Here is a 60,948-nt window from a genome sequence, read left to right as displayed (position 1 = left end):
TGGATCCAGGCTAGATTGAACTCTAGTTTTGTTCAACCAAACGCTTAACTGTCTCCGTATATCTCCGACAAGCAAGAGAGACTCTCTGTTTTGTCGGATATTAACGGAGACAGCCGAGCGTCTGGTTGAACGAGACAAGTACATTGAAGTCTGGCGACTTCAAAAAATATCTAAACTGTTTGTACCATTTAAAATCTTACTATTTTCATGGTATTAATAAATAGGTTTTCTTGAAAAACAATGCTTCAGAATACATTGCATCTGAATTTATCGATTATTTTCAGGAACTAAGTATTGTCAGCGGTATGGATTTGTGCTTAGGTCCAAACACTGTTTCACTTTCGGTTTGCCCGAGTAAGTGCATAAGAGAGTTGATTAAAATCAAGTCCCAAAAATTGGAATATAAAAAATCAACTTTCTCGAAAATATGTCAACCAGACGCTACAAAAGTGTAAACTTGATCTGTAGTTTGACATTTTGAAGCTGTTCTGCAAATTTCATGTAATTCCTTAAACGCATAAAGAAAAAAAGTGTGGAAAACTGAAGTGGGACAGACTGACGGACGGACTGACGGACGCAGAGGAAAGCTATAGTCCCCTCCGGTGAAACCGGTAGGGGACTAATAATTAATAGATAAAAAACATTAAAAGAACCCATACGATTTTGTGTTATTATGATTTGTATTTTCATTGCTTAAAAAAATTTAAAATAGAGGATATAAAGCAGTCGGTTGTCAATTAACATATTTTTGTTATTATTCTTACTTATTTATAAAATGCATTTGTACGAAAATCGAGTGGAAACAAAAACAAACCCGATTGATTAAATTTTCGTTTATTTGGGATTTGCCTTCAGCTCTGTCACAAGTATTCAATAATAAAAGATGTCGAACATCTCTATCGTGCCGACAATACCATTAATGATATCCGTAATTTTTTTTACTGCCCTTTGCTTCCTAATGGGAGAATTAATATTAAGAAACATTTCTATTGAACTTAGTTTTAAACCCAAGCAGGTAGTGCAACTGCGCAGGTACTGTTTAACCAGCAAACCTCAATGGGGGAAAAAATTAATCATACATAAGGTTATAAACATTAAGCAACAGTTTAATATTATGAACCGAAAATGTTATATAATCAATCGTCATTATCAATCTTTAATTGTAATGTCGAATGATTGCAATATAATTAAACATAGATGTTGGATCGGCTGGCTTACTCGCCACTAAGCCTAACATCAAAATATAATAAGATCTGCAGCCACAATGCTCTAGGGAGGTAAAATTTAATGGTTGAAATTAAACGTATTATTAGCCTCAATTTAAAAGCGCTGGAGTTTTCAAAAATTCAAACTTTAATTTTTGGAAAAAGGAACGATTCATTAAATTCATTATATATGCAACGCACCGACCTCTAGATGATGAATGCTTGCTATCAGCACAACTTTTGCATTTTTTTTGTAATTCATTAATGGCACACGTTTCCGACAGATTGCTTAGCTTATTGCGATGCAAAATAAACACCGTATAAAATCATGAAAATTGCATTTGGAGGAGAAGTTCTCATAAGATGAAGTGTGTAATTCTGGTTGTCTCAATTCTTTTTGTTCTGTATGTTTATTCTGATGCTGCTTGCTGGGGAGCAACAGGAAATGGTGAGTATTTTCTTTTTATCCCTGTTTGAAGATACAAAAATGGTATTTTTGAAGAAAAGGACTGCTATGTAGTTTGTCCAGGGTTACTGTTCACGTCACGCTCTGGTGAATTTTAACGAAAATATGCATACTTGTCGAAGAAGTTCAATTGCAGTTAATACAAGGAAAAATATTCATGGTAGCTGCATTTACTCTTCATCTGTTTTTACCAGGAAAAAATGAAAGAAAACAAATTTCTTATGAACATTTATTGAGAGAATGCTGACACCTTTTCTATTCGGAATTACTCGGACAGTTCACACAATTTTAAAACTTTATTATCATAACTTATTTTGAAAACTGTAGGAGGAGTTATTCGTAAAATATGGGTACCAATATTTTGCAAAACAATGAATCGAGTATAACAGCTGATATTTTTTTAAAATAAATGATCAAAAATCAAAATCCAAGTAATATGCATACCTCTCATATATTGAAAACTGTAGGTGTAATCCGTGCAATAGGGGTATGCTTTTGGCAGCCGTCCATCCGCCTGCCATTTTCACCTTTTTAAAATAACCGGATTTTTCCTTTGGAAAACACGGTAAAAAAACTGCTAACAGAGCAGACTTTCATGCAAATATGTAAGTCCAAAGGGGCTTATTTTCCCATTAAAAATTGGAATCCGAATTCCAGAGTACATATGAACAAAAGACTAGTTTCCCCGGTTTCCCCGGTTAGTTATAATGCCTTAAAGGGACTTGGACACGATTTTATATCAAAAATTTTATTTCTATATTTTTAGATATAAAATGATTTACTTGCACATTTTGAATGACTGACCACAACTTGAATGTTATAATATAAGTTATAAGAGAGATAAACTCATCGTTATGTAAACAAAGCTCAAGTCTTATATTTGTTTACAATTATATAAAGTATGAAGTTACCATTTCTTTGACCAAAAAAAATAAAATAAAACTTGTAAGAAACAAGACACACTTGTTCAATGTGTATAAATTTTTAATAGAAGAAAGCAACAATTGATTGAAACTAATAACAAGGCTCGAGCTTTGTTTACAAATCAAAGAATTCCAAACTCTGTTTCTTGCTTTTAACTTAATATCTGACTTTCTTATTTTGATAAAGCATTAAAAATACACATATAATCCATTATAAACATTGAAAATGGAAAAAATAAATTTAAAAATTTTAAGCTTAAATCGTGTCCAAGTCCCTTTAAATGATAATTATACTGAAAACTTTTTTTCTCTATTTAAGGACGCGATTGTGAGTATAATGGATCTATCATAGCACGGAATACAACGTATGAAAACACAACAGGTCCAAAGTGTTACACGTGTTCATGTCTTAGTACTGGAGATTTGGATTGTTGTGAGTAAGTAACACTCTTGTTTATCTTTAGGTAGCTCCACCTACATAAAATTGAGAAAAAGAAACGTTTTAGGTGAAAACAAGATATCTTAAGGCCTAAAGATTTGGAATTAATTGTTGCATAATGTTAAAATTATCTAATATCATTATATCTCAATCATGGTTAGGTATTTAAAGAATATGATTAAATGATATCAGCTATGTGAGAATTATTTGTGGTTTTATCCATAGGATGAAAAATTATATTTCTGCATGCCATGTATTATTTGATAATTATATTAATTGATGCGTTGATGATGCCAAGTTTTAGCTCTAAGATATGTGTGCACTAAAAACTTTTTTGGCAGTTTCTCTAAAATAAATAATCAATCGAATACCTCTTTGTATGAGGTCAGCCTGTCTATATTTTTCTAACCCTGGGGCTTTGATTTCAACAAATGTATTAAATATAATACTGTTTCGATTAAAGACAGCTTACAAGTATATTAATGATTTAATGTATCATTGCTTTAAAGATCACTTAGGCTGTAAGCACAAGTGAGTTTCTCTCTTTCAATCCTGTCCGTCTGTATGTCCGTCATCTTTTGAATTTTTTTTCGACCCCTGAATGTCAGGAAAAGGGCACCGATGGGGTTCAGAGATGATTTTAGAAATTAGAACTTTCAAATTTTCTTAAAACGAACATAAAAGTTAGAACTTAAGAAAAGATTGTGGAAAAAGGCGAATTTATTTGCTTAGAATAATACATCGATTTTCATTTTTTTAAGCGAGTAACATTCACCTTGGGAATTTTTAAGCTTTCTTTAATTCTGAAGAAAAAAGAATTCATAAGTCACAAAACATTTCCATTTAGTCTTAAAATCACTGAAATCCTCAATCATGCAGCAAAACATGCATGAACATTGCTAAGAATGCACGTGTTCAAGCAAAATAATTGTAAAGAGTTATATTAGTATAATTCGTCCTGTTGTGCACTTACACGTAAATATCCTAAATCAAAGTTTAAAAAAGATTCTTAAATCACTTTTCCAAGTTTTTTTTAAATTGATATGCCAAAACTATAAATGGATATATCAAGCATTCCAAGGAAATATATCTTATAAATAAGCACACCAGTTACAAGAGAACTATACATGTATATTTACATATTGGAAACATTATCATAAAATATAACTTATAATTGATAAATACGGTGTTCTAAATACATTGGTTAAAAGAAAAATTAACACGTATGTAAATATTTGTGATTTCTTTTGCAGCATTGGAACCGTTATAATAGAACTCCCAGATACCTGCAAAATAATACAGGAAGGATGTGACCAGGTAGCTGTCAGTGAAGTCGACGAAAGTCAGCCCTGTGAAGGACCGATATCGGCTGTAGAAGGATAAAATATAGATTTTTTAAAAATATAATTCAGTTTGATACAAAATGTCTCCAAAATATGTATCATAATTCGTTTGGAAATTTTTTTGTCGGCTGATCGAGGGATTATTGTCTTGTTTGGTCCATCGATAAACAAATACCAGTAGTCATTTTTCAGTTGAGACAGTTTTTCCTAAAATTACATGTTATCTCGTTTGGTCCATCGATAAATAATGTCACGTAATTTTTCCCAAAATCACGTGATGGGAATTAGAAATGATTTTCTTCCAGTTAACGAGTTGTGTTGATTTTAGTTTTATGGAGAATTAATTTTTCTTATGTGAAATGTTGACGTTTCAGCAGATAAATTTCTCATGGGTTGAACTTATTTTTTATTCTTTCCCCATTTATCATGCGTTCAAATTCTCAAGTAATCATTTTAAGGGTTAAAATCAATTTCTAAAGATAACTGTTTGCGACGAATATGAAACTTCATTCTTTAATTAGATGTTGTCTTCGCTGGAAAATAGTTTGTCACATGATAAAACAAGCAAAGCTACGATGTAGTATTATTAACGAGAGAATATTGTTGGAAAAATATTTGTGAGCAAGTGTGTATACATGTAGATCACAGATCTAGAAAATACAGTTGCTGGTGATTTTTCCCAAGTAATGAATCAAGAAACTGCCTTTTTCAAAACTTTTAAACAGTTGTCAAGCTAGACCATGTGATCAGAATTTGATTTAACCTTTGTAAAAGTTCTCAAAAAACAAGTCACTACTTGAGTTCTAATTACACTAGATGATATCCCGCACGTCGTATCTCTTAGTTTTGACGGTTCTTTTGGTCAACTTAATATAAATTTTATCTCTGTCCCAAATAAGAATTTCCGATTAAAAAGTAATAGAAGAGGGGACATCGCCCCCATTAAACTTTCCCGTTTCATGCATATGTCATTTATTCATACGGACGAGGAGCACAATCTATTCAATGTTTACAAATTTTTTTCTACGGTTTATTTCCAATCTGTCGTAGTTTAAGGGGGGTGAACATGAAAAAATAATCAAGGGTTTTAATTTGTCAGTTTGATGTATATAATGAAATCTGAAAACCATTTAGACACAGTTTTCCTTAGTAAGAAGATATTCCACTTAGAATAACTAATTCTTACAATCCATGAGCGCTGTCATGTTGTTAAAATCATTACCTCCCTGCTGGATTATCTCTAAGCATCTAAGAGAGGCAGCACCGATGCTGACGTCAGTGAGACACATTGCATTTTTACACACGCTTAGTAACAAAGATAAAATGCCATTATCGAAATGAGAATTTAAATTTGAAATGGATGTAAAGAGTTGTCATTTTGAAACAGGGTATATGGAGGAAGATTAAGATTTCAAATCACAGAATGATGCATTATGAACATTGAACATTATGTGTGCTACATAAATGAGCACACAAGATGCATTGCTTAGCATCCTGATTTTTGAAATATGACTTATTTCTGTTATTCTTCTAGCTGACAGCCGAACCGGCATACTAGTACGTATCATCAAGATCTAATCTACATAAGATGAAAACAAATCACAGAGAAAGATTTCTAGAGCATTTAAATAAAAAGTAACGGTAAGAAAACCCACAACGAAATTACATTTTTACATTTATTTGAAATCAACAAGCAACATTTTATTAATGTAAACATTAATCTTTGTACAAATCTTTGTACAAACAATCTATTCAGTTTTTGCACAAATCATATATCGTTACCTAAGGTACAGTTATAGAAATATACTGAATCATTGTCCCCTCATGACAGTACAGAATTTTGCTTCACATCCAGGCATAATTTTTCTTATTAACTTTTATCAACTCTGATTAAACATTGACCAGTTCTATCAACTCTGTATAAACATTGACACAGTCACCAGCAGCAATGTGGCTTATCTACGTCAGAGAACAGATCGATGCATGCTGGGGAAAGTGGATTACCTCCATAAACATTCACTCAGAGTGTTAAATTGATAAAATTTCATGAAATAAACAAAAAGGTTACATACCTCATTTCTGAGTTTCAAACAGCTTTTAAAAGCAACATCTAAATATTGCTAAACCTACACTCGTTCCTGGGCACTCTATATTAGAAAGTTCTTTCCATCAAAATTAAAACCGCATTAAATTGTTGCATTTCTTTTATAAATTAACGTTTTTTAATGACCAAAAACGTCCGATCCAAAGTATCCGCCCGCAATGCATAATGAACCCGTCCTACATTTTCTCCATGACATTAATTAGTGGTTACCTTGCTCTGGAAAGTTCTACACCATTCTATTACCAGAGGTTGCGCTTCGCAAACGTTCTATCCACCAAACCAAAATCGCGCATTCAGAAAACGATATGCCTTATTCTTTTTATAAACATTTGTCAAATCTGAATTTCAATGTAAACTTGGATCCGCCAACGCATATCTGCCAACTTACTCTCAATTTTGCTATTTCGAGCTGGTTAATCGAAAATAAAAGTAATTTTTTGATTAATTTTACAATAATTATTTACCAGGTAAAATTCAATTACAGCTTACGGACATCATTTCACCCGCGTTGAAATACCAAAGATGTAAGCAGTTACTCTGGTGCAAGATTTATTTTATTTGCAAATAGCCTAAGGTGTTATGGGTCATCTGTCGATATTAATGTGGATTTATTTTAATCATTATTGAATATTTTCAATGGTTTAGAATTTTTAAATTTCTTAATTTTTAGCCTAAAGTAGCTTTTAAAAATATTTGGATAGGTAAAAATTGTAAACCCCCCAGCGGAATTCCAACTCATGACTGACAGATTCGTAGTAAACTCTCTTAACTACTGCGCTACGCTGTTAGGTGACTATGTTGGGAAGGAAACTACTCATATAAATACACTTAATTTTATTGTTTATTTCGATTTCCCATACCACCTTAATTTATAAGTTTAGATAATGGTAATTGTTTACAAAAACTTGTACATTGGGTGTTGACAGAGATGCAGACAGGGGCGTCGCGGGAACGAAAACTCTAAATATAGAACAGTAAAAATCTTTCAATCGACACATTGTTGGCGGAAAATTTCCCAGCCTCAATGATTATAGAATTAAATTTATCATTTATTTAAGCATACGGGTGTATAGAGAAACGAAACGTCGAACTAGCGCAAAAAGTAAACTAAGCTTCATACATGCTACATGTATTATCTCTTCATTCTAAAAGTGTTGGACAAACAATACATGTCCCCTACCGGCATCCCAAGTCTGTTGTTATATTTGAAAAAAAAACCCGCAGAGAAATTCATTGCCCTCCACAAAAAAGTATAAAACCTTGAGAAAATGCTTTTTTTCATGCTTGAACCATGCGCATATTTGATGCAAATTTCATATATCTCAACATCGTATAACAAATTACAAGTGACTAGTCAACACAAGTTAAATAAGCGCGATCCTATGGAACACCACAGCTGCCTTTTGTGCATATTTCTTGTGAAGATGGTGCTTTATTATATGTAGATGGTGCTTTATTTTATGAAGATGGTGCTTCTTCTTCACATAAAAAGCACCACCTTCATATAATAAAGCACCATCCTCACATAATAAAGCCCCATCTTCATAAAATAAAGCACTTCATCTTCACATGAAATAACCACAGCATAATATAATAAAGCACCTTCTTCATTTGAAATAGCCACATAAGGCAGCTATGGCATTCCAAACGATCCAAAGCCTTTTGCTGTAAGAAGATTTTTTCCAAGCCAGATGTGCTACCAGACCAGCCTCCTTAGGTCGTCGATTTAAAGTGCTGTATGATGCCTGACCTCCATTCTGTATCCACCTAATTTTAAGCCATAGAATGGTCTTCCTTCTAGTTTGCAAAAATTATCTCTGAAACATCCTTTCCTCTCTGAGTGTAGATCTAGACATCCTATGTGCCCTGGTGCTGAAGCATCTGCATAGGACCAAGTAGTCTGGTGCCATCATATTGTTTTGAATTGTCTCCTTGCTATGTCTGATGTTGATACTCATTGTTGAACTAGCAGGTTGCAAAGGTTCCTTTCTTCCAGTGAGAGGCGCTCAACCTTCTAAAATTCTGACCATTTTAGCTCGTGTGGTTTGAAAATTGTTACTAGAGTTTATATTACAGTAATTTTTAACCGGGTTTTCCAAAGAAAAAATCCGGTTATTGAAATGTTGAAAATGGCGGGCGGGCGGCTGCCAAAAGGGTACCCTCATTTTACGGATAACTCTTCCTACAGTTTTCAAGATAGGAAGTTGTTCTTTTGCAGATCAATTGTACATACATGTATATCAGAGCCGTGCAAATTGCTAGGATTTGATTTCTGATAATTCATAAAAAGAAATACTGGCTTTTGAACTTAGTCCTTTTTTGGCAAAATTTTGCATATAGGGTACTCCATTTCACTGGACACGGTAGGTTGTGTTTATTAATTCAGGGTTGACATGGATTATGAATAAAGTTCACATAAAAGACCATAGGTCAATTGGCCATAACGGTCACCTGAGTAGCATATAACCCATACACGAACTTGTCAAGGAGTCTCATGTATGCATTTAATTAATTAGGTTTCATTCTGGAGTAGAAAAATTATAAATTTGTAATGACGACCACCTCCCTGCCTGAAATTTTTCAAAAAGAGCTATGAAACCTATAATTTTGGCAAAAAACTTAAAGATCTGGTCTACAAAATCATGAATTCAGTTTTCCTTTCAGGTGTGTGGGAGTAAAGAAGATAATTTTTTAACATTATATGCATTAACACCTATACATCCATTTTGGCCCTGCCCTAGAGTCAAAAGCGATACTCCCGGGGAAATGAAAATAAAAATTGCAGTAGAGGACTTCCTAGTAAACATAATTATGAAGTCAGTTTTTAATACAGATGTGTGAGAATAGAGAAGAAATTTTTTAAACATAATATGCATTAACACTATATTGCCCCCCTCCCCCACCTCATGTCCTCAGGCCTGAACCCCTGACCCAGAGGCCAAGAATTTCACAATTTACGTAGAGGAGTTAGTGGACATTATAACCATTTATTCAGTTTTCTGCCCACATTTGTGGGAGTAAAGAAGAAGATTTTTAAAATTTAAAACATTATTACAATATGGCCATATTGGCCCCACCCTAGAGCCTGAACCCCTTAAAAGGGTTCAAGAATTTCACAATTTTGGTAGAGGGCTTCATGGACATTATAACCAGGCATTTAGTTTTTAACAAATATATATGGGAGTAGAGAAGAAGATTTTCTAAGATTTAGTACATTTTAACTATATGACCATATTGGCCCCACCCTAGAGCCTGAACCCCTGACCCAGGGGTCATGAATTTCACAATTTTGGTAGAGGGCCTCATGGACATCATAATCTCGCATTTAGTTTTTAACAAATATAAATGGGAGTAGAGAAGAAGATTTTCTAAGATTTAATACATTTTAACTATATATGGCCATATTGGCCCCACCCTAGAATTTCACAATTTTGGTAGAAGGCTTCATGGACATGCATTCAGTTTGTTCCTCACATGTGTGGAAATAGAGAAGATTTTTGAAAATTTGGCTTTTTTTCATATTTGGACCCCAGGGGAGGTAGAGCCATGATTTTCACAATTTAGATTCTTCTTACCATAGAAATGCTTCACACCAAAAATAGTAACGATTGGCCTGGTAGTTTTCAAGAAGAAGTTCAAAATGTAAAATTGTTAACGCACGACGCACGGCTCACGACGACGGACGAAGACCAATTGAAATAGGTCACCTGAGTGACTCGGTTTGCTGCCACTTTGACAGCTTTTCACTTGTTTTTTTGATTGAGGATTCTAAGAATACTAATGTCTGTTATCAAAGTAGAAAGGAATGTAGCAAAACTTATTTTGTTTTCATTTTTCAATTTGGTTTTATTAGGTTTCCTATTGAGTTATATTTCTACAATGCATAGCAAGGATTATCCTCTTGTTTAAAGGTGAAACATACATACATTAGAGAATACTTTAATTCTTTGAACTTAAAAATTTAACAAAAAAGGGAACCGATTGGATCTAAGTTCAGCTAAAAATTGCGCCAAGTGGACATAGAGGGCGCAACGTTTAATATGATAACTTATTGTTGAAGAAAAAATTGAGAAAAGTGTATTTTATGATTGCTATTTAAGGAATGAGTCTTCTCGTTATCAAACATACTGTGGTTTCATTAATTTTCGTGGGTATCAAATTTCGTGGATTTTCTGAAAACCACAGTTTCAAGGATATGTAATTTCGTGGCCAATGATCCTATCAATACAAAATGTTAGTTGAAATTGAACTTCAATGAACATTAAGTTTCGTGGATCAACTTAACAACGAAATCCACGAAAATTGGTATTCAGCGAATATTGATGAAACCACAGTACCTCTTATAATAAGAAATTCATGAAATTTTGACACAGTGAAACAGATCATATAATCAAATGATTTAATCAGTTTAATCAAATGCGACCTCCTTGTTTTCGCATAAAAGTCAGGTCAAGACCTTTTTCATCAACTTAAAGGATGACAAAAATAAATGTAGTTCCTTGCAGTTATGTAGACACATGTTAAAGATATGAAGATTCTATTCTTCAATGAAATGATAGAATATCAGAATGTCTATCAGCGTATATTAATTAATTGGAATAAATATGAATCTAAAATTGATATTGCTTAGCCCGCATTTCTTCTAATTTTGGTAATTTTTGAAGATTTTTTTTTTATGCTTCCAATATTAAAATACAGTATTTTTTTTTTTTTTACGTATTAAGGAAGTATAGGACCCACGATTTTGAATCTACCGCGCAACTCCGAAATACGTAAACCAATTCGCAGTCGTTAAATCTGTTGGTTCAATACTAAGCAATTAAACTATAGATTTTACCGTAGAAATGATTTTATAGCCTCTATTTACAATATAAAACAATAATAAATGATTAAAAAGTTTAATCTAACGCAAAAGCCTTATTTTACGACATAAAAATCGGTTTTCGGCAATGTAAACAGATGGGTAGTGACAGCTCGTTTGCCACAATCATTTTGCCACAATGTGGAGGAAACGTGGGTTTGAATCTACTAAGAAGACTACACAGTTCATAAATGTTGCTAATGCCCAGAAGAAAAAATGGTCTAATGCCCAAGCAGACGCTATAGAACAGACTGATCACAGTTTCGTTGATCTACAGTTGCAGGAAGCTGAAGATGACAAGAGTTAAGACGCCAGCGAAAGCGATCTGTCTGGGTATGTCGTACATTCTTGATACTTGTAAATTGAAAAAAATTGTAATTTTTGAATAAAAGCAAGTGGAGCTAAGAAATTAACATTTTTATCTAAATTGATATGTGCATTGATTTTGTTTTTGTTCTATACCAGTATACCGGCGTAATGCACAGGTGCTTAACGATGCAGTTAATTGGATCTTTTGCTCATGAAGATGTACGAATGTATTTGCGTAGGAGCAAAGGCTCAAACACCTGTGGTGTAAGCCATAATTAAAATAAATACATATAAACATTTATAAAAATTAATCTGAAGTATATATCGGAGTTTGTATATGTATCAATGAAAAAAAGACAGATTATGATGTTGAGAGAGAGAGACAAAGAGAGAGAGAGAGATTGAGAGAGAGATGACTAATTTTGAAATGAAAAATAAAAAGCTTGTCAAGATCGAGCATATATATTGTATTCAGACTAATGAATAAATGATGTTTTCTATATTGATAGAAATATTTATTATACATGTAATTTTCCTATTGTTATACGGATCAACTTCTTATTAATATTTTTTCATGGTGCCAAAAAAATTTGAATGTGAAAACTTCAAGATAATAAGCACAGATCTGTTTACTTATAATGCTTAATAATACAAATGTTGATCATGAAGAGGTTGTTAAACGTCTGATTGTGGTTTGAGACAGGGGAGGGGAGTGGTGGAATTGGCATGCCTTTGCAACTTTCACATGCTGTAAATATCCAAACTTATGGACTTTCAGCAATACTAAAGGTAAATTCGTCAAGGTGGCCAACTTTTGGTTATGTTCCACATGTTTTTGCCAATTTCAAGGAAGTAAAAGGTATAGCTAGTACAGTTTATATATATATATATATATATATATATATATATATATATATATATATATATATATATATATATATATATAAATATATATATTATATTCTATTTTTCCTTTAGATACCTTGCTCAAATACAAACTGTGGACAAATGAACCATGTACCTACAGGAAAAAAGCATGGCCATGTGTGGGATGTCAACACAAAACTAGCAGCAGGTATGTGAGATGCAAATGAAATTTCTAAATGGATATTTCACTCAACAAAATTTTGTTTTATTATTTATACAATCATCTCCTTTTACAGCAATGGTTCACTCAGGAATAGGAAAAAGGCAAATTAACAGTCTCCTTTCAACATTTAATAACAGCAGTCTGTCACAAAACACTTCCTCCGAAGTTCCTCGTCGTGAGAAGGAGATTGGTGCTGCTGTTAATTTTGTTGCCCAAGATTCAACAGAGAGAGCTTTGAAAGAAGAAATAGATCTAACAGAGAAGTATGATCACAATTTTCAAATACATGTTTAGTTCACTGAGTAAATCAGCTAGCGTTCCATTTTAAATTCCTTTGTTATTCCATTTATGATGTAACAAAGATTTTGTGTAGCATTTGCAATTAGGATTCAATTTTTATAAGGCATAGAATAAGACATATCTCATATACCACAGTTTAACACCCAACATCACCTTACTTCACTTCTATTTGATAAATGAATGACATGATACTCCTCCGGTCAGATCACACACTTTGTTAAAAAAAATAATGATATTAATCTGCATGTGCCTCAAAATTTATCTTGTTTTATCTTTTACTAAAATGTCAAAATGTAATTGATGGAAAAGCATCAGAAGACTGTCCTCAATATATCTATAGTTGATAAGTAGCTAATAATTGTTGGAATCATGACAGTACGTGGAAACATCCTATTATATTTACATTCTACATAATCTTGGCTTGTAAAGTGTGTTGAAAGCTACGGCAGTTATAACAGTGTAATCCATACAGGGTACTCGAAGGTTAAATGACAAGTTTTATTGTGACGTCACAAACGTTGCATGAACGCTGTAAACTGCAACATCACAAGCGAAAAATCAAAGTTGACGCTTGTGGCTGTTATAGTGGCTCTTCCATTAATATGAACTTACCCTTAGAACAAGATAGGAATTTTAAGGTATAAATCACATTTGCAGACAAGGCAAGAAGTTTAAAAAATGTAAATATAAGCATTAAATCATGATTTTTTGAAAGATAGTCTCATAACTGCAGCAATGTGTGCATACAAATTATCATAATGCGCTAACGCGTGTTACTCAATTTGTATGTAGACACCGCTGCATTTATGAGACTGCGTCTTTCAAAAAATCATGATTCAATGCTATATCATTACGAGGTTAGACCAAACTAAAATTTTGATCTGCTTCAGAATTGCCCCGTCTCATTGAAATCATACATGTACTTTCATATTTCATCTTTTGTGTAATTACTGATGCAAATGTTTAAAAGAGTTTAATTTAGTTATGTTACATGTTGACTAGTACTGCCTTTTTTTATTACTAGGAACAGGGGAAAAGATGGATTGATTGTTAGTGTTGATGCTGGTTGACAGAAGAGAGGGAGTGGGAGGTCATAAGATTTTTCTGAGAAATTTTCTTTAAGGTCTAGCATTTTAATAGTGAGACATTTAGTGTTCAAGTAAAATTGGCACGAAATTAAAAAAAAACAGACCAGAGGAATTTCAGACTGCCATATCTTTTTTTCTGATTCATTGACATATGAGTGTCTCATTTTCAAGTGAAAGCATAAGATTTGAACATTTAATAACAGTTAAAAAACAAGACTTTTGATTATATCAAAATATATTTTTTGACCATTTTGCAGTTAAGGTCAACACAAACAGCAACAAATTAGAACCATGCAGAGGAAATTCGGTTGCAGTTTGTAAAATACGGAGGCGTTGACAATTTTTTTTTGCGAAAAATCATTCTTCTCTTAATGTGTTAGGAAGAGCGTATAAGAAAAATGAAATCAAATAATTGCAAACACCGTAGCATTGCTTCATTTCTGTTGCAAGCGGTGTATTTTAATGAGCTAGAGCATTTCCAACAAGGGTATGTTTGGGTACCGTTACCATGGAAACAAACAAATTGACTTATTAGTTTTTTTTATATTCTATTAGAGGAAATACAGTGCTATCCGTTGAACCAAATTTTCTAGTTTTTTGATTACTTTGGTGTCAGTCCCATACTCCCTTAATCACCCCTGCGAATGTGTTCGGAATGTTTTCTTTATCGTTGCTAAGTACGTAATAATCCAGAGGTGCTCGAATGAAAGTTCACGAGACTTCACCGAGATTTGTTTAGTTCCTGTGGAATTTCGAGCGGAAGTATAAGTGTTCGGATAACATTCTCAAAATACGTAAGTACTGGTCGTTTTTCATATCATATCCTACTTTGATTTATGTTAAAACAGGAAAAGCTTTCAAGATGTATGTCTTATTTCACCATCTAGCAGTTATTTATATTAAACAATAATACTCAGAACAGAGTTATCGTTCTTGTTCAACCACGTGTAGAGTGGTTGAAAATATAAACATTGGGTTGCTTAATAAAATCATAGCCATGTTTGATACTTGTGGTGTGCAATACTATGTTTTAAAAAAAATAATGGGTGTCTGTTTTGCATTAAAACTTAATATATCGAGCCAGTTTCAAGAAATATTCTGCATAAAATAGTATAGTCTGTTTCACCATTGATGTTTTTACTTGGGGATCGAAAATTAATCATCAGGAGGGATCTCTTTTAAGCATGTTAGTTGTAGCAACAGCAAACAAAACATAATTTTTGTATAATCACATTTTTTGTATATTCACATTTTATTCACCAATTAATGAAGATAAAGTTTAAAATCAATAAACCTCTAGATTTTATATTTGACTACAAGAACCTAGATACTGTGAAATAGACTATATACACGAGGTACGATTTTTACTGCGAAACTGAAAGGGTCAAATAAAACCACGTGGTCTGAAATTTGAATGACAATTACATTCGCAGGGGTGTTAATAAGACTTTCTATAAAGAGATAAATTGACAGAAAAGCTAATATATTGCAATTGATAATTTAAAGGGGCATGGTCACGATTTTGGTCAGAAATTATTTTTCCGATTATTAAGTCACCCGAGTAAACTCAGGTGACCTATTGCTATCCGTTTTCGTCCGTCGTCGTGCGTCGTCCGTTAACAATTTTACATTTTTAACTTCTTAAAAACTACAAGGCTAATTGTTACCATTTTTGATGTAAGGCATCTCTGAGTAAGAGGAATCTAAATTGTGAAATTCGTGGCTCTACCAGCCCCAGGGCACCACAATTGGGGCCACATATGCAAAAAAAGCCAAATTAAAAATTTTTTGTTCTTTACTCCCACACGTAATTCAAAAAACTGGTTGCATGGTTATGATGTCCATGAAGCCATCTACCAAAATTGTGAAATTCATAGCCCCTCGGTCAGAGGTTCTGGCTCTAGGGTGGGGCAAATATGGCCATATAGTAAAAATGTATTAAATATTAGAAAATCTTCTTCTCTACTTCCATATATATTTGTTAAAAACTAAATACATGATTATGATGTCCATGAAGCCCTCTACGAAATTTGTGAAATTCATGGCTCCTGTTTCAGGGGTTCAGGCTCTAGGGTGGGGCCAATATGGCCATATAGTAAAAATGTATTAAATCTTAGAAAATCTTCTTTTCTACTTCCATATATATTTGTTAAAAAGTAAATGCAAGATTATGATGTCCATGAAGCCCTCTTCCAAAATTGTGAAATGCATGACCCCTGTCTCAGGGGTCAGGCTCTAGGGTTGGGCCAATATGGCCATATACTAGTACTAAAAATGTATTAAATCTTAAAAAATCTTTACTCCCAAACATGTGGGCAAAAATCTGAATACATGGTTATGATGTCCACTAACTCCTCTACCTAAATTGTGAAATTGACTTCATAATTATGTTTACCAGGAAGTCCTCTACGAAAACTTTAAATTTCATGTCCCCTGGAGTATGGGTTTTGACTCTAGCGCAGGGCCAAAATGGATGTATAGGTGTTAATGCAATTATCTTCTTTACTCTCACACACCTGAAAGGAAAACTGAATTCATGATTTTGTAGACACGATCTTTAAGTTTTTCGCCAAATTTATAGGTTTCATAGTTCTTTCTGAAAGATTTCAGGCAGGGAGGTTGTCGTCATTACAAATTTATAATTTTTCTACTCCTGAATGAAACCCAATTAAATAAATATATGAGACTCCTCGACAAGTTGGTGTATGGGTTATATGCTACTCAGGTGACCGTTAAGGCCTATTGGCCTCTTGTAATGTTCAGAATGCCTTCGTAAAGTCCCTTTCACAATTAGCGCACGAGCACTTTGCGATCGGAATATTTTAAATCGCACGAGCTCTCGCATTCGTTGCATGCGTGTAAGTGCTCGCATCAAGTCTCCTCAAAATAGTGGACATGCACACTATTTAGACGTGACCAAATGCGATCCAAATCATCGGAGTGCAAGTTAAAGCCCCTTTCACAATTGGCGCACGAGCAGAAGCGACCAAATATTCGTGCGACCGAAAAAATTAGATATGAATCGCCAATTGTTGCCAAAATAATCGCATATGAAAAAAGTATTCGTACGAAATTCGTACGAATTTCGCACGATCTAAGCGAACGTTGTGCGATGAAAACGCATCGAATCTTGCGATATATCTTGCGTCTGTTGTACTGTTGTACAATGAAAGCAACTGTTGAAAGATAATACGATAGGAACGCGCGAGAGACTAGGTGATCGGACGATTGAACGTGCGCCAATGTGATTGGACGTGCGATTATGCCTTCTATGATACGAATGATCGTGCGAGTCAGCGGGGGCATATACACCGCCCATATTCATATTCATATACATAGTTGAAAGCGAGGAAAGATGCCGCCCAAGAAGGTACAAATATGCAGCAGCATTTATTATTATACCTCAATATGATTATTCTATTATATCTAATTGGTCTAGAAAGTCACGTGACAGGTAGGTATCATAGGAATAAAAAAGCAAATATGAGCATACGATGTGGACAATTATGATGAAATCAAAAATATTTAATCATTATGATTCTCTTTATATATCAGAACCAACTTAACTATCAATGATTTATGAAAGAAAAGTGAGACAGTTACATGGGAAATCAAAGAATCACGACGTTAATGTTGCGACTGTTGAAAAGTAAAACATTATTAGAAATCAACGTATTTTGTGTAATCATGTGTTGCTTGGTATAATAAAACGTTTATTGCATTAATGTTCAGGGAATATGAAGATTTATTCCCCAGAAAAAAACAAATTTTTCTCGGGCGAAGCCCTCGGGAAATATGATTTTTTAAGGGAATTAATCTTCATACATGTATTTTCCTCACCATCATGCAATAAATGTATATTGTTAATTTTGTTCTGAAATAGAGATACTTGTACAGGGTATATATACTAATAGCAAAGCATGGCATATTGAGGCTGATAAGTCGTGCAATGATATTAAAACGTTGCAAGACTACATGGGATAGGTTGAGCAACAGTCTCACGGTCGCAAAACAGACGCATAAACACAAGCTATTTATCTTACGATCTTTATAAATCGTGTATTACTCTTGCGAGTACACAAAACGTTGTAAAACGTTCGTAATAATGTTCGTGCGTTGAACTGCGATAATTTGGATCGCGTTGGGTCGCGTCTGAATAGTGTGCATGTTCACTATTCAGAGGAGACTTGATGCGACCAGTAAAACGTATGCAACGAATGCGAGAGCTCGTGCAACGTAAGCGAGGGCTCGTGCAACGTATGCGAGAGCTCGTGCGAAGCTCCAAAATTTCGATCGCAAAGTGGTGTAAAGTGGTCGTGCGCCAATTGTGAAAGGGGCTTAAGAACATTAGTTCAAACGTTTTACAACGTTTTGTGTACTCGCAAGATTGATGCACGATTTTTAAAGGTAGTAAGATGTATCGCTGCTATATATGCGCGTGTTTTGCGACCGTGAGACTGTTGCTCAACATGTCTCATGTAATCTTGCAACGTTTTACTACCATTGCACGACTTATCAGTCTCAATGTGCTATACTTTGGCACAAGTATATATACCTTGTATAAGCATCTCTGTTTTCTGGGGGAATAAATCTTCATATTCCCTGAACATTAATTCAATAAACGTTTTATTATACCGAACAATGTATGATTATACAAAATACGTTGATTTCTAAATTTTTTTTCAAAAGCAATAACGTCGTGATTGTTTGATTTCCTATGTTACTGTCTCACTTTTCTTTCATAATTTCGAATCACAGATAGTTAAGTTTGTTTTATGATATAAAGCACTGGCGTCGGAAGCAAATTGAAAGTGGAGGGGGGGGGGGGGGGGGCTAGACTAATCCTCAGAAATATTGAGAAAAAAGTAATTCCCAAAATCATAAAAATCCTAATCCGTGGGTGGGGGGAGGGGTAGTATACCTTTACTTCCAAAAGGAAAAAAAATTACCCAAATTTTTCCTCTCAAAAATCATGAAATTCCTAATCCGTGGGGGCGGGGCGGGGGGGGGGGGGGCTAGTATGCTTCTGAATCCAACTTCTCAATCTTTCAAGGTAAATTTAGGAACAATAATCTTTCCTGCGAGAAAAAGTGTGTGTGTGTGTGTGTGGGGGGGGGGGGGGGGGCTGAACCCTCTATCATGCTATGTTTCTAATGGTTAGGTATAACTTTGCCCCCCCCCCCCGGTTCCGACGCCTATGTAAAGAGAATCATAATGATAAAATATTTTTGATTTAATCATAATTGTCTACATCATATGCTTATATCGGCTTTTTCATTCCTATGAAATCGCCCTGTCACGCAACTTTCTAGACCAATCAAATATAATAGAATAATCATATTGAGGTATACATGTAATAATATATGATGCTGCATCTCTGTTTCTTCTTGGGTGCATGTTCGCTTTCAACTATTTCTACTAAAGAGCGTCGGAAATGTGCGGTATATACCCCCTCTCACTCGCACGAGCATTCGTACCATGGAACGCATGATCGCAAGTCCAATCGCATTGGCGCACGGTCAATCGTCCGATCATCTGGTCTCTCGCGCGATCCTATCGCATTATCTTTCAAAAGTCGCTTCCATTGTACAACAGTCGCATAGAGACGCAAGATATATCGCAAGATTCGATGCATTTACATCGCACAACACTCGCTTAGATCGGCTAAATTTCGCACGAATACTTATTTCAAATGCGATTATTTCGGCAACAGTTTACGATTACTATCTATCTTTTTTCGGTCGCATGAATATTTTGTCGCTTCTGCTCGTGCGCAAATTGTGAAAGGAGCTTAAGATTAAAGTCTTAAACGTTAGAAACTGTTATTTTATGCTTAGAATGTATAAGGAGATAGACAAATCAACGCAAAAAAGATTTTTTACCGGTGTATTGAATCTATGTAAAGAAAAACAAGACACGAGCCTTGTTTACATGACGAAGAATTGCAAGCCCTGTATCTTGCTTATAACTCTACAAATGACTCTCAAATTTCATATGATCATTAGAAATGCATTCCTAAAGCATTTTAAATAATAAAAACAGAAAGAAAGAATTTGGCTAAAATCGTGACAATGCCCCTTTAATACGAGAGAAAAACTGATTTTAGTGAATTTTTCCAAACAAATCAATGTTTAGGATGGACGCTTTAACAAGCTTGAAAAATGAAATTTGATAGGCAAATCTTATTTTAAAAACAAATTCTGAAACCTAAGTATCATATCATTAGTTCACATTAGTTTAAAAATCCAACATTAATGTAATTGTTTTAAGATGCTCAAACAGATTCACTAATCTACAGCAATTCTGAATTGCGACACGTGATATTTTCCTACGCTAACATTCCGCCAAAAAATAGTCCTCGTTAGATTCTAAACATTGATTACTATTTCTATGCCAAGTTGTCTGATAGTAAATAAGAAAAAAAATGCTATTTTAATTTCCTTTCATCTTGATTTAAATGACAATTAATCAAGTTTACGTTTGTACAATTCGAAAACCAGAAAAGACTCCTTCCTTAACTTAGAATTTAGTGTGTGTCATGACCATTATCTTATGACACAGTGAAACATCCAAAACCCGACGAAAATAACTCTGCAAAGACGTTTTAAGAAAGAGCTTGTCACCTTTTTTTCTGTCAAGTCTACCTCATTTTCCCTAAAGCTTTGACCATATGGTGTTATCTTTGAAAGCGAATGACACCCCCCCCCCCCAGAGTTGATTATTATATACTTATATGAAAATATATTAACAGTTTTTTCAATATACTACGAAATTACATACTTATTTGTATTCAAAACAAATCACGGGAATTAAGCAGCATTTTCTTATTTCTTATCGAGTGATATAAATAGACAGTTGGCACCTGCATTTTGCATGAAACGACAAAAAGGATATTCTCAATACGTCGTTTTATTAGACCTTGAATTAACTTATAAAATGTAAGATTTTATAATGAGATGTGAATGGGAAAATGTATATAAATGAGGAGGTTTTATTGATTCATATTATCTTTAATTATCTTTGTTAAAAAAGGAAAATTATCGAAACAATTTTAGCGTAAGCGTGAACATAGAAAAAAGAATTTACTATCTAACTAAAGTTCAAATTTATCTTTTGCGTCTAAATTTGAATTTTAAAAGGATAGATTCGTTGATCCTTTTATGAAATAAAATTTCTCGTATCCAATATTTAAGTTTAATTAAGAGTTTTAAAAAAGGTGAAAGATAGTTGAATTTATATTAAAAATAAGTGTATAAACAGTTTTATCATGAAATTGCCATCAAATTGACATTATAATGTTAATAATAAAGATTATCTTATTTTGATAAATTAATGTTCTGTGGCAAAATATGGACGTTTTTCGATGGATTTTGACTTGGACACATCAAGCGCAGGCTTGTCAAGTACCATTTCAAGTATGATGCGTATATGATCAGAAACGTGTGTAAAAAGCGTCCTTGAGCTGACCTTCCAAATGCAAAATATTGAGAGAAAATGACAGTATTTTCATTTGATTGCAAAATTGTGGGTATTAGCTCATTTAGGTGACGTCATAGATAAAGAGGTAATGGGCAATGAAGATTAATATCAAGGTTAAAGTAAAGGCATACTCTGTTTAAAGTTTTCTGAAGATATTTTTTTTACGACAATATTTTTGAAAGTGGTAAAATTTCGGGGGCAGACATTTGATCAAACCCGATATAGTCATTTAGTTGGATCAAATAGTTTTCCGAAAACATTGAACAGGTTCTCAATCGGCCATCATGTATACCTATTGGTTTATCCTTCCAACCCCTTACATAAGCGTAAAGCACAATTTCGCGATAAAGCATCTACTCCAATAAATAATTTAGGATGATATTTATCTCTTACGTAAACGATAAAAGGATCAAAATTATATAATTTTTATTTTATTAGTTTATGATGAATTTTTGATTACATATTTGGCTTGGAGTAATGCTCAACACATCTGGCGAATAATTACTGCAATGGGTGTTTCTTAATAGGTGCTCGGTAAACAGTCCATTTCAAGCACGTAGCATGGGGGTGGGGAGGGGGCTCAACATTTAGAGAACATTTTTCTTATTTTCTTAGATTTACAGAGAGATACTTTAATTATCATGGGGTTTCCTCCTCCACCATTTTGGGTACATGTTATAAATTAAGTAAAAAAACAGGAAATCAACAGTGATATTGTTATAAATATACCCACTTTCTTTGCACTGATTAGAATTATATTTATATGCAATTTGCGCTTTTCTATTGCTTGTCAAGAAATTTCGGATGAGCCCTCCCTTCCCCCCTTCAAAATCGATGCTACGTGCGTCACTTGATATGTTGATTGCGAAACAAATTACAAGTAATCTTCTACAAAGTCTATCATGATATAGAATTCTGTCCTTTTTGTGTAATTTTAAAAGTGCACGTGATTACGACCAACTTGGTATAAAACCATGACCGGATTTATTCAAGTTGCTTGATACAAGTTCAGCTGAGATGGAGCGTTTAACAATCTTTGTCTCCATTTTCTGTGTTCTTTTTGTTTATTCTGAAGCGGGTTGTTGGGGTGAGAGAGGAAATGGTAAGTACTTTGAACATATTTAGGGTAATTCAGAACAACAATTGGATTTTTTTCGTTTACAGTTTTTAGCTCAGATTAAGTTTCTGTAGGATGATAGATATAAAATCATATAAAATCATTGAGCTGATAGCTCAAGTGAGCATTTATGATCACATTCTGTCCATCATCCGTCTACAAACTTTTTATATTTTGAACTTCTCTAAAACCGTTTGGCCAATTTCAATCAAATTTTTTACAAATCATCCTTATGGAAAGGCAAATATAAATTGCTTGAATGAAAGACAGATCGTTTTTCAAAGCGGAGAAATCCTCGAAACTCTAGAAAAAGAGAGATGCATTTTTTAAAATCTTCTTTTCAAGAACTACTGAGTCAAATTTAACGTAATTTAGCATAAATAATCCTTATGGACAGGAAAATATAAGTTGCAAAAACTATGAGCTAATTCTGTTTCAAACCTAAGTATTACGAAAATAATAATAAAGGAAAGGCGTATTTCAATCAGTTTATAGCTTCGGGTTCGGTATTCCATACTTCTATGTTTAAAGCAGCCATGACGTTTGAAAAACGGGTCGATCTGACAAAGATGAATTTGTTTGTTGTGCAACAGTTCGCATGCAAAGGGACTCTTTGAAACATGCAAAATACATTGGTGCCGATTTTGTGAAGTGAATTGAGGTTAAATATTTTAATGCGTTGACAGTTTTCGCATATGACGGTGGTGTTACTAGCTTGTTATGATTTTCGTTTCGTTTTCATTATTTATGCTTTGTAACCTGGGGAATAAAAGCCTGTATTTTGTCGTTTTTACGTATCAAATCAAACAGAGACTTCGGTTAATCAGACAGTTGACTATTTACCTGCGCAAGTTAAGCAAAATCTGATGTATTAACAAAGTACTAAAATATAATTCATTCTATCGGTAATTCGGTATGATCTTTTGCGTAATGGTTAATTAATGTGTTTTGTTGAGATGCTCATCATTTTCTCGAGTTTATTCAGTTTAAAAAAGAGTTTAATATCACTAACGGAAATGTGTAGATATATATTAGACTCATGTTGAAAAAAAAAATAAATTGTGCTCTTAATTTGTTATTGTGCATGTTTCTTCTGTTAAATTGTTTACAATTTTTATTTACTAACCATATCTGAGTGTTAAGCTTTGAATTATAAGCAAGATACAGAGCTTTGCTCACAATTCTTTGTTTGTACCCAGATCTGAGGCCATTCTTTTTTGTTTGTTCATATTTTCAGTGCTGAATAGGAAATTCCAAGTTAAAAATCTTAAGCTGAATGTAATAAACTCATGTGAACAAAATATGACTCAAACCTAGCATAATTGTGAGCTCTGAATCTTGCTTATAATTCTACGATTGACGCTAAAATTTTGGTTGATCATTAGAAATAATTTGCTAAACGTTAAACACTTTTATTAAAGGATGATATGCTGTAACTACTCTCTGTGGCCCCCTCTATATACAATGAATAATATGAAATCTACATCAATTTTGATAGTTTTTCAGACACGAGTAAATATAAACGACACCGTTAAAACAGTTTCCATAGTTCTGACTCATTTCTGTTACGGGGATAAAGACATTATCGCTAATCCTTAGAAAATATAACAGCAAAAAATTATCCTGGGTTGTAGCCATTTGTTGTTTTTGAATAAAGATGATAATAATAGGAGGGCCTGAGTAAAGTAGAGTGATATGCCTGTCATTACATTGATTTTTATAGCTCTTTAACATGTCACGTGACAGCATTTAACATTTCAGTGTATTCATCAATCAAGTGTTAGTAAGGTTATAAAAGTCACACGAGTTTACGCCAGGTAAACAACAGTCGTTTAATTACAATGGGGAAGAGAAATTAAATTTTTGAATGTTTTTAATCTGAGAAATTAGGCGCATTGAGGAACAATTATCTTCGCACCAATAGAAAATTTTTAATGAAATACAAAAACTCTCATAATATATTAAAAAAAATTCAATAACTAGTAAGTAGTTGATGAAGGAAATGTACCTATATGTTCTCATATATTTTGATCGTTTTATAAAGTGGGGGAGGGGGATGAAATGAAAATTTAGGGAATTTGAAGTTAACAGTGGACCGCTACCAAATGTTTAGTTTTATATCTTGCGTAGGATTTTCTTATTCTCGGTAAAAATAATATTCCATAAAGGTACAATGTCAAAGATTACGTGTATGCAAAAATAAGTGTAAAATTCGAATACTTTACAATATTTTTATTTGTAATTCTACTGAGGGGCCATATGACACAATATCTTTTGAACGCCCATTTAACGTCATTGGTGCTTAGGTGAGCGATGTGCCCCATGGGCCTCTTGTTTTTGAACTAATAGAAAAGTTCCGAGTCCAAAGCTATTCTACGGCAAATAAAAAGTTAGTGTTACCGGAGAAGTTCATAATTTGAATTAATATTTAGTCTAAAATGAAAGAGATTTGAGCGCATCATACAAGACAGTGAAAGAGGGATGCGGTGAATCATGTGAAATCCTCAAATTGTCAATATATATCCTTGCATTAATAATGTTTTTGAAATTACAAGTTATCTTTAGTTCTCTCATTCTGCTGCCCAATGATACTATACCATATTAAAAAGTCGTGACAAATCAATATAAACATTTTATCTAACTAAAACCGTAATATTTTGGAATATGTGCATATTAAAGCAATATGAGCTGTATTTTTTAGAATTTTATTTTGATGCAAAAACCTGTAAGTATGATTAGTTTGCATGTAACTTAAACTTTTATGATTAATACGATTTGAAAAAAATCATTGATTTTTGTCAGAATGAAAATTTTTCTGCTAAGGAATATATAGCAGATAAATTTTTGTACAGGACGACAATTATTAAATTTTGCTCCAATTTAGGCTTCTTAAAGACTTTTCCCCACAAAAATGTGGCAAACAGATATTTAAAACCATGCTATTTCTTGTCATTTTAGTTGGAAATAACATTATCGTAAAAAAGAATTTCAACAAAAAAATTGCAGCTCATACTGTTTTAATATTTGTCTTAATGATAATAAGTGAATATGTTTACTTATAACGCACTGTTAAATCTTTATATTTCAAATTAAGTGCGTTAATATGGTCCCAAAAAATGCATGTTGAATTTTTTTTAAGTGCCTGGATTTTGTCTGTCATTTAATGCATTTAGAGATGCGTTACCAAAATTCTCAAGCAACATATTTTCTTTAAAACAAATTGTTTATTCTAATGTTTTCCTTTATTTTTAGGGTACTATTGTCCATATAAAGGAAGAGCTATTATGCCAGGCCGAAGTTATGAAAAAACAACTGGTCCAAACTGTTTTAAGTGCACATGTTCTGAAGATGGAAAATCTTTAAACTGTTGCGAGTGAGATATTTTAATCATTTATTTCAATGATTAAGGTGCAAATGCAGTTAATTAAACAACAAAGTGTCTTTGGTCAATCAATCGGGATATGAAGGTGGCAACATTGCAGAAAAAAATACATCACCCGCGTTAGCGGACCGCGGGTTATGAAAAAAAAAAATCTACAATGATCACTACCTTCATAACCCGAATGAATCACCAAAGGAAGCATTTATTGGTTTACATTTACTTTTTTTCAACAAATTTATTAATTGATTATTAAAACCCCCCCCCCCCAAAATCCAACTTTTATTCCTGGCGACTTTATTTTGCGATTTACATGTGCTTCCAATGAACTGGTTTGTGATGACTATTGTTCGCGCCCGAGCCTTATTCAGACCCGTGTTGTTATAACATCCATATGACAGCGGTTGGCTCGCGGCGAGAAATATTCGCGATGACAAGGCCCTTGCGGAAAATTCTCGCACGCGAATATAAGTTACTTTACAGTAAATAAACTAAATTGCTGTTAATGAACATCCGTACGTTAGCTAAAAGAGACCGATAAATCGTCTCCTATGGGAATTTGAATCTGGCATCATGATGAATATTTCGTGCTATCGGTGATTTTTCTTAGGTCTCTGTAGGTTTCAAGGAATCGATAAACGGGGCGTGTAGATTTTAGTCTAGTCTGCTTTTAACAGCTATAAATTAACAGTTTCCCTAGAAATAGATGGAATCATATTAGATTGATGTAAATATTTGGACTTATAATATTTTTGGTAGTCACTGGTTCTGCAGATAGTAGATAAACCTTTATACACATGCTGATTAGCTGCCTAGCTTTCCATGAATATATAATTTTTCATGTAAACTGTAATATTTTAAGTCTACAATTTTATGAATCCAAATGAAATGATAAAAAAATTAAATTTCTATTTTTACACCTGTCATTTCTGTTGCAGCACTAGCACGATCATCACAAGCTTTCCGCCAGACAAATGTAAAGTTATATTGGTGGGATGTGACGAGGTAGCTGTCAGCAAATTCGACGAAAGCAAGCCCTGTCCAGGTCAAACATCAGGCATTAAAGGATGAAATGTGTAAACATTTACAAATAAACAATTATTGTCAAGTAACCAGACAATCAAGTAGTTGTACTTAAGTTAAGTTGACTGGCAGGAAAAAAAATTAATAAGAAAATTTACTAGTACTCTTCCTTTAGAAAAAAAAAGATGGCTTTGTGAAATATTTTTCAAAGCTTTCTCAGCTTTTTCATTACCTGTTCGCAAATTGTAAACCGTAAACTGCCTTAAGTTTTGGGAGAAGTAAAAAGGACAATATATAGTATGGGCCTTAAATGCCCCCCTAAAACGAATACCATCATTTTACTGTAATTCTTTGTTTTTTTATACATATATATGATGTTTTTACTAAATGTTCATTTTGATTCAAATACCCACAATTCAGAAATATGGCATTGTAAAGACACCTTTTCCCCCGCCATTTTTGCATTTTTAGCATAAAACAGCTCGTTTTCAAGCAGTTTTTCTTTCCGAAAACATAGAGCGCATGCTTAAACAAACAAAATATTTTAATCAAGAGATGTATCTAGCCAAGACCAGTATGTGACAAAAATTTTTTCCTTGTTCAAGCATACGCTCTATATTTCCCATTTGTAAAAAGATGGGGAAAAATGTCAATTTTGGACTGATTTTGATTAAATTATAGAAATAGCGTCACTTCTGACGTCATATACTGCAAGTTGGTGCAAATAAATCATATAAATAAGTGAAAAAAAGAAAAAAAACAAAACAAAGCTTATAATTCATGAGCATGTTAACAAAAGGGGATAAATTATTGCCTGCGTGTATTCATATTCGGTTGCATTTTACACACCGATTGTAAACATTAACTTAAGACAGAGGCACATGGGGCCACATCGCTCACCTGAGCAACTATGACTTTATATAGGCGTTCAAAGGATATTGTACCATATGGCCCATCGGTAGAATTACCAAAAAATTTATAAAGAATTCGAATTTTACACTTATTTTTGCATACATTTAATCTTGTACCTTTATGGAATACAATTTTTAAAAATAAGAGAATCCTACGCAAGATATAAAACTAAACTTTTTGTAGGGGTACACTGTTAATTTCAAGTTCCCTATAGTTTCATTCTGTCCCCCTCCTTCCCCCCCCCCCCCCCCCATTTTATAAAGCGATCAAAATATATGAGAGCATACAGGTACATTTTCTTCCTCAACTACTTACTAATTATTGTATTTTTAAAAAAAATCATTATAATAGTCATTATATTTTATTTTAAAATTTCAATAGATGTGAAGAATAAAATTGTGCCTCAATGAGCTCAATTCCTCAAATTAAAAACATTCAAAAATTTAATTGGTCTTTCCCATTATAAACGACTATTGTTTACCTGGCGTAAACTCGTGTGACTTTTTAACCTTACTAACTTATTGAGAAATACACTCAAAGAAACATGTTGTCACTTGACATGTCAAAGAGCTTATTATAGTAAATGAATTGACAGGCATATCAATCAATTTTACTAAGGCCCACCCATTATTTTCATCTTTATTCAAAAACAACAAATGGCTAAAACCGAGAATGATTTTCAGCTGTAATATTTTCTTAGCAATAGCGAGAATGCCTTTATCCCCGTAACAGAAATGTGTCAGAACTATGGAAACTGTTTTAACGGTGTCGTTTATATTTACTCGTGTCTGAAAAACTATCAAAATTGAAGTAGAATTCATATAATTCATCGTATAAAAAGGGGGTCCCAGAAAGTAGCTACAGCATGTCATCTTTTATTATTTTTTTTTTTGAAGTATTTAACGTTTAGTGAGACATTTCTAATAATCAACCAAAATTTCAGCGTCAATCATAGAATTGCATAGAATGACCAAGATACAGGGCATACAATTATGCTAGGTTTGAGTCATATTTTGTTCACATGAGTTTATTACATTCAGCTTAAGATTTTTATTTGGTATTTCCTATTCAGCATTTAAAGTATAAACCACATAAAAAAGAATGGCCTCAGATCTGTGTACAAACATAGAATTGTAAGCAAAGCTTTGTATCTTTCTAACAATTCGAAGCTTAACACTCAAATCTGGTTAGTAAATAGAAATTGTAAACAAATAAACAGAAGAAACACGCACTAAAACAAAGAGCACAATTTATTTTTCAAAATGTGTCAAATATATACCTACATATTTCTGTCAGTGATATTAAACTCTGTTTAAACTGAATAAACTCGAGAAAATGCTGAGCATCTCAACAAAACACATTGCATTAATTAACCATTACGCAAAAGATCATACCGAATAACCGATAGAATGAATTAAATTTTAGTACCTTGTTAATACATCATATTTTGCTTAATTTGTGCAGATAAACAGTCAACTGTCTGATTTACCGAAGTCTATGTTTGATTTGATACGTAAAAATTACAAAATACAGGCGATACTGTTGCACAACATTTGTCAGATCGACCCGTTTATCATACAACAAACATGGCTGCCTTAAACAAAGAACCTCGTTTTAGAAGTATGGAATACCGAACCCGAAGTTATAAACTGATTGAAACACGCATTTCCTTTATTATTATTTTCGTAATAACTGAGATTTAAAACAGAATTAGCCCATAATTTTTGCCATTTATTTTTTCCTCTCCATAAGGACTATTTATGCTTAATTACGTAGTTCTTGAGAAGATTTTTAAGAATGCACCCCTCTTTTTCTACAGTTTCGTGGTTTTCTACGCTTTGAATATAGATCGGTCTTTTAATTTTGCAATTGATATTTGCCTTTCCATAAGGATGCTTTGTGCCAAATTTGGTTGAAATTGGCTAAGCAATTTTAGAGAAGAAGTTTAAAAGTAAAAAGTTTACAGACGGACGGACAAACAGACGGACGACGGACAAAATATGATCAGAAGAGCTCACTTGAGCTAAAAAAAACAAAGAGAAAATCTTAGGTTTATTTTAAAAGCGTATTTACTTTATTTTAGCAAATGCAAACAGTTTTATCAAGCAGATAAAATACCCAAAATACTCTGTTTTGTCTTTAATTCATAAGAAAGGTCAACTAGATAAACTTTAAAACTACCGTCCTATAAGTTTAACAAATTGTGATTACAATTATTGCATGTTTTTTTCACTTCGTTTAAAAAAATTATAGACAAAATAAGAGTCTTGGTAAAATGGGTACGCAAACCCGGGCCAGGACAAAATAAAAGCCGGGGCAGATCGATATTTTTCAATTGTCTTTGCTAATAAATAACCAATATCATTGAAATTTTTAGGATATGTGCCCAATCGATATAACTGTATTCGCTGTAAATATTTCTGCATAACATTGTTTATTAAGAAATTTATCGACGATTGTTGATTTTCAAGTTGGTAAAAAGGGTAGGCAAACCCGGGTCGACATTTTACGGTTTTGTGGACTTATTTAAGAAATAACTGAACATTTCACGTTTAATTCCGGTAAACATATGAAATACTAATAAGAAATAGGCATTTATTGAACGGAAATTAATTATTCTTCGATTAATAACAGTTTTTAAGAAAAACCGGGTCACTAAAACCGGATCCGATCACCCAGGACAAACTTGATAATTCCGTAATAGTTGCGTGTCTATGTTATCCCACATGGATTTTATTTATGTTTTATTAATGTTACTTTACATTTACAATAATTCACATAATTTGAAAATAAAGATCACATATACTGTGCCTAGCTTTAATATTATTTTTTTAATCACACATAAGCCTAAATGTAATTAAGCTGCTTGATCGATTAACTACTGAATCATCTCATTATGATAATTAGCTAATAGAGAGGAAGCTATCATCTCATTAGGATAATTACAAAAAGAGAGGAAGCTGAGAAGAAGCTAGGTTGTTGTGATGAACAATTGTTTTAAAGTTCAAAGTGATATCTTTTGATGATAATATTCTATAATGAGTTGAGTGGTTTTTAGAAAACCTTTATATAGCTTCCACAGAACTTACTTTTCTCATTCAGTACATGGACACCAATCTGATGTCTGTTCAGTAGTTGTCTTAAAAAGTAGGTATGAATTATTAAATGTGTATTTTCTTTGAATAAATAAATGTTGTATATATACTTGTATACATGTATATCTTGACTTTTCATCTCATCGGGCAGGAAATATTGAATTAATATGCTGTATTTGCCGCAGTATGGGGTTGCAATTTTAACTATCGGAATGATATTAATTTAATGATAATTAATGTTGTAAAATAATTATATTTTGTTGAATAGACAGCATATTGATTCAATCAGGTACAGTATAACATGTATGGATACCTAACGGTGACAACTAAGTACATGTGTTTTCTTATTTTGTGTTCCACATCCTCACCCTCTTTCCATATCTGTGTCTGAGTTCCTTCGGGGGCTCCTGGGAGGAGATAATGCTGGACAATATGGGCAAGACTGCAATATAACTGTATATGTTATTACATCTCACAGTCAACTCAAATCCAGCTTGATAAAGTTTATGGAAGAGGGAAAAAGGCCATCAAAGTATCTGAATCAGAAGTTAAACAACAGCAAAATGGTGTTGATTGTGGAGTGTATGCAGTTGCCAATTTAACCGAGTTTTGTTTTACATGAAGCTGTGACAACCAGCCTGTGAATTATGACATAAACAACATAAGAAGCCACTTGGTCAAACACATCAATGACAAGAAGTGCACTCCTTTTTCAAGACGACCACAACAGAAGAAAAGACTCAGCCTGAGTAAAAAAGATAAGATTCAAACAATTGCGATTGACTGTGCCGCACATTGCAATCTGCCAAACATCTTTGATGATATGATTGCATGTGACAATCCATCTTGTTTTCAATGGTTTCATCAGAAATGTGCAGGTGTAACAAACCCAGGTGACAGTTTCCTATTCAACTGTCCACAGTGGGCAACAGCCTCTAGATCCTAGGGAGATCTACATGTAGCTAGATCCAAGTAGTTTTTATTTCTTTTTTAATATTAGTGCTTGTAAGATATTGTTTTTTTTATAGGCAAACTGAGTCTGGGCCCTGGTAGGGCGTCGTTGTTATCACGATAAGAACAGTACTTGCTTACAACCCCCCCCCCCCAAAAAAAAAACAACAACAAAAACCAGCATGCTTATTCGTTCATATTATCACAGCTCTTTTTTAGTGACCCGGTTTTTCTCAAAACCTGTTATTAATTGAAGAATTTTAACTTTACGTTCAATAAATGACTATTTCTTATAAGTATTTTATATCTTTCACCGGAATTAAACGTGAAATGTTCAGTTTTTTTTTTAAAAGAAGTCCACAAAACCGTAAAATGTCGACCCGGGTTTGCTTACCCATTTTACCAACTTGAAAATCAACAATCGTCGATAAATTTCTTAATATACATTGTTTTGCAGAAATATTCACAGCGAATACATTTATACTGGTTGTGGACATGTCCTAAACATTTCAATGATATTGGTTGAGTATCAACACAGAAAATTGAAAAATATCGATCTGCCCCGGCTTTTATTTTGCCCCGGCCCGGGATTGCCTCCCCATTTTACCAAGACTCACAAAATAATCAACCCCGATCAGTCTGGATATATTAAAGGACGTTATTCAGGAGCCAGCGCTAGACTTATTTGAGATATTTTTGATTTTTTGGGAAAAAGCAAAGAATCAGGAATTTTCTAATTTGCTGACTTTCAGAAGGCATTCAATTCCGTTGAATGGGAGTTTCTGCTGCGGTCAATGAGCAAATTTAATTTCGGCGACAATTTTGTTAAATGGATTAAAATTTTGTATACAAATTCATATTTCTGTATAAAAACAATGGTTGGATCTCCAGAAAATGTCAGATGTATAGAGGTATTAGACAAGGATGTCCTGTCTCAGCTATTTTATTTCTATTTGTAATGGAAATTTTATCAACAAGAATCAATAATTCTGATAGTGTTAAAGGATTTAAAATAAGCAGTACACCAAATTGAATTAAATGCATACAGCATGCAGATGATAGTACGTTCCCTGTTAAGGACATAGAATCACTTGAACGTGTTGTCAAAATTATTGAAAATTTTGGACCTGTATCAGGAACGAAGTTGAATTTGGCAAAGACGGAATGTACTCATTCGGGGTGCTTAAACATACTATAGAAGGCAAAACAACTCTTAAAGGCATAACAATGAATTTTGACACAATTAAATGTCGTGGTATATATATGGGGCATAACAAAACCGAAAAGTAATGAAAGAAACTTGTTATGTAAATTTAAGGAATTTGAAAAAATACTTGACTCTTGGCGAAGTAGAAAACTAACTATTTTTGGAAAATGCCAGCTTATAAATTCTTTTTTAATCTCAAAGGTCTTGTACACGGCTACTATTTAAGAAAACCCTGAACAATCTTTCATTAAAAGTATTAATAAAATAATGTTCTCATTTATTTGGGGAAATCGAGAGCAAATCAAGCGTAACACCTTATTTAGAAACATATATGAAGGCGGCATTGTTATTACAGACTTTGAATCAAAACTCAAAGCTATGAAAGCTTCATGAGTTTCGAAAATTATTCAAAATAGAAGTAGTCTGTCTTCACTTTTAAACGCTTGTGTAGTTAATAAAACATAATATCGACATTCCATTTTTGCTCAATTCAAGCATTACAAAATACGAAGAATTGAAATTAAACTCCCTCCATGTGTTTTATTAAGAGGTTTTTGTAGCCTTAAACGAATGCAAAGATATTTCATTAACCAATTTTGCTAATCAAAATATCTGGTTCAATAAAAACATATGTGTTAAGGGTAAATCTCTATTTTTTTTTCAAGGTGGACTAAATTTTGGTTTATTATTAGAAAAAGACCTTTTTTTTTTTTTTAATGAGAATGGCTTTAAACAATAAATGATATAAAAGGATGCTTGGCATCAACAAGCAATTTTTATGTGAGTACTTAATAGTCAAAAATGCAATAAAGATGCACCTTTCAATAATTGATCTACGAACCATAAATTTCACGAATTTGCTCACTAAGTTGCATTTCTAAAATATAGTCTAAATTTTTCTACATCATTTTTATAAAAAAGATATCCCCATAACCTATTATGGAAAATATATGGTGTAAGGAGTTCCTAAGAGACAAGTACAATTTTAATATAACTTCAGAACAAGATTCGGTCAATATTTGATAAATCTGTATCAGCGTTAAATTATAAGTTCAGCATATCACACGCTCTGAAAATACTTATCGTTTTTAAGGTTGTTACTGACATTATGCGTAAATATATCGGGTTGGTAATTATCTAATAAATCAAGAAAAAAGCGAAAAACTAAGAGTTCTTAGGACTTTTTGACAGTTTAAGATTGAGATTTGTTTCAGAATATAAAATCACTATCGCCAGACATTGATGAAAATATATTGCCTTTGCCAAAAAAATATCATTTTATTATTATAGGTAAATGTACTTAAAATATGAGGTATCTAGTTTAAATTGTCTCTCTAAGATATCACAGATTCAAAATTGAATACGTGATATCGCCTTTTTAAAAAAGTAAACAACACGAGCACGACGGGAAAGGCGAGAAAGAAATGTTCAATATTACATGTATCCTTGGAGGACAGACTAACGGATGGTTGTGGCATAAACTATGTCGTAACATAAGAAATATCTTCTTTTGGTTTCAACTTAAAAAAAGTCACGTTCAAATCAAACAGTTTTGCAATTAAACGCAATAGCTATTGCGATTAAACCCAATGACTTTTGCGATTAAACGATACGATCATTGCTTCAAAAAACAGTACTTTTTTTGCGACTAAACGAAATAATTTTTGTGATTAAACGCGAAAGATTTTGCAAAACTTTGTGTTAAAACGTTATCTTCTTTGCGTTTAAACGCAAAAACTTTGCGTTAAATCGCAATTTTAACATTTAAACGCAAAACACATTGCAATGAAACACGCAAAAGCGTTTAAACGCAATGGAAACCAATTTTTCTACTGAACTGGCCTACATGACTTAGGTAATCAGGGGCACCGAAATGTGATAACTGGAACCACGCTTACAGTAATCTAGTTAAAATAGAAAAGATGTGAAGCATTCCGATTTTTTACGATATTCAAATACATAAGCATTAACATGCATGTTGGATATTTGAATACAACTTTCTTCAAAGTAAATCCTAGACATCTGTCATGCACCAAGTATTGGCATATTTCGATTTGTGGTCACATTCACCCGAGTAACCCTTCTCTTCTTACGACATCCACAAGCACAGTCCTGTCTTTACTTTCTTTTCATTCGTAGTACATGTAGTAGTAGTACCTTACCTTAGTACATGTAGTAGTAGTATCTTACGCGACCGTTTTTGGTAACAGAAGCAAATTATTAGAGCATGTATCGAACTATTTGTTGATAACTAATATAAAGATATAACTCAATTGAAATAACATTGAGTTGAGACCTCCCTGAAAAAAAGTGTTTATTAAAATACATGCACATACATTAAAACAGATAAAAACAAACGGAGAAGGGTTTAACTACATTCAAAGCAAATGATGAGCAATGAAATGACCTTCAAAAAGATGTTCTCAGCTTCAAGTAAATCGTTTAATAATTTCTTTCATATATATTTTTAACAGTAAGAATCTTTTCTTATTTTTTCATTATATACAATGTGTTTCAAACAACTTCTAAAATGCAATTAAAGGAAGTGTTATTTCTATTTTCTCTCTTCATTATGCATATTCTGAAGCTGTTTGCTGGACTGTAAAAGGAAATGGGGAGTAATTTTATTCGTTTAGTGTTATTATAAAAAGTGCATTGACTTTTTTAAGATAGTCAAAGTTATTTTCATTAAAAACGTATCTTTTGAATTAAATTTTCTTTTAGCATTTAAAATTGTACAAACAAAATGTAAAGAACAACCTTTAAAATTGTACAAACAAAATGTAAAGAACAACCTTAAATAATATTCGTTTTCAGCTCAGTCACATATATTTCAATAATAAAATTAATAGTTATACACAGACCATCTTGTTAGCTTATATACGTATTGTGCTCGACAAAAAGCAACTAGCAAAGGTGTATGAAATGGAGTTCCGAGTGACCACCTTTACATTTAAGAGCACCATCACATAAAAAGCACTATCAAATTAAAAAGTACCATCATATAAAAAGGCACCTTCACATAAAAAAGCATCATCAAATAAAAAAGCACCATCTCCATATATAAAACACCATCTTCATATAATAAGGCACCATCCATATAATAAAGCACCATCTTCACATAAAAGCACCATCGTCATACAATAAAGCACCATTTTCACATAATAAAGCACCGTCTTCATAAAATAAAAGCACCATCTTCGCATGAAATAACTACAGCATAATATAATAAAGCACAACCTCATATGAAATAGCCACATAAGGCAGCTATGGCGCTCCATACGATCAAATTGCTTCGATGAATAGCTGTAATTATAGTTTTTTCAAAGCCAGATGTGCTATCAGACCAGCCTCCTGGTCTGGTTGCACGTCGTCGTCTGTAGTCGTCGTCTTACAGTGCTGTATGATGCCTGACCTCCATTCTGTATCCACCTAGTTTTAAGCTGTAGAGTGGTCTTCATTCTGGTTTGCAAAGATTGTCCGTTAAAGCTGCTTGGTCCGATTTTTTTGTAATTACAGTATCAAATAATTTTCCATACACACCATTTATCTTAGAAAGTTATGGACTTTCTCCTATTTACACCAGCAGAATCGGTCTCCTTTCAAAGTTAGAAATATTAAAAGTAAATAAAAATAATTCCCTTTTGGGCAAACGAAAAAACAAACCAAAATGCATCATGGGGTGTTTAAAAAAGAGAACCGCTTGGTTTCGTCCCCCGAATGATTGAGGTTATTAAACTCGCATGCTCTGCATCGATTGTAGACAAAGGAAACTTCAGAAATATTAGCAAACAAAACATACATAGGTTTATTTGCAATTTGCTTGAACACTACGACCTATATTTATAGCGATGTCAAAGTCGTAACACAACCATACCCGTCTTGGCTTTACGGTGAATTTTCATATGAGGCGAAATATCGCGATTCCCTTTTTTATGTCGTTTGTTTTGTTAGTAAATTTTGTACATAATTTTTTTCATTGAAATTTGGTTTAATTGACTGGGAAAACTACTGCAATGTCTATTATTATACATATACTTAGCAAAACCACCGTTTAAAAACGTGCACAAAATGATATAAAAAATCGGACCAAGCAGCTTTAAGCATCCTTTTCTCTCCGAGTGTATATCTAGACTTTGCCCTGGTGCTGGAGCATCTGCATAGAGCCGAGTGGTCTAGTGCCATCTTATTGCTTTTAATTGTCTCCTTGCTATGTCTGATGTTGATACTTATTGTTGATTTAGCGGATAGCAAAGGTCATATCTTCCAGTAAGAGGCGCTCCATCTTCTGAAAATTTTTGAACTTCAATATTGTAAAAAACAAAAACAGGAACAGATTGGATCTCAGTTCAGCTAAAAATTGCGTCATGTGGACAGGGGCGCGCAACATTTAATATGATAACCTATTGTTGAAGAAAAAAATGATAGAAAGTGTATTTTATGATTGTTATTTAACTTAAAATAAAGTGTGTGCCATGTCTATTATCTTATGACACAGGGAACCCTCCAGAACCCGACGAAATATAATTCTGCAAAGACTTCTTCAAAGTTTTAAGAACGTCTTGTTACCTTTTTTCTGTCAAGTGTACCTCATTCTCCAAAAATAAGCTTTGACCAGATGGAGTTATCTTTGATAGCGAATGACACCCCTCTTCCCCCCAACAAAGACTTGATCATTGTATGATCATATGAAAATATATTGAGGGTTTTTTCATTAATATACCGCAAAATATCATGCATATTTGAAATCAAAACGACGCACCGGAAGTAAGTAGCATGTTTTTATTTCTTATCGAAAGATTAGATCGACAGTTGGCACCTGTATTTTGCATGAAATGCCAAAAAGGATACTTTCAAGACATCGTTTTATTAGACCTTGAATTAACTTATAAATTGTAAGATTTTAAGATGGGATGCAAAAGAGAAAAATGTGTATTAATGATAAAGAAGTATTTATCATTCTTGTTCTCTTTGCTAAAAAGGGAAATTATCGAAACAATTTTAGTGTAACCGTGTGCATTGAAAAAAGAATTATCTAACTAAAGTTTAAGTTTATTTCTTGCGTCTAAACTTAAATATTTCAAAACGATAGGTTCGTTGATTCAGTTACAAAATAAGTATATGCAGTATTACGCATTTCTCGTCCCTAGCATTAAAGTGTTAAAGTGTTACTAAGAGTTTTTTTTTCAGTGAAAGAAACTTGAATTTATATTTTAAAAAAATGTATAAAAGTTTAATCACCAAATTGACAACATAATGTTGACATGACGTCATTAAGATTATCTTATTTTAATAAATTAATGTTCTGTTGCAAAAAATGGGTGTTTTGTCTATGAGACATAAAGCGTAAGTACTATGTCAAGTATGATGTGTATGATTACGTATGTACATGTAAAAAAATTTCTTGCTCTGACCTGCGCTTAATACTTCCAAATGCAAACTATTGAGGAAAATGACAGTATTTTTATTTGATTGCAAAATTGCGTAATTAACTCATTAAGGTGACGTCATAGATAAAGAGGTAATGGACAAAAAAGACTTGTATATAGTTTAAAGTAAAAGGCACACTCTTTATAATAATTATGGTTTTTATACAATATTTTTTAAAATAATAAAAATGTGGGGCAGAGATATGACGAAATAAAATATCGTCTTTTAGTTGGATTAAAAAGTTTTTAGAATGCATTTCATAGGTTCTGAATCGGCTATCATGTACACGTATTGGTTTGTCCTTATGACCCCTTACATAGGCGTAAAGCCCAATTTCGCAATAAAGCAACTGCTCGATTTAACATTAGTTTATGATTAAAATTTGATTACATATAAGGCTTGGAATAATTCTAAACATCTGGCGAATTACTGCAATGGGTGTTTCTAAACAAGCTGCTCGATATACAGCCCATTTCAGGCCCGTAGCATCGGGGAGAGGTGGGAGTGGTGGTGGTGGTGGTGGTGGGGGGGGGGTCTAGTACATGTAGGGAACATTTTTTCTTATATTTACAGAGAGAAACTTTAATTATCATGAAGTTTCTCCACCAACATTTTGTGTATATTTAATAAATTGAAGTAAAAATCATAAAATCAAGTGATATTGTTATAATTAAACCCGCTCCCACTTTGCATTTGCATTAGATTAGAATTGTGATTATATGCGGTTTGCCGTTTTCTATGGCTTGTAAAAAAAAATTCGGATGAGCCCCCCCCCTTCCCACTTTCAAAATCGATGCTACGTGCCTGACATTTGCCCAATCACTACATGTAGAAATAAATTGCACGTAATCTTCTACAAAGTATATCATAATAAATTTTTTCTGACAATTTTCTGTAATTTTTAAAGTGCACGTGATTATTACCGACGTTAAAGTATAAAACCGTGTCCGGATTTATTCAAGTTGCTTGAGACAAATTCAGCTAAGATGGAGCGTTTAACACTCTTTGTCTCCATTTTCTGTGTTCTTTTTGTTTACGCTGAGGCGTTTTGTTGGCCTGAGGGTAGAGGAAATGGTAAGTACATTGTGAACAAATTTAGGGTATTTAAGAACATTAATTACATGTACATTTTTTCGTTCACAGTTTTTAGCTGAGATTAAGTTTCTATAGGATGATAGATATAAAATCATAAGCGAATATGAATCATTGGCCTGAGATTGATTTAATAAAATTGTTCAATAAATCCACTAAACCGATTTTTTTAATGAATTTCTGAGCGATGAAATGTTATTAATTTTTCTTATTTGATACATGGCCAGATGCCGTTCCTGATATTGTTAGTATTAATTAGCATTTCAGATGGTGTGTTTTTCGTTTTTATTTGTAGGGTACTATTGTAAATACAAGAACAAGCATCTGCGCAAGGGCGAAAGTTACTTTAATGCAACGGGTCCATTCTGTTTAAACTGCACGTGTTCTGAAGATGCATACACGTTAAATTGTTGCAGGTGAGTACACGTACTTCCTTAAAAACAAACAACATTAATTAACTCAGTAAATATAATCAATATTTTCTTTGATAATATGCTATTTATTATATCAAAAACACTTTGTCATGTTTCTTCGCCTTAAAACTGTAATGGTTACTGGTTACAGTTATAACTCTATAAACTGCATGGTGTTAACGTTTCCATTTTAAAATTCACGTTCAAGCATTGGTACTAGTATATAAACGTTCTTGGCTTTACAGTCTGATTACATCATCTTTCTTCTTACACTTGTTGGGGTCTTAAAGGTAATGATACATGTAGGTCATTTTCACACGACCGCTACATTTGCATGCAGTCAAAATATACCCCGATTTATCTGACACAAACATACTTTTATCTGCTATATGAAAGCTAAATCTCTTCAACAGCGAAAGTTACATTAAAATATTAACATTTTCCAGAGTCTTTGCCTGTGATAACACTACGTATCGATTTTGTACTATAAAATCTATAACTTCAAATAACGTATAATTGAGGCGCCAGCGCGGTTTGGTTATTTATATAAAATTATATAAATATAAGTAATACGGAACCATTCTTTGAATATTATGAGGTGATAATTTCGGTGGGGGCGTGATCAAATCTATCCAAAAACCCTTCGGGCTTTATTGGATTTTATCACGCCCCGACCAAAAGTATCAGCTCATAAAACTCAAAGAATGAATCCTTATTCCTTGATGAATTATATAACTGGTAGGCTTATCAAAAAAACCAAACGGCAAATAAAGCTTCGTTCTTAGCACCTGTCATTGTGATCATTTATACAAAGGTGGATAACTCTAATAATTCGGTATCACTTTTTTGTAAACAAAATCAAAGTGTCAACAAAATCAAAATGTAAATTGATAAAGACAAGTAGGAAAAATAGATTGAAAAATAACGCGGAGTTCATTTTTTTGTGTCAAGTTAAATCAATTATCTTCAGTATCAGCAGTGCCACCAAAATGACGACATATGTGACGTAATCAAGTTAAACAAAGGGAAGCTAGCCCTTGTTGTTGCTTGACAGAGGCCATATACAAACAGTATATATACAGAGGCTTATGGCAAAGCAAGTTTCATTTGTCAGTGATGTACCTGTAACTCTGTAGAGAGAGCTTGTGATCTCTTCGTTTTGGGGCCTATGATTGGATCAATCATATCCGCAATTTGATTAATGGATTCTTTACCGAACCGATATCTCCTCCGAATTTCCTCTTCACACATAATGTCGATGGAAAACCGTTCTTGAAAAACTCTGTCGGCTCTTCTTTGCCCTAATTGATGAAACATCACGTTGGCCGCCATTGTTATTTAGCGTTATTAAGCGTTAATGAAGACCCATTGGCGTTATTAAAATGTGAGAATTTAAAGAAGTTTTAATGAACTAATTCGTTCATTAAAACTTTGATACAACGGAAATTAATGACTCATTAAATATATGGAGTTTAATAAATTACTAAATATTGATACAACCGGATCCAGATTACTAAAAATAGCAACAAAATGATAATGTTAAGCACAAACTGTGTCTAGGTCCCTTTAAAAAAATGTACACAAATTTTTATATTTACCTTTTTTCTTTCTATTTCAGCATTGGCATTAATATCTTCATTCTTCCAAACGACTGTGAGAGAAAACAGGTTGGATGCAACCAGGAAGCTGTTAGCAAGGCCGACCCAAGCAAACCTTGTAATGGCCCAGTACTTAGCTTCGCATAAAATTGTTTGCAAAAAACCCCCAAGTTAATCACTCTGGTTTTAATCTTTTGCCTATTTTTTCTAATGTGAACTTTTTTGGAAATTAGTAATAAATTGTATCTTAAGATTTAGGCTCGCAGTTGCACATTTTCTTCCAGTTTATAATCAATTATATATGAAGCAATTTTTATTTATAATTTATATATTAAATCTTTGTAAACATTGTTTTAATCGTTTTTCTTAAGCCCTTTCATCTTTTGAAATCTATAAGTTATTAAAGTTTTCAGCTTGATATAAATAGCCCTATTTTCCTTGACGCAACAATCTAACATGTAAATAAGCTTTATGGGTAAAAAACAAAATTCATTCAGTACGCATGATCTTTAAGGAGTATGGATAGCGAATAATCAGTCCATTTAGTTAGCAATGAATGAGAGGTTACTTAAGTTCAAGATATCTATAAGCCAATACTTACAAGTGATACCCCCACTCTGACGTGAATATACATGTACAAAACAACTAAAGTTGAAACTTAACAATAAAATGACCTAAATTAAACCTACTAAAAAAAGGAATGACACCATAAAACATTCCTAAACAAAGAGTGTGCTAAATTTCAAGCATCTGCGATTATTAGTTGGGAAGAAATATATGACAAAAATTGGTTGGATAAATATTAAAATATTAATTACTTAAATGTTCATCAAAACACTATTCATTTTGCCCACAACATAATCACTCAAACCTAAGAAAAAGTTGAATAAAAGCATAGATTTTAAAGATACATGTAATGATAGTGCCAATAACTAATAATTATTTAAAATATTCTATCAAAATGAGTACAAATTATCTTGAATGAAAAACTTGTGTACGACTAAATTCTTCAATGTAATTAATACAACGGTTAGTATTTTCTGTTCTTTACACTTATGTTTTATTAGTTGGGGCATGATCGATATATGACAGCGAGCAAAGTTTAGTTCATAAACTATTATTCGATAATTCTTGTTTGGTTGCGATATCATTTTACGTACCAATAACTTAAAACCCCGTGGAAAAAATGAATTTGAAAACAAATTGCCGATATCTAATGACATTAAGTTCTAGTGGCAATAAGGACTAGTGTGATTTATAAAAAAAAACTTTTAATAGCCTGGAGTCCCTATCGCTTACCTGAACAACAGAAGTAATAAATCGGATTTTGGTATCAAATACAAAACATCATGATAATAAAGATCTTCCTTAAGTAGATTTTCAAAATTTCTGCACATATTTTAATTTTTAACACTGGGGCATTTCTATTGCAGTTAATCATATAAAACAAGAGAAAACAGTCAATGTGACAGCAAACCGAGTTTTCTATTAAATGAACAGAAACACATTTATTAACCCTAAATTGATAAACACTACATATCCAGAGAGAATGGGTACTCTATATGCTATATTTTGCCAAACATAATGAAGGTATCTCACTCGTTTTGATTTCATTGCGCAGATAATCATTATTTTTTAAGAATATGGTTTTATTTATTTTATCATAACAGAATGATTATTATTTCATAATTACACAACATTCATTAACAAAATCTATCTGAATTCGGGGAACAAACAAATTTTCGGGGAAACTATTTTTTCGTGCGGAATGTTTTTTTAAACAAAAATGACGGAAACAAGCAGTTTTATGAATTTTCATTCATTATTCCCATTTTTAACATTTGATAGGTTTATAATATATTCTATAGTTTCTGTTTGACATGTACAAAATAAAATTTTGAAAGAGTGACAGTCGTTTAGCATAAAATAATACAAATATATAGAAATTGTCTGAATTTTTTAAAGTTGAATTTTGCGAGAATTTTACCTTTGAAGCCATCTAGCTAATTTGACATCACTGACCCCAATGTTTTATTTTGTCAAAATGATAATGAATACATATCAACGCAAACTGGATTAATCTTATAGAATCCTTGATATTCAAAACGTTTTTATTGGGAGTTGATTTTTAATCAACTCTCCTATGCAGTCACGCGGACAAACCGAAAGTGAAAAAGTGTTTGGACCCAATCACTTAATCAACACCGCTAAAAGAAATAGTACTTTAAAATAATCAATAATCGATAAATTCGACGAAATGTATTCGTTTGTCTTATTTCCCTTTAGAATATGTATCTGAAAAGCTTGAAATATTCAGAATTTGAAATGATACGATTAAATTCGAAAGTTTTAGTAGTTGTATATATTCCTACGAAATCAGGTCAATCCAGAGGAAGTCTCGTTCAACCAGACGCTCGGCTGTCTCCGTAAATTTCCGACGAGCAGGGTTTACGGAGACAGCCGAGCGTTCTGATTGAACAAGACTAATAGAGGCACCGAGCGCTTCCCGGGTAATGGAATTCGGCAAAATTCGGCTGATTCCGTAACGTAAACCTACATAAAAATCGGCCGAAAGATAAAATATTCGTATTTATAAAAATGGTTAATAATTGAAATAAAATGAGTTATTTCGGTAAAAATTTTTTACTGTGTATAGCGTTGATTTTTAGAATGACAATAGTTTTGGAACTATTTTCATTCGACACATATTTGTACGCCCCACGCTTTATTTTCCCGCCAAGCTTCGAAGACAAGACGACATTCTCAGACTCAGATTTGTCAACGTATCGTTCGAGGTTTCTCAACGGAAAGGTTTGTGTTTTATGTTTGTTTTAAATGCATATGAAACTGATTGTCTTAAAGTTATTTCGTTATATTTCTTACATGAAAGGTTAAGTTTGTAACAGTCAACAATTAAGCCTTTCTAAAGACACAGTCGCCACTGTTATTGTAATATACCATTTAGCTACAGCTACAGGCATAAGAACTAAAATAAAGAGTTATATTTTAGATATAACATTGTGCTGTTGACGAGGAAATCTTTATGTTGATTGAGGCTTCGCATACGAGTGATAGTCTAGAGTGTATGTTTTAATGCTTGAAGTGATGATATGTGAATTGCTTTGTTTTTCTCGTGGTGATTATAGAGTTTCATTGGGGTAGATAATCCAGAAATTCAGTCATGGAAAACCTGTTTTAAATCATAAGCAGATATTTATGTTTACCAGTTTTTACAAGTGTATTCATTATTTAGAATTTGGGTGTACATAAATTATCCACATTTCACTCGTCATAGAAAATGGTAAAATAGAAATGCACAGATGTATATCTTGGACATATGATAATAAATGAACTGCAAGTGTTGTATGTCAGGGAGATGAACTTTCAAGAAATGAACAATCAAGAGATGAATGAACAAGAAATATGAACATTGACACAAGAAATATGCTCTTACCATGCTCAAGATAAATCTCAATTGAAGGCAAAGTAGTTTTGAATTAATATCTTGTGCAAGAAAAGTAACAAAGTGTGGTTATTAACATGTTTTAGGAACTGAGGTGTTGAAAGTGACCATATATTAATCTTAATGGATGTATAGAGACGTGATAATTAATGTCGGGATATTCTCTATTGAGATCTGATTTTCATTAACTTGCACTGACTGATGGTTGATTCCTGTAGATTAATAAAGTGCAGCATATTTATGAGTTCAGAAGACCATTAATTTATTTCAAAATTATCTTTGTTTGATCAAGATTATTTATTCAAGTTAAAGTTATACTCCTGTGAAAAGAACTGAGGGTTTCACATTGCACTGATATTTCCCCTTAACATTGCACTGATATTTCCCCTTAAGATATATAACAGTTGGGGTTGTATAAAACAAAAATTCAGATAACTGCTGTTAACTTGGACATAAAGAATATGCATGGAAAGGCAATATTAATATTTTCCTTGTCGTGTGACTTTGCGACTGCTGTGGAATAGTTTGTGGACCTCTGGTTGTTAAACCAATTCAAAGTCGAAAAATAGCTTAGCTTAAGAAAAAAAAATTCATGTTGTGTTAAAAAATAGTTGACAGAAATTGGAATTTAAATAAGTGTTAAAGAGAAATAATTAGAAATGAAAAGAAGTTGTAACTTTTCAGATTCAGATAATGAAAGCCTACCAAAAAGGTCAAACTTTGAAGCTGTTCAATATTCCGAATTAGGATTAACAGATGTTCAAGAACATGGTGTAGAAAGATATGAAGTTGTTGAGTCATCAAATACTTCGCTTGCTCATAATGTCATTTTTGAAAGAAGTGTTTTTGGCAGTTTTCACCAGGGTTCTGATAATTTTTCAGAGACAAGTAGGGGCCGGCAATGTGTTGCAAATGCATTGATAAGCATTCTGTACAGAGGTGCAAGTAAAAACACAGTTTTCTTTTGGGATAAAGAAGTAATTGATTACCTTTTAGTTGAAGGAGATTCTCTTTATAGGCAAGTGAGGAAATACTGTTCACATTCATATTTGAATCCCGAGGACATTCCTCGAAAAGTGTGTTTTTATTCATGCCTAACAAATTGCTCCATTTCAACAACATTTGCGGGAGATATCGTAAACACATCTTCAAATGAATTTCCCTTTGTTTCATTGGAAACAGCACTAAATCTCTGTTTGAATGAAGCACCTCATGCTTGTATTTTTCTTTGTAAGGGCGTTGCTTTAGCAATTCATTATTCTGATACTTTTTCCCACGTTTTCGACTCCCATGCTAGAAACATGCAAGGACAAACTGATAGTGATGGAAATGCTGCCATTTTTACTGTCAAATCGTTACAGGAGTTGCAAAATCTTCTAAGATTTTGGTTTTGGAATAAGAATTCAACACAGTTTGAAGTTTACAAATTCAAGGTGCATATATTGAAGGACAAAAAAGCATTCAAGAGAAATGGCCCTATAGTATGTTTGTCTCATAAAAAACTCACCCGTTCAAACAAACTTGTTTGTAACACTTGTGGTACAACAGATATTCTGTCACAAGTCAATGATCATTGTGTATCCACAGAAAGTTTGTCAGAAGTTAATGATTGCAGTAGTTCAGCAGAAATTTTGCTCCAAGTTAACGATTATAGTGCATCCATTGGTATCTCATCTCAACCTAATGGTTGTGGTAGTTCAACAGAAATTTCATCAGAAATTAGTGGTCCTGGTCAACCAGTGGAACAATCAATAATTGTTGATTTCCATAAATCTGTACAAGAAGGACCTATTCATGTATGCCAATGCTGTAAACAAACTTGGTTCAAAGAAAGTGTTTCGAAGGCTGTAAACATACCTGATGGCATCCTTCAGCAGTGCCAGGTAAGGAAAGCTGATATAGTTTGTCGTACATGTAAATTGTATTTAAAAACTAATAGAATACCCCCATGTTCAGTTGCTAATGGTATGGCTTTTCCATCAAAACCGAAGGAACTTGAACTGACTGAACTTGAAGAACGACTTGTTTCTCCAAGAATTCCATTTATGCAGCTCGGAGAAAAACCTAGAGGAGGACAGTTAAGCATTAATGGAAATGTTGTTAATGTCCCAGCAGATGTCACTTCAACAGTTAAAAAATTGCCCAGGATGATGTCAGAAAATGAAACTATTGCATTAAATTTCAAGCGCAGCTTAAGCTTCAAGCATTCTGTGGCCAGTGAAAGAATAAGGCCAAACAAAGTCTTTGTTGCAGCAAAGTGGCTAGTTGAAATTAGTGCTTTGTATAAAAGTGAAGGAATTGAGGTAAATCAGAGTTGGGTTCATTCATTGAATACTGAGGAAAGCAATATTACAGAAACAAGCTCTCTAGGAAATATTGATTTAAGCACAAGTGTTAATAATTCGGCAGGAGAGTCAAGTCTTCGAAAAAGTCAAAATGAGATAGATTCATGGACTGAAGACCCTGATCTTGATGACAGGCCCAGTGGAAATACTGATACCGTTTTGCAGAGTGTTGATTTTCGTGAGTTTAATGAAGTGTTGAATGTTGCACCTGGTGAACACAACAATCCTTTAAGTATGTTTCAGGATATTTTCTCTGAGTTTCTGGCATTTCCTACTATATATTGTGGAGAAGCTAGGCCAAACAACAAGTCTCGTAAAGTACCTTTGCATTACAGTACCATCTGCAAATGTGAATTGAGGAATGTTGACAGAAGATGTGCAAAGTGCATTCCAAATATCTTTTACAAAGCAAAGAAATTACAAATTAAACAAATCCAAGACAAAGTCTCGCTAGCAATTAGAAAATGTAAACTGCAAGGGAAGAAATTCACAGTAGCAGAGATGTTGGATTCCATTACGGTAGACAAAATGGTTCATTTAAATGAAGGATATCATGTGCTGCGCAACCTTCGAGGTTCCCCGCCTTATTGGGAAAAAGCAAAAAGAGATGTTTTTGCTATGATGAGACAGTTGGGCATTCCCACTTGGTTCTGCTCTCTTTCGGCTGCAGAAACGAAATGGATTCCTCTCTTAAAAACACTGGGCAAACTCATTGACAAAGTGACATATACAGAAGATGACATAAATAACCTTTCTTGGGATGAAAAATGTAGGCTTATAAAGTCAGACCCAGTAACTTGTTCAAGGTACTTTGATTACAGGTTCCAGAGATTTCTTCATGGAGTTTTGTTGCACAAAGCACATCCTGTTGGGGAAGTTGTTGACTATTTTTTTCGTGTGGAATTCCAACAACGTGGCTCTCCTCATGTTCATATGCTCTTGTGGGTGAAGAATGCACCAAATGTATCTTCTGATTCTGAAAAAATTTCGCAGTTTGTTGATAGATATGTCTCTTGTTCAAAAAGTGGTGCAGATCCAGTTTTGGTTAATTACCAGACTCACAGGCATGCCAAGACGTGTATGAAAAAAAACAAACCTATTTGTCGCTTCAATTTCCCAATTCCTCCTATGCCTAAAACCGTTACCTTGTCCCCTTTAGAAGATGAAGCGTATTGCCAGAAGCAAAAGCAAATTACCAAAAGGTTTGCATGCTTCTTAATTCAGATGAAATCAAAAATACTGATATGGACTTCAAAGAATTTTTATCAAAATTAGAAATGGACTTTGAGACATATACATTGGCCATTAGATCATCACTGACACAAAGTAAACTTTTTTTAAAGAGACAGCCGTATGAAATTAGAATCAATTCTTATAATTGTACCTTGTTGAAAAGTTGGCTTGCAAATATGGATATACAGTTTATCCTAGACCCATATGCATGTGCAACATATATTGTTTCCTATATCTCTAAGGGTCAGCGAGGGATGTCAAACTTGTTGAATAAAGCATGTGAGGAAGCTCGAAGAGAGGATTCAGACATAAGGCAGCAAGTAAGGCACATAGGGAATCAGTTTTTGTCCCATGTGGAAATTGGAGCTCAAGAGGCAGCTTATCTTGTGTTACAAATGCCTTTTCGCAGAACTTCCAGGTCTTTTGTATTCATCAACACAAGTCCTCCAGATGAACGAGTCATAATGTTAAAGCCTAAACATGTACTGGAAGACATGAAGGAAGACAGCACTGACATTGAATCAAGCAACATTGTGAAACTCTATCAACAGCGACCAAAAAGTATTGAAAAGTTGTGTCTAGCAGACTTTGTATCTAAATTTTCTGTAAGATACAAAAAAGGGAATCAAATCCTAATTTGATAAGTACAGATGATCTGCCAGAAACAGAATATATAGAAGATACATCAGATGATGTTGAGGATGATTCTGTGGACTTTGAATTACAAAAAAGTTACATGTTTAGAAATGGAACAGAAATAGTTCAAAGGAAAAAACAATGTATTTTAAGATGGGTGCACTTTGATGTAGAAACAGAACCTGAAAAATTTTACAGAGAACTACTGATGTTGTTCACACACTGGAGGAATGAAGTTAAGGACTTGAAAGGAAACTGTCTGTCTTTTGAAACTATGTATTTAAACAAAAAAGATGAAATAGATAGCAAAAGGGGAGAATATGAGCCAAGTCGTGTTGTTGTTAACACTATAGAGGCAATCCTGATGGGCAGTTCATTGGAAAATGAGTGTCTTGATTTTGTTGCACCTGAAAATGAGCATAATGAGCTTATTGACAGAGATAACGGTGATGGGCTTTGTCAAAAGTATGGGTGCTTCAACCCTGATCAAAATATGCCAAATTATGATATAGGGATAGACCTTGGCATAGCAAGAAAGCAGCTTGAAAATGAACAAATCACCCAGTGGGGAGAAATAAATGATGATGATTACAGACAATTATTGAGAAATTTGAACAAGCAACAAAAAGAGTTTTTATACCATATTTTGCATTGGGTGAAAACAAAACCAGATCCACTCTATGTGTTTTTGACAGGAGGTGCAGGTGTGGGGAAAAGTGTTGTGACAAGGGCTCTCTACCAATGTTTACTGAAATATTTTTCTCATCAATTACAAAACTCACCAGATAACTTGCATGTCTTACTTTGTGCACCAACAGGAAAGGCTGCTCACAACATAAATGGTGCAACCATACACTCATCATTTTGCTTACCAGTTGGGCAAGGTTTCAAATATAAGCCCTTAGACATGCAGCAGTTGAACATTCTTAGGTCTAAATACATGCACCTTAAAGTTATCTTCATTGATGAAATATCAATGGTTGGGCATGGCATGTTTAATTTTATTAATTTAAGATTGCAAGAGATAAAAGGTTGCAAAAAGCTCTTTGGTGGAGTAAGCATTATAGCAGTCGGTGACCTTTTCCAGCTTAAGCCAGTAATGGATGGTTGGATTTTCTCACAACCATGCCAAAACTATTGACCTTTAGCGACAAACTTATGGAGAGACAATTTTCAGATGTATGAGTTAACAGAAATAATGCGACAAAAAGATGATAAAGAATTTGCTGAGATTTTGAACAGATTGAGAGAAGGAAAGCATACCACAGATGATCTTGCAAAATTAAAAGGTGCTTTGACTACTAATGACAGCAAACTTTCCAACATTCCTCATCTTTTTGCAACAAGGAAGGAAGTCTTTGGTTTTAATGAAAAAATCTTTTCACAGTCCTCATCTTGTTCAGGACTCTGAAAGAGTAAGCATTGTTTGGGTGGACTTTCTTGAGGAATCAACAGGACAAAAAATCCGCACCGAACATTTCAGGCTTTATCATAATGGGATAGAAAGATCTTGGACCCCTATTTTGGAAATAACAAGGATATTCAAAATTCAAATAAATGGATTATATCAAGTGAAAAGGCGCCAGTTCCCGTTGCAACTTGCTGCGGCCAAAACAATACATAAGTCTCAAGGGTCAACCATGCAGAATGCAGTTATCCATTTTGGAAATCGGAAAATTGATCATATTCATTATGTTGGTCTAAGCAGAGTGACACATATAAGAAATTTACACATACTTAGCTTAAATGAAAGCAAAATCAAAGTATCTACACTAGTGTTGGAAGAAATGGATAGGTTAAGAAGTAAGTCACAAATATCTTTAAGCCTTGAAAGCTTTGATGTCCTGCCTCTATCAGTCACAAAAGTTGTATTTTACAACGTAAGGTCACTTCATCGTCATATGGTAGACCTTAAGAAAGATTTTACTTTGTTATCAGCAGATATTTTAGCTGTGTCAGAAACAAGACTTGGAGAGGCAGATGAAATTGACATGTACTCTTTAACTGGATTTACTACTTATCGCTTTGACTACCCTGGTACAGCACACAGGCCAGCTTATGGTTTAGCAATCTTCGTAAAGCAGTCTATACTGGTTAGAAATGTGTTCAGGAACCTCAATCACAATATTCAGGTTTTGTCGTTACAGGTAGCTTGTGCTCACAACTGGTTGTCAATAAAGTTTTTGTATGTTCCACCAAAAACTTCAATTTCACATTTAAAGGAACTGTTAAGAAGCATAATAAGCAATGAACATTTTTCTCAGCCAATCCTTATAGCTGGTGATTTCAATTTAGATTCACATGTGTCTAAAGCTCTTGAGTGTTTCATGCTTGAAACATTTAATCTTAGATATTTAGAGACAGGTATAACAACAGACTATAATTCTGTGCTAGACCAAGCTTTTACAAATGTTGGAAATGCTGCTCTTCACTCATGGGGAACTTTGGAGTCCTATTATTCAGATCACAAACCAATATTCATATGTTTCAATTAAACAAGAGATCAAAACTGTTCTTTAGTTAAAAAGTGCTTTAAATGATATCTCCATGCTTAAAAAATCCATAGACAATTCTAACAAATTGTTTATTACTTTCATCTGAAACAATATATATTTGACCTACAAACTGCAAATTAAAAAATGCTTTTGTATTCTCTTATTGCAAGACTGAATTTTCAAATATTTACAAAACTTTAGTAATGGTCAATATAAAAAAATCCTTTACATTGTTTCAATTTTAGCTTTTATATGCATTAAAATGTTGCATTTTTGTTTGAGCAACAACTTTCATTTTAATAGCTTCTTTATTTTAATATGAAGTATTTCAACATTCATAATGCTCTTCTTATTCAAAATAATTGATACTTTTTGTTCCAATAAAATGTACTCTAAATTTGATTGTTTAAAAAAAAAAGCATTTTGCATTAATACAATTTCACTTTTCAGATGTTCAGCATCAAGAAACTGAAGGCTTCAAAGCCGAAGCCGTATTCCAACCCACTTAAAGTAAAAGTGATTGGGGTCGGTGATAAGTCGACGTACACAACAGCCGATGGTAAAGAAAAACAGCTTGTTCCACTTGGGGTTGCAGATAAAGAGGACTCTATAAAAGTGTCCTTGTATGAAGTTGACAAATTACCATTATTGAAGGCAGGAGAATGCGTGGTTCTATCGAACTACGTATACAGAGCGGACCCTCATCCAACAATAGTGGTCACTGCAGTGACCAGAGTCATGAAAACCTCAGCCTTTGCGGTTCCAGAAGATGTCAAATTAACAGCAAAGGCAATTGCAAATCCTGCCCCAGCCAAAATCATAACGATCCACGATGCCAAAAAGAGCCCTATCAAATCCTTGGTATCGATAAAAGGACGAGTTATTTCGGTTTGTTTCAATACCTCTTCAATTTTAAATTCAATTTCTTAAATTTGTGAATATAAAACCTTTACCTGAATCTTTATCAATACATTGTTCAGAAGATTTTTAACAAGTTTTAAATAATTATGTCATTTCAACAATTTAATTTACTATATTTATCAAAATTGTATTTTTTTGACAGGAGGAAATAATTCGAACAGTACAAGTAAGAGGAACAGATGTCCAGGTACGGAATGTAAGGGTAAAGGATGGAACCGAGGAAGTAAAGGTGGCATTATGGCGTGACCAAGTCGATGGGTGCAAAGTTGGAGAATTCTTAGAATTCTCTAATTTGGTGACCAACTCGTACATGGATGAGGTTTCCTTGTCAACAACACAAAGAACAAAAATACAGGTATGTTTTTTAAATACCCATGCAAACCATGTTTAAAGGCCGAACATTTTACAAACGCCCCCTTTTTTACCTGTACAAACTTCAAATCGATGCCGCTTGTCAATCAAGTTTGAAACAATAGCACCCAGTTTGATTGACGTGATCGTCCGAGCGTGATCTGGCCAGGTCCGCGGATTTCTGTTTACTAGCAATTAACAACGTTATCTTTGATATCTTCCGTCATGTTTTAAAAAGGGGGAATTGAAAATTGATTTTTAAACATAACCAGTATTAAAATTGATTTTGAAAAATAATTATCCAGTGATTGAAAATAAGCACTATTTATATTTGAATTATGTTGAATGTGTGTGACCTAATAAATTCCACGAAAATGCATGGACAGCTCCAAAACATAAAATTTTCTTTTTACAACAAACGTACACTGTGCTACTAAAGCTATATTTACTGGTAATTCAGTCAGTTGGAAGTTGGTGCATGTAAACGTCACTCCATGAAGACAAACTCCATTAATTGTCGACGTATAATGGTTGTCTTTACATTCCACATTCTTACTGATCGTATGGTTTTCTTATACTATTATAATTGTTAAAATTAAGTTTTTAAACAATGTCAAGTGCTAAACACAATGTACTGAGTTATACTTTTATAGCAGAATTAATTTACGGCATTTTTCAATTGTGCTTTACACACGTGTGCTTAGAGAAAATTCGGATTACACATACCATCTCCGTAAAAAATCGCTTCGTGTGGTCATTAGAGCAATAAGATATTTAAACTAAGACCAATTCTGGTTAATTATTTATTTCCTGTGTATTAATTTGCTTCCTGTGTATAGCGATTAGCAGCGTTCACGACCACAGGTAGACTGCAAGCCCTGGAGGCTTTCACACCTCTAATAATTAAGTCCCGCCCTCACCTTAGATTTACCACCCGGTAAAAATGTTCGGCCTTTAAGGGGATGTATTAGAATTACTTTGTCTTTATGTATGTAGACACTAATTTGTCTCCCTATAAACTATTAAATCACAGCATGGATGAGTCTTAAATTATGTATATATTCATGTATGTTGAACATTGCCTAAAGATAAGAGCTTTAAATGATATCTGAAGATAATCACCTGCATTTTTATTAAGATGAAAAACATTCATTAGGTTGTAACTCTTTTCTTACCTTATTCTCTATATTGTACACTGATCATGAAAAGTAAGGCGGCTTATCCTTGCATTTTTTAAAATATCTATTCTAAGTTTACCAAAATTCTAATTTAATATTCAATTAGTTCTAATTTAATATAAAATTTTGTTCACATTAATATTTCTTCTGCTCATTTCTATAACTCAAAATATGTGAGCATTTGTGATTTCAAACTGTAATTTTGATGAAATGTATACAATTTCATGTATATATACTTTATATGTACATTTTTTTTACTAATTTGAATGAATTTATGATAGAAATGTTATTACATCACTTGAGTCACTCCCGTGACCTATTGCAATTGGTGTTCATCTGTTGTTGTCGTGATGTGCATCTTGTGTATCACTTGAACTTTTTGCCTTGAAAAGCTGTTACTTTAATGAAAGCCCTCTTTGTTCACCAGACCCATGTACGATGTGTATACATTCCCCAGATACACATGTGTCTGGAGCAGTAGCTTCGTTAGTTTACCTGTTTACCTGTGTCATTGTTTGGAATCATTCGTGTGTGAAGGGATATTATGTAATCAAAAAATGAATAATGAACATAGATCTGCCAATGCAAGCGTTTTAAGATATCATATTCATCAGTAAAAAGGCGACGAGAATAGCAAATTTTAAAATCCTTTAAAAAGAAGTCTGACTATAACAAAATAATACGGAATTCAGATTTCTAAACCTACAGTACTTACAATAACTAGTTACGTCAAAACATCACACCTATATCAATCATTTTGGCTGAAAAATCTTATTTATTTTGTATAGCTTGTAAGAAAATCTTCCTCTGAAGCCTCGTTATAGCCTAATTCTATTTTCCCTTGATTAGATTTCTCAAAGCAGGTAAAAATAGCCAGTTTGAAGCGGCATAGCACCGTTATTTTTGCATCAATTTTTTGCATGAAATTCTTGTAAATAAATTTTATGACATAAGTTTCACTTAGGCTGGGCTGCAGGTACCCATTAACAGTCATTAAAAGAGACCTATAAAAGGTGACTTGAAGAAAACGTCCTGTTTGATTTTTCATAATGAACTTCATATTTTGACTACCAGGTAATTAATGCAAATCTTGAATACTTCATTTTTTTCTTAAATTCTAACCAATTGCTATGTGGTTTGCTTCATTGTTGTCAAAATTTGATGCCAACTTCTCTTGACCATCTCCGATGCTCAGCAATGTTTAATAACTCCAAATTATCCGGATTTCTTTTATCCATAGCATAAATCTGAATTTTATACAGACATTTGAATTAGTATTTTAGTGTTAGTATTACCATCAATCACACCACTACATGCTTTGTGTAGTGGATTCACAAGGAGCTACTTATCAATGAGTTATACCCGCCAGTGCACCAGCACTTTTTTTTCACACTTAGTCTCGTTTATTCCATTAAATCCATCATAGGCAAATTTGCAATAACTGTAAAATGCTTTGATACCATCTAAAAATTTCATTTTATTTCATTTCACTTATAACATTTAAAAGATGTGTAACACTTTTATGATGAAAAAAATACTTTGTGGCTGAGGATCAAAACCTCAATATTTGTTTCTAAACTTTAAATGACTCAATTATAAAACAATGCAAAATACTTATAAAAAAATTGGATTGAAGATAATAAATTACAATTGAAAGGTGTACAAAAATGCATTTTAATTAAATTATATTGTAATATGAACAAAGGATCAAGTACATTACACACAAGACGTAGTGAATTTGTCTCTAAAATTATGAAAGTTTTTAATTTGTTTAATATTTTTTAACAAAAAATTTGTGAATTTATTTGCAGCCATGTGATGCTCCCCCATCAATGCTAACAGGAACAGTCATTGCCTATGAAAAATCTGAATTTGGATTTTCCATTATGGTGGAAGACGGAGACACATTTCAGACAGTTGGTATCCCCATAAATATGGTCCGTGACGCTCTCGAATGTGATGAGAATAGTGTTGAAGACACTTTATCCATTAGAATACCATTCAGTGTGGCAGTGGGAACCACAAACGGAATTGTCTCTTCATTTGCTTTAGTGTGAACTTTTTATGCACTGTTGGTGATTGCCATCCTGACCATATTTTGGGTTTTTTGCTTTATGATTATGCTTTTTCATGTATATTCAGTACTTTGCTGTATACTGTTAATTAAGATCTGAACTCGGATAAATGTTATGTTTGAATACTTTTCTGTATTTGGAATGCACGTTGTGCATTTTGAAATGTTGGAGAATTTTATCACTTATTTAAACTGCTTGTTTTTTAAATTTTTGTTGTCACTGGATATATGATAGAGAATATTTTGCCTTTTGACATTCTGTAGTTTATTGCTTATAATTAAGCACTTCATTGTTACAGTCTGTATGACTTATCTGTTTTAAGTCAAGTGCAATATGAACACATCATTCACTGTATGTTCTGACACATTCCCAACAGCGTTTTACTCTAGCTGCAGGACTGTAGCTCCCGGTCTGAAAAAATTCGGATGGACGACCTGGGAGCTACAGTGCCTCCCATAGTAAAAAACTGCAATTTACGGCGCACAAAAAAATGCGCTAGTTTTGGACTTATTAATCTCATTTACGAACACATTCTGTTCAAATATTTGATCCCAAAAAATTCCTCGGACATTTTACTACAGATATCGTCACTTCACTTACTTCTGATAGTCTTTTAAACACCATCACCAGCCCTGTGAATTGAAGTGGTGCAAGTTTGTTTACATTTAAAAATGGCGACTCTCGATCTCGACGTAAATTAACATACTTTATTTTCCGAGGTCGGTTATCATGTTAAGAGAAAATCTGAGACAAGTTAAGTGACGATGTCAGTAGTAAATTTGCTGAAGAATTTAATGGTACTAATTTTTTTTACAGAATTTGTGTGAAAATAAGGTTAATAAGTCCAAAACTAGCGCAATTTTTTGTGCGCCGTAAATTGCAGTTTTTTACTATGGGAGGCACTGTAGCTCCCAGGTCGTCCATCCGAATTTTTTCAGACCGGGAGCTACAGTCCTGCAGCTACGTTTTACTCCTGGTTCATTTATTTTTCAAAATTTAAATGCACATTCTGTTTCTTTTCCATTATTATAATCTACAATTTTGCTGGACAAATTTTTCATCTAAAAAAAATAATTTGCTGCTCTATAATGTAAAACACCATGCATGCATCCACAATTTTGTTTGATGTAAATATTTTAGTGCTTTTATTTTTTTTTCAAATATTGGTAAATAATTCTTGTTTATTTGCTCTTCTCTATGAAGTTTCTTTTTATACATTTGTATTTTAATACATTTTGATCAGGTGATCTGTTAATAAGTGCTCTTCAATTTTTAAAGGCTTCATTTTGTATTGGGACACAAACAACAAAAACCTAATGCTTTGTTTAGTATGTACATGTATTAAAATCAGAGCACCACTAAGCCATGTGTTAGAGGTCCTCAACATTTACCAATATACACTATTGTCACTATTTTCAGCATTCCTGAAATTTCTGTTATGATTCTCTATTTTTCCAATCATGTTGCTTTAACTGGACATACTTAAACAGATAACTCATATTTTGCCATGTAATACATGCATTTAAACAAGTTGATAAGTTTTAATTGCAAAAAGTTCTCATTTATGATTATTTGGCTTCTTTATGTAAAAAAAAATATTATTTTGTTTTACATCTGCAGTATATACTAATGTTTTTATACATTGATTTTTTTTCATTCAAATACCATACTAGTCATATCAAAATCTGTCCTCTTGGGTGATTTTTAGTTTTATAATTTATTGATCTATTGCATTGTTTCAAATGCACTACCAGTATTTTTCTCAACATGTAATATTACATGTTTGCTGGGTTTTTTTTGTATTTTACCTATAAACTACTGCCCTTTTATTAGTTATCAAGCTTTAAAATTGAACACATTGTATAATGTGAATGATTAAAACAGGAAAAATTGTTATTGAGGATTTTTATAAGTTCTAGAACAATAAAAAAAATTAGAAATTCCTTTATTTTGAATAAACATAATTCATTTTTTATTAATTTAAAAAAAAAATATTTGATCTTCATTCTGTTTAATACAGATTGATCATAATTCAAATAGTTTCCACTGAATGCCAACTACAGTTTTATCATGATCTTTTAATTTAAGATACATGTAATATTGCTGACTAATTTGTTTATATTACAGCCAATTGTTTCTGTTTTTGTTCTGATATTATATAATTACCAATGTTCAATTATATTCCTGTTCACTTTTGAAAGCTACACAGACTGTTTTTCAGATGGTTTTCGGTCTTCCATACCATATACCATCTCTGAATAAATTTGGTTTAACTGTTGATGATTGTTGTTCTACATATTTACTGGAATCATATTTAGCATTTCTCTCAAAATACATATTTTTCTCCTCCAAAAAAGTAAAAATCATGAAACCTTTTAATACACTTCTCCCAATGGCGATGAGCTTAATCTTGATCAGGAATATTTCTAACTTATGGGTCAATGTCAAAGCAAACTTCTTTGAAATTCTTCTCATCCTATTGTCCATTATTTCAGCAGGACCCTTTGACAGGGTAACCATTTCAATGTTGTCTAGATATTAATGTACATGTACTAGTCCAAACATACCACTGGTATTAAATTTATGCAAGATCAACTCCCATTAGTACTTTCAGTACTTTGATTTCAAATTAAATTGTAACTGTTACACAAATTGTCTATTTTAAGTGCAAATAGGTCACAAAAAAATTTATGCAGCTTCGTACAATATTTTCGTAATCCCTCTATTCAGTGTGACCACTGTTCATAATCAAAAACCATTTCTAAAAATGTAAGTTTGCTTCATAAGAAATACTGACAACAAATCCTAATCAGGCTGAAATTGCATTTTAGGTGCAAAAAAGTAAAATTAAATTGGCCCTAGCTCAGAGGGGTGATTACCAATCTAATTAAAATTGGATCTTTCACGCTCCTGTATTTGAAAAATAGCTGTGAGGATCTAAGAAGATCTGAAACTGATCGACCAGAAAAACTGAAACTTGTATGAAAGCATCCTCAGTTAAGGTAGATTCAAGTTTGATTAAACCATAATCACCAGGGGTATGGTGGGGCCAGAGTGGGGGCGGGGGGTGTCAAATTTTCACATCGGAATATATAGAGAAAAATCTTTTTCTCAGAAACCGACACATTCATTTATCCGATAAGTCAAAAAGAATTTTCAATTAAATGAGTTCAACTTGATAAGATGTACTTGTCTTGCAAATGTTTCAGTTAGATTTGAGATTAAACAGTTGCAGCACAACTCTTAACTAATGTCTGCTCCAGGTTGTAGACCTTTTAAAGAAAAATTTTCACCAGGTCTCCATAGAAAGTCAGGAGGGAAGAGTTGAATATATACAAAATCCTCTGAAGAGACTATCAGTAGCTACAGGTAACAATAATTTTGTTTTGAAAGACAAATTTATTCATGTAATAAAAATATATAACATTAAAGTTTAGTACTTTTAATTTTTAAAAATTATTTTGAATTTTAAATCAACTGTATTTTGGTAAAGGGAAAAGTGGACCCTGATCTCGTCGAAATGGTGGTGGAGGACTTGCAAGTTCTAGCTCCAAAGAAGAAACGTGGTCCCAGTAGGAAGCTTGATGACTTCGATGAAGATTTGATGAAGAGGACCATTCATGATGTGCAGTTGAAGGGCCAGTCCGTTTCACTCCGTCGACTGTCAGATGTACTAGTAGAAAGGGGAGTCAGATGAAGTCACTTGTTGCATATGTGGTGATTAAAATGCTATTGGAAAATCTCGAAAGATTGTTTGGGTTGAGTGTGAAGTGTGTAAGAGGTGGAGTCACCGCATATGTACCAAGCCCTCTCTAAAGTCAGGTAAGTGTGTCCAATGTTGGAACGCTTTGTATGGATTGAATACCGTTCTTTCATGAGCCTCCCCATGGTGTCTGATGATCGGTTCCCCTTTAAAGGTAAAAGAAAGAAAACTAATCACTGATTTTCACCTAAATCTTAAAAATAAATATTAATTTTTTAAAATGACATAACAGTTTTCTACACTATACATGTCATCCGATTAAATTTGTGAAAAAACCATCTCTGAAAATGTCTTAATTCTTATTTAAGGTAATGTATCATTTGTCATTTTAACAACAACACATCATTTGAAATATTTTAAATGTTATTCCTTTAAATTAATCAAGATAGGAATCCATAAATTCCACAAAGCATTGACATGAATATATGTATATTTCATTAACAGCTGTTAATAATTTTGTAAAAGTTTGGTATCAGTGATTAGTTTCATTTCTGAATACATTGGACTGCTATATATAACTTAGCATCTTTAATAGTTTTAAGAAGGTAAATACCAATGACCAGTATGTTTCTGAAGATTAATAGGAGATAAACACGTGGGATTTTAATAGAAATTAACGATATTAAGTTTAATTAATTCAATTAATCTGATAACCAAATAACAT

The 60,948-nt window shown here is 33.1% G+C and overlaps 4 protein-coding genes across 5 annotated transcripts; all 4 read left to right on the top strand.

The window, feature by feature from the left end:
* Positions 1-1,318: 1,318 nt before the first annotated feature.
* LOC128175055 (prostate-associated microseminoprotein-like) lies at positions 1,319-4,623 on the top strand. Its single transcript, XM_052840446.1, has 3 exons — positions 1,319-1,653; positions 2,914-3,031; positions 4,287-4,623. The coding sequence occupies exons 1-3, from the start codon at positions 1,569-1,571 to the stop codon at positions 4,414-4,416; spliced, it is 333 nt and encodes a 110-aa protein (XP_052696406.1). The 5' UTR covers positions 1,319-1,568; the 3' UTR covers positions 4,417-4,623.
* A 17,933-nt stretch (positions 4,624-22,556) lies between these two features.
* LOC128178486 (beta-microseminoprotein-like) lies at positions 22,557-27,245 on the top strand. The gene is made up of 3 exons (XM_052845681.1): positions 22,557-22,709; positions 25,977-26,097; positions 27,042-27,245. Exons 1-3 carry the CDS (start codon positions 22,625-22,627, stop codon positions 27,172-27,174), a joined length of 339 nt encoding a protein of 112 aa, XP_052701641.1. The 5' UTR covers positions 22,557-22,624; the 3' UTR covers positions 27,175-27,245.
* Positions 27,246-39,650: 12,405 nt separating this feature from the next.
* Positions 39,651-42,175, top strand: LOC128179074 (uncharacterized). The gene is made up of 3 exons (XM_052846567.1): positions 39,651-39,795; positions 40,109-40,229; positions 41,845-42,175. Exons 1-3 carry the CDS (start codon positions 39,708-39,710, stop codon positions 41,969-41,971), a joined length of 336 nt encoding a protein of 111 aa, XP_052702527.1. The 5' UTR covers positions 39,651-39,707; the 3' UTR covers positions 41,972-42,175.
* Positions 42,176-44,598: 2,423 nt separating this feature from the next.
* On the top strand, positions 44,599-56,885 carry LOC128175128 (uncharacterized). Of its 2 annotated transcripts, none has more exons than XM_052840548.1 (4): positions 44,599-44,635; positions 52,447-52,884; positions 53,060-53,272; positions 56,258-56,885. In XM_052840548.1, exons 2-4 carry the CDS (start codon positions 52,447-52,449, stop codon positions 56,501-56,503), a joined length of 897 nt encoding a protein of 298 aa, XP_052696508.1. In that variant the 5' UTR covers positions 44,599-44,635; the 3' UTR covers positions 56,504-56,885. The 2 variants fall into 2 exon arrangements, with proteins under 2 accessions (XP_052696508.1, XP_052696507.1); XM_052840547.1 differs by lacking the exon at positions 44,599-44,635 and adding an exon at positions 46,782-47,170.
* Positions 56,886-60,948: the final 4,063 nt, after the last annotated feature.

Source organism: Crassostrea angulata, chromosome 3 (assembly GCF_025612915.1).
Source record: "Crassostrea angulata isolate pt1a10 chromosome 3, ASM2561291v2, whole genome shotgun sequence".
Taxonomy (NCBI): Eukaryota; Metazoa; Mollusca; class Bivalvia; order Ostreida; family Ostreidae; genus Magallana; species Magallana angulata.
This window is presented reverse-complemented; position numbering and strand designations above follow the sequence as displayed.

What these genes read in the sequence shown, in the direction of transcription:
- LOC128175055 (XM_052840446.1), top strand. Translation starts at nt 1,569, where the DNA reads ATGAAGTGTGTAATTCTGGTTGTCTCAATTCTTTTTGTTCTGTATGTT. An exon ending in CTGGGGAGCAACAGGAAATG is followed by an intron (nt 1,654 to 2,913) that starts GTGAGTATTTTC and finishes TCTCTATTTAAG; the next exon opens with GACGCGATTGTGAGTATAAT. An exon ending in GGAGATTTGGATTGTTGTGA is followed by an intron (nt 3,032 to 4,286) that starts GTAAGTAACACT and finishes TTTCTTTTGCAG; the next exon opens with CATTGGAACCGTTATAATAG.
- LOC128178486 (XM_052845681.1), top strand. Translation starts at nt 22,625, where the DNA reads ATGGAGCGTTTAACAATCTTTGTCTCCATTTTCTGTGTTCTTTTTGTT. An exon ending in TTGGGGTGAGAGAGGAAATG is followed by an intron (nt 22,710 to 25,976) that starts GTAAGTACTTTG and finishes CTTTATTTTTAG; the next exon opens with GGTACTATTGTCCATATAAA. An exon ending in AAATCTTTAAACTGTTGCGA is followed by an intron (nt 26,098 to 27,041) that starts GTGAGATATTTT and finishes TTTCTGTTGCAG; the next exon opens with CACTAGCACGATCATCACAA.
- LOC128179074 (XM_052846567.1), top strand. Translation starts at nt 39,708, where the DNA reads ATGGAGCGTTTAACACTCTTTGTCTCCATTTTCTGTGTTCTTTTTGTT. An exon ending in GCCTGAGGGTAGAGGAAATG is followed by an intron (nt 39,796 to 40,108) that starts GTAAGTACATTG and finishes TTTTATTTGTAG; the next exon opens with GGTACTATTGTAAATACAAG. An exon ending in TACACGTTAAATTGTTGCAG is followed by an intron (nt 40,230 to 41,844) that starts GTGAGTACACGT and finishes TTTCTATTTCAG; the next exon opens with CATTGGCATTAATATCTTCA.
- LOC128175128 (XM_052840548.1), top strand. Translation starts at nt 52,447, where the DNA reads ATGTTCAGCATCAAGAAACTGAAGGCTTCAAAGCCGAAGCCGTATTCC. An exon ending in TAAAAGGACGAGTTATTTCG is followed by an intron (nt 52,885 to 53,059) that starts GTTTGTTTCAAT and finishes TTTTTTTGACAG; the next exon opens with GAGGAAATAATTCGAACAGT. An exon ending in CACAAAGAACAAAAATACAG is followed by an intron (nt 53,273 to 56,257) that starts GTATGTTTTTTA and finishes ATTTATTTGCAG; the next exon opens with CCATGTGATGCTCCCCCATC.